The 72,089-nt window shown below is 44.2% G+C and overlaps 2 protein-coding genes across 2 annotated transcripts in view; one reads left to right on the top strand and one right to left on the bottom strand.

The window, feature by feature from the left end:
* Positions 1-33,124: 33,124 nt before the first annotated feature.
* On the top strand, positions 33,125-43,022 carry LOC144175454 (uncharacterized). Its single transcript, XM_077704547.1, has 2 exons — positions 33,125-34,649; positions 42,976-43,022. The coding sequence occupies exons 1-2, from the start codon at positions 33,125-33,127 to the stop codon at positions 43,020-43,022; spliced, it is 1,572 nt and encodes a 523-aa protein (XP_077560673.1).
* Positions 43,023-70,541: 27,519 nt separating this feature from the next.
* The window catches only part of LOC144175453 (uncharacterized), a 4,099-nt gene continuing 2,551 nt past the window's right edge, over positions 70,542-72,089 (bottom strand). Inside the window, exon 2 of the mRNA XM_077704546.1 lies at positions 70,542-70,613. Coding sequence (XP_077560672.1) covers positions 70,542-70,613 — 72 coding nt within the window. The remainder of the gene's footprint in view (positions 70,614-72,089) is intronic.

Raw genomic sequence — 72,089 nt, 5'->3', positions numbered from 1 at the left:
TTTAGGAGAAGAGCGTACGGCATTACAACTAAAATGTATTCGCATTTTAAAATAACTAAAAGAAAAATTAGCTATTGTATGCCGCTCAAAGTTGCACAGAGATCTCGTCATCGAATGCTGGGGCGGGTGCTACGAATTGTTTTGGTGAATTATTTCACACCAATACCACACTAAGATAAAGCGAAGAGAGACTCGCAGAAATGGTGCAGCTTCCAAAACGTTTTGTCGCGGAAAGGACCGAGCCGGGACCACGAACGGGAGCCGCCGCTTTAATAGGACAGGGTGGAACACTATGTACGATGATAATGATAGTAGTGCACGCACCGTTTGAGCGCACGGTCTCTTCTTCTTCCTCCTCGCTACTATTTCCAACACCCTCCCTGTCTCAAAGAAAGGAGTCAAACTATAATATCAAACACAGCGTTATAGTTCCAATGTTCGGGGTTAACACAAATCCGAGTCGGGCAGTCCTATGTCAGCCCGGGTGCAGCGCCGAGCGCACTTCCTCCGCCACCGATGCTTGTATCGTCTGCCCAAACTACAGAGTGTAGAAGCGAGCCACGTGAGGTAGGGCACATAGCCCATAAGAAGCTCTTCGCGCGAAGAGTACGCCTGAAGTCATTGAAACGCCTTGAGGCGGTGTAGGATCTGGCCTGCATATCATTGGGTGGAATGTTTCCCCGTTTTTCGTCTGGGCACCTTCTTCGCTGCCGTTGTGAGAGCGGTTCTTTTTTGCCAGAAAATCCAGAAGATGCCCCTCTTCTGCCTTTCTTTTTGGTGTTTGGTGCTTCTCCCTTTTTTACCCGGTTTGCGCTTTCGTTGCGTCCTGTATTTATCTTGGGTAGTAGTTTTCGCACGCCCCCTACAATCAGTACCATTAGCATTCGTTGAAGCCTTTCTGTTCGCGACGACAGGAGATACGGTGCGGGGTAGCCTATTTTGGGTGGCGCGGTCGTTTCCTGGGTCGGATTCGGGTAATTCACTTTTGGGGTTGTGGCAGTTCAAAGTTTCCGGCAGTGCTGCAGACAATAAAGCGCTATTCGTAAAATTACTAGTGCCCAATTCTGGCTTAAGGTCCTGTTCCGGTTCGCCAATCAAGCTTATGCTGGGAATATGGTTGCATGCTTCGTCAGTTACACACCTCAGTAATGCCGCTGACCCGCCGACAGACGGGCTCTCACTGTTTGAGCCGTAATCTTGAAAGGAAGGTACGCCTCCATAATTCAGATTGCGTCTCATTCGTTCGCGAATCGTGCTTTTTAGAAACGCTCGCAAATCCTTAATAACTCCTCTTAACTTCCATTTTGTCGTTACGATGGCGTTTGTCCATGTTTCTGCCCTTTCGATTTCCTCGGCAATCTTGTCAATGGCAACGAGGTCTTCGATTTTTCCGTTCATTTCCTTGAGAGCTTGCTCTTTCTTTATCAAAGACTGGTTCCAGCTAGAGAGCTGCACTAGCGAGGGCGTTCCATATGAAAGATGCAGCTCAACTCGTTTGATAATCGCCGATACTTCTTCACGTACTTGGAGTCGTTGATAAAGAAGATTCTCCATCTTTTTCCGCGACGTTATTAAGTCCTAAGGATCGCTGGGAAGAAGTCCCGGAAAAGCCGTTAGGCGTTCCTTGTGGTGGCAACGATCAAGCCGGCGTCATTACATGGCAGGAATGTGGTACCTTGATCGTGATTGCCTTTTGTTCCTGTGCTTGAAGCTCGTTCCCATCGGGTCGTTTCCTTATGTTCCAAGCTCGTTCTGCGTCAGGTTCCACGGTCCTCGCCCCACGGCTCACGTTATCGTTGGTTGGTAGCCCGCTCGGACCTTCCACCGTTGAGTTCCCCTGGCGCGGCTGCAGACGCGGACACAAATGCAACGGCGGAAACTTCATCTCGAAGGTCGATGGGGCCGGCGCTCGTTAGGGTGTCTTACGTCTGTGAAAGCCGCTTTTCCAGTCGTTTCGGCACCATGTCACGGAAAGGACCGAGCCGGGACCACGAACGGGAGCCGCCGCTTTAATGGGACAGGATGGAACCCTAGGTACAATGATAATGATAGTAGTGCACGCTCCGTTTGAGAGCACGGTCTCTTCTTCTTCCTCCTCGCTACTATTTCCAACACGTTTATTTATTAGACGTTTGGCCACCTTTGGAGTGGTTTAATATCGTTGTCGGCGTTGTATAGAATTTCATCAAGGTTGGCCAGGGTACGAGCTAAGTGATTTCCAATTGTCCTTTTTTTGACAAATTAGCGCTGCTACATAAAAAGTACTGATTGCGTGCAGTGTTCCTCGCGAAACGGACAGCACCGGATCAGAAGAGGGGCTCTCAAGTCTCTAGAAATCTGATCTAGGCAAGGTAAGCAGGTTCTTACCAGTCGGGTTGTTCAAGAAGTTCATACAAAAATAGGAAGAAGTCAAAGGAAAAAGATGAGAAACACGAATAAGCTCTAATGGACTTCTTGGCAAGACTTCTTAGCTCTAATGGACTTCTTGGCACATTATTCACTTTATGAGGGGTGGTAATAATTAGGGTACAAGAGTTGTCTTCGTTTGTAAATGAAGCACATTTATACGAGAGCTTTTATTTTAGCCAACATCGCGTGATGTGATGCACACGTTTCTACTATTATGCTCCGTCCGTGAACGTGGGGGCAGGAGCGAACAACCTGACATATTTATGGTGGTGGGATGTAATTTGAGTGAGGGTAGGAACAAGAATGTGGTCGAAGTGCTCCGAAAAGAATACGCTACTAGAGAAAAAAGTCAGCATTTGGGAGAATGAACATCATGGGAATCAAGGTTTAGTGAAATGCCCACCAAATCGTAAGTGAAAGATATGTGAGAGCATTATTCACTAATAATGCACCGAACGACTGGTATATGTTTTTTTTTCGTGGCATATTATGTGGAATTCGGGCACTACATGGCGATTAGGATTTATTGAATAGTAAGCATTCTTCATGCATCCTGAAACAATACTATTGTGTGCAAACAAATCTGTGTCATCACAATGGACGCTAGGGGAAGTGTCCCGAGTGGTTCCAACGTGAGGCTGTTTTTTGGAAGTATTCAGTGTTTTTTCCGAACATTCTTCTCTCTAGTTGGTCAGCAAACACTGTGGGAACAGGAACTTGCGTGCTTAAGGTAGAGTCCGTTTCGTCGTTCCAAAAAAGCGTAAGTTGAAAGGCGATGCCATTCAAGATGGGGGAGCTTAGACATTCGATTTAGTGATTGTAGGTTACCGCGCCAAATCAACGGAGGCGATGTTGCGCGCCGTAGTGGAGGGATCCGGATTAATTTTGATCACGTAGGGAACTTTAACGTGCGCCAAGTTCTTGTACAGACAGGGGATTTTGCTTTTTGTCTCCATTAGAAAAGTTGCCGCCGCGTCCCGGAATCGCCCCCGCGAACTTGTGCTCAACAGCGCAACACCTTAGCAGTGCTCCACCGCGGCTGGTTGAGCTTAGACGTAATTGTAGATAAAAGGAAATGTAGGTATGGGTAAGTAATATAATCTTCGATAAGCCATAAAGAAAGCCACTGGCAAAAATTGTTTCTTATTACGCGAACGGTTTCGTAAGGTAAAATTACGATAGTGTTATTTGTTCTACAGAGTCAACGAATTCGGCAAAAATTACGTAAACATCTCCAAATAGAACCTTGGTGTGGCCCACATTGTCGGTTCCGCAATGGGTGAAGTAGTAAGCAGGAAGGCTTATAATGATGAAGTATCGAGGTTTTCCTGGAGGAATAATTTACCTGTGGTTAGGCAGCAAGCATGACCAAGTCCCAAGCTGCGGGCTTAATGTGCAGTACATTTTTAGTCCCAACGCATCATAACCTAAAAGCCAAAGTCATTTGAGGCGGGGTAGTTTATGAGGAATGGCAGACTGCAGTGAGTAAGGGAGTGGTTAGAATGTCTGCGTATTTGTATTACCAGCTAAGAGATCCGTCTTGAATCCCAGTTATAAAACATTTGGAAAGCACGCCTTGGATGTCACTTTAACCTACTTTATTGAATATTCTTTGGTTGTTGTCATAGGTAACCTAAAATGTTTTAAGTACTTTTTTACAATTACTGATCAACGTTATTAATAAGGTATTGCTCTGTGTATATTGCTGAAAATACACCTTTGTGTGTTGCCAACAGATGTCGGCAGACTAACTAATGAGTCCACTTACTTAGACTCTGTTTGATTCAAACTCACGTGTTAGTTTGAGTTTGACTGAGCGCAAGGCTAGTGCGTTATTCTAACTTTGAGTCTCCTGAGACCGAGTGAGTTTGATCTCGACTCTGTTTGAGTACAACTGAGACCAAGTGAGTTCTGGGTCCATTCCGAGTTCTGAGTACATCTTAAGTTATGAGTAAATTTTATATTTTAGGCCATTTTGAGTTTGAGTATATTTTGAGTTCTGAGCACGTTTTGAGTTTCGAGTACATTTTGAATTTTGCATTCTTTTTGGTAATGAGTACAATTTGAGTACGGAGTACATTTTGATTGTTAAGTGCGTTTTCAGTTTGAGTAAATATTGAGATTTCAGTACATTATAATTTCTGAGTACATTTTCAGTTCTGAGAACATTTGGAGAGAGAGAGAGAGAGAAAAAGTAAAGGAAACACAGGAATTTTAACCGGGCTACGGCCTAGTATGCTATCCTGCGGGGGGGGGGGAAAGGACAACCATGAGAAAAAAGAAAAAAGTAGAAAAAGAAGCAGAAAGGTACGGACAGAGCATGGAGTGCTGTGCCCAGTGGTAGGACACTATAGACAAAAATGTTTGGACAGTGCGTAGAGGGTAGTCTTGCGCTACAGTGTTTTGTGCAATTCCTTCGTTTTGAGGAAACACAGGAGCGGTTTTGTCGCCTTGTCCGCAGACGACGGAGAAGGCCAGTGGCCCAGGATTGTCTCCTCAGAGAGCGTGCGCCGAGAGTCTAACTTTCGTTGAGTCGCACAGATTTGGCTGCAGTGATGCCAATTTAGCAGATTTTCCGTTAAATCTGGCGGATTTCATTTTGTACGGACGGGGAAAAAATTAGTCTAGCGGCTAGTGGATTTATTGACGGGCCATTTTTATACATAGCGGAATAATGACGGATACCTCACGTAATGCACCGATTCAAAATCTCCCTGCAAGAAAGACCTTATGACTTTGCTTTCAAGCTTGGTTAAAAAGAAAACGGGTCCATCTCCCCGCGAGGGGGACTCGAGTAAATGCGTCGCATAGGGGGTGGGTGTATTGCGTTAACGTTTAGTGTTTGGGGAGTTGGTGGTAGTGAATGCGTTGTATCAGCAGCTTCTTGACGTAGTTTGAATGAGTCAAGGATATAAGGCGCGTTCGTAGCCTTTCATTTTGTGTCGGTTGTGTGGTGCAGTGGGAAGAGCACCATGAACCTCGCGTTCCGCCCACAGGTAGTGAATCCGTTATATCAGCAGTTTCTTGACGTAGTTTGAATGAGACAAGGATATAAGGCGCGTTCGTAGCCTTCCATTCAGTGTCAGCTTTGTGGCGCAGTGGGTAGAGCACCATGTACCTTGCGTTCCGCCCGCAGGGTTGTGGGATCGAAACCAGGCGCCGGTAAGTATTATTTTTTATATAGTGTAGGGAGAGTGGTGCGGACCTGTTGTTGAGAGCGAGGAGAGTACCGTGATGCGGGAGAGGGCGCACCTGGAACGGCTGTTGCGTACGCCGAGGCACGCCGACAACGCCGGGTGACATCGTGAGTTAAAGAAATGCTCTGCATTTAAAAAATCCTAATTCCGACAGAGCAGATTGACGTTCTGACCTGCAGACTTGAGGACCACTTGAACCCCAAGACATAGCTGGGCTACCTGTTTGAGACGCACGCTGAAAACGTGAAAGCACAGAAGACCGACGAATTCTCCCTCGCAGATGAAGCTGTGATGCGAGAAAGCTGCATAAGGTTTATTACCACGCTAGTAGATCAAATAAGACAGCTACTTCTCTACAGCATTACAGTTCGCCAGGAAATATCACTCTTATCGATCGAAAACGCTTTGTGCGTCGTGAAGGAGTAATTGAGTCCTCTGCTGGAAGCAATGGCAGTGCCCCCTGAGACAATAGAGAAAAATCAAAACCAGTGGAGCAAATTCACCCTCCTGAACAGGAAGGAAATATCATCCACGCTATGTTCTGGCGTGAAGTTCACTCCTATAAGGACGCCTGCGGCGAAAACCTGTTCGCCGAGCTGGCCAGATTTGCCATGTGGATGCTCGTGCTGCCGTATTGAAATGCCGAAGTAGAGATGACGTTTAGTCTGCTTAACGTAGTAAAATCTAAGCTGCGGAACAAGCTGGAGCCTGAACAACAAACGCCATCCTCGTAGTAAGAGCAGGGCTGAAGCCACATCAGAAACGTTGTTTTGATTACGAACTTCCCGCGGCAGTTCTTAGTGACATCGGGACATCTGCAACGTATGTGCAACCAAGTCACCTTTCTAGTCCCTGAACAAGTATCAGCGTTCCTGTAGAGATTGTATCAGACGACGACGGCGGCAACGAAGACGTCGATGTGTTTTTTGTTGACTTGTGATTTTTTTTTCATTGTGTGAACGTTTATAACTTTTAGCCTCATCTGTGATGACGTTGACAAATGACGGCCCCGCGCAGTGAAGCCTAAAGTGTTCTAGTTAGACTCCTTGGATGACTCTCTTATGTGTTATTTGAGGTGTGTTTTTTTTGGAGATTCTAAGAATGATAACGGTATTTACCATACGAAATTGCACTGTTTTTCTAATAAAATAGGCCCTAGCGGGAAATTTAGCGCGTATGTTTTAGAATCTAGCGGAATCTAGCGGATTTCTTATTGCTTTTTAGTGGATGTCTGACGCCCAGCGATGGCAACACTGGTTGGCTGCTTTCGAATGAAAACCGCGGACAATCGCAGAGGACATGTCGGTTGGTCTCTGGTGTGTCAGAGACTTCGTACGCCTCACTGGCTGCCATTCCAATCAAATAGGAGTAAGCATTTGTGAATGCGACTCCAAGCCAGAGGCGACAAAGAATGGTTGCATCAGATTGTGGGAGGCCTAAAGGGAGGGGGTGCTGAAGATGGGGGTCCAGGGCAAGAATACGAGCGTTCGTGAACTCTTGGGTGCTCCATTTCGATAGCGTGGTCTCCCGAGCAAGTTTTCGGACAGTCCTAGCGGCGTGCGTCCTGAATAACGGAATAGATATGGTCTCCGTTTTTTGGTGTGCCAAGCGTACGGCAGCGTCCGCACTTTCATTTCCGACAATGCCGAAACGATTGGGAAGCCACTGAAAGGCAAAGTCATGACCCGCTTCGGTGGCACGGTCGTACAGTAGTCTTATCTCGGCCAGCAGCTGTTCATGAGGTGTATGGCACAGGGCTGACTGGAGCGATTGAAGCGCAGGTTTTGAGTCGCAGAAGATCGCCCATCTTCAGCATGAAGTTTGTTCAATGGTGTGAAGGGCACGACGGATGGCGGTAAGTTCTGCAGCCGTGGAAGTGGTAAGATGGGCTATTTTGAATTCTGTGGGCATGGACATTCGTTGTATAACAACGGCGCCGGCAGAACTAGATGTTGTCACGGAGCCATCAGTGTAAATATGGGTGCAGTCAGTGTATCTCTCACGTAAATAAATGAGACTTAGCTGCTGTACCGACAACATTGGAAAATATTGCTTCTTGGTTAAGCCTGGGATACTGAGACATGCACGAGGCTGCGTCGTACACCAAAGTGGGAGTGGCGGCCTCATCGCAGGATGAGACCATTCGGAGTCTTCAATACACATGAGTAGCCCACGAGGTAGCCTACGGTTCGCTGTTCATTTTTATGCTTTGCTTTGTGCTTGAAATTCAGGTTACCAGCTGCTACGGCAGCATTCGCGATCCGCATGGCCGGTTTGGGAGGAGGGCTGTCTTATTTTCAAACGTTTCTTGATGGGCTTTCATTATTCTGAGTCTCAGCACCTGCTCAGCCACGTTTAGTGGCTGGGCGTGTGACTGATAATAAACTAGTGAGGCCATAAAAAAGGGTTACTCCACGTTTTTCTCTTGACAGATCCTCTAAGAATGTGGTGGAGGGTGGTTGGAATGCATATGCCTGATCTTGCTTGCTGGTTGTTCACTTGCTTCTGTTAACGGTTGATATGATATGGGTCTAAAAGGAAGAGGTGGGTGTAAGAGGGAGGAGGGGCGGCGGCAGTTCGTTCAGCTGTTTCAAAGGAGTTTGCAACTGAAATTACTGGGCAACGCCCTTTTAGATACAATAATGAATGAAGTATGAGGTGGATTGGATCGATACTCCAACTGATGCCGCTAAGGCGTGTAACGTGTCAAATTAAAGGTCCCGATTAACGGAATGGCGGGGTGCAATTATAAAAGCTTCCTGTGTATAGTTATCAGGCAGTCATAATATTTCATATAATTAGTTAAAAATCAATATGATGCCGAAAGGACGTGTGGGGAATACATTCAAGGTCCAAATTGAGGAAATAATGTGGGACAAATATGCGTTATGGTTATCTCGTGACTAAGTCATGGTAAGCCCTAAATTGGTTTTAAATAGAAATTTTAGAGTCTAGTGCTTGTGGTGTATCAAAATAAAGGTCTCGATGTGGGTAATCACATGGGACAAATGCAGACATGCTTCCTGATTATTACCATGCCATAATCATGCTGGGTGAGAAATTCGGTTAACATTCAAAGTGCGCCACTAGGGTGCAGGGGGAATAAAATAACGTTGGACGGAATGCGGTATGGCAACATTATGAAACATTTATGGCTAGACATTTTTGGGTTAACATTCTTACTGCTGCCACTTCGATGTTTTGAGTATAACAATTTTTGGTCTTGATGAGCCGAACCACCTGGGATAAATACAAAAGTAATTCCTGTCAACGGTGATGAGATAGTAATCAATCAATCAATCAATCAATCAATCAATCAATCAATCAATCAATCAATCAATCAATCAATCAATCAATCAACCTTTACTTTTGGTGCCCAGGAACAGCCCTAGGGTCTTGGTGCTGGTACACCATATACAAGCATTCATAAAAACAAACTAAAATCAAGACAACACAACACAGAAAACCATATAAAAGAAAGAAACAATAAGCTAAAAATAGTTACAGAGATCCCAGAAAGCAAAACAGCAAAAAAAAGGAAGCCTAGTGTCAGAAGCCATGACACCCGGCCAGCAAAACGTTGAAGGCACGTGAAAAATTGAAAATACACAAGCAAATACTCAATGAACATGACGGAGATGGAGTATACACAAAACAAAGGTTTTGTAACAAAAGTTAGGAAGTTTCAAAATAGAAAAACGAAGTTCAGCGTTACAAGCACTGACACTTAAACCGACAAAAATTCAAGCAACAGAAAATCAGGAAAAGTGAAAAACAAACAAGCAAGATGATGATTTGCATAAAATAAATACGAAACAGAAATACGGCACATAAATGACAGAAAGGCACTTAAGCTACAACAGTTTTCAATTCATTAGAGAACAAAGACAAAGAGCTCTGGAATATTTTAGGACAATCGGAATATTCATTATATGCACAATGTATTCTGCAGATGGACGAGTGTCGTCTGCTTAAAGCATCTGTTCTGAAAGTTCGAAATCTTCGGAAAAGTTTGTTCGGCAAGTTGACATTGATAAGTGCAACCAAGTCATCACACAAAATATCACCATGAAGAAGTTTATAAAGATAATGTCAGCTCTCATTCGTCGACACCAAAGGGAAGGAATACTTTTGAGACAATACATGCTGCCGTTTGCGTCTTCTTGTACATGACGAAAACGGTGCCTAAAGATAGAAAGGAACTTATTTTGAACCCTTTCGATGCGGTCACTATCGGACTTGCAAGTTTCATTCCAAACAACAGAACCGTATTCGAGAAGAGGCAAGCAGAGAGCCGAATACAACTTTAAGAAAGGAAGAGGACTTTTAAACTCTCTAGAATACCTGCGAACAGCACCCAGACATCGAAGAGAGCGTCCGGTAATTTGTGTAACGTGAAAGAGAAAGTCAGAGAAGAATCAAATAGTACTCCCAAGTCTCGAATTTCGGTCACCCTCGGCAGTGCAGTGCTTGCTATTTTATAGGAGTATTGCAGCTGTTGAGGTTTCCTACTACAGGTAACAACTTTCGTTTTTGAGGGGTCCAAAATTAAATCGTTTTTGGTGCACCAACGATGGAATGACACGATATCAGCCTGAAGAGAATTACAGTCCTGAACATTACGCACTTCTCTGAAGATTTTCATATCATCAGCATACAACAAAAAAGAAGAATTTTGAATGGCAGAAGCAACATCGTTAATAAAAATGGAAAAAAGAAGGGGGCCCAGAACGGAGCCCTGGGGTACACCGCTGGTTGCTTTGTACCTAATTGATGTTTGACCATTAACACTTACATAGCTATATCGCTCCTGGAGATAGCCACGTATAAGACCCACTAAAGAAGCGTGAACATCTAACAGAATGAGCTTGGCAAGCAATAACGAGTGGTTGACTACATCAAAGGCCTTGCTCATGTCACAGTAGACCGCATCAGCTGGCTTCTACCAACGACTGCTGGGACAGCCTGCTCCATGAAGCATGCGAAGTTTGTGGAAGTTGAGCGACCACCCATGAAGCCATGTTGATTAGGAATGAGGACGTGTTTAAGTGAGAAAGACAAGACCGTATGAAGAGATAACTCGAATATTTTAGAGGCAGAACAAAGAAGCTACACTAGCCCACAGTTCATGGGGTCGGTTTTTGGGCCTGACTTGAAAACAGGGAATACACGACAGATTTTCAATGAGCGAGGGTACGTGCCAGACCGGAGACAGTTATTAAATATTCAGGTGAACACAGGAACAAATACATTTGCATACGTTTTTAGAATTGCAGCAGGAACACCATCTGGCCCAGAAGAAAACGATGGCTTTAGCCGCTTGATGCTGGTCCGCACGGTGTTCTCATCCAATTGGAAACAAGCGGAGTTACCGTCCTGGTGACAAGAGATGCTGCCGTCATCACTACCACCGCTAAACCCAAACAAAGAAGAAAAATGACGAGCAAAGCAGTCGGCCGCATCTGCAACCTCATCGCCGTTGTAATCCAGTAGACGAATAGATTCTTTCGTTGTACTAGATCTGGAATGAATGTAGTTCCAGAAGGCTCCCCGCTGATGAGTTGCTTTAGCTTCAACTGACGCCAGGTACAAAGCATGATCACGCTTGTGCAATATTTTGCATAGGGCACGTAGGCGCCGGAACTCCTGAGCAAACTGATTCGCACGAGAGCGCTTCATCTTTCTGTGCGCACGTTCTTTGAGTTTCAAGGCATCCCGCAATTCAGAAGAAAACCAGTGTGGGAACTTGAACTTCTTTGGTAAATATTGCGGGATGTATTTCTGACCAAGGGGCAGCAGAAATGTAGCCATACAGCCCAACGTAATCTCCCCGGGCAAAAGCGTAGCGAGGTTACGCATTGCTTGAAATTACACAACGGTGGAGCATTGTCATGGAGCAATGGCGAGACTTATAATAAGATAAGGTCCCTAGTAACCCCGCTAGGGCGTGAAGGTTATCAAATTATCGGCCGTAATGAGACGAAATAAAGAGACAAATAAAAAAAGGCCTAGTGGTTCTAATCATTAGATAGTCATTTTGAGTTATAGATTGGGGTAACGTTCAAGGTGAGGCGAATAAAAGATGTGGGGAATCAAGCTCAAGGTTTGAAAAGGGGAATCACCTTGGAACATAATTATTGCTTACTGGTTGCAGTCAGGAGAGTCATGGTTGATCAGATTCGAATAAAATTGCAATAGATGCTGGTTGGGTGTGTGGGGTATCAAATTAAACAGTCTCGTTGAGGTACACATATGAAAATGATTCCTGGTTATAGTTACTGGACAGTCGTAGTGAGTCATGGGTCAAAGGAGTATTCAAATTGATGCTGCTAGGGCTTGTTGGATCCCAAGTTAAGGTATCCATGAGGTAAACCGCATTGTATAAAGAAATGCTTCATCCTTATCGCCCCTATATATAGTCACAGCTAGGCATATATTATGTAAAATTGTCGCGCTTAAAGGACGTGCTTATAGACGTGCATAGTCGTGCTTATAGGACGTGTAGAGTATCAAAATAATTGTCTCTGGGAAGGAAGGTGGAAGGGATGCAACCATCGGAAATTTTTGCAAGTGAATAATGACCAGTTCAGAAAAAACGTCTTATTCAGCACCGCAGTCATAATTGTGCTCGTAAATTGTTGGCACGCCATCTTGAAATTGTGGCTGTGTAGACAGAAACATTCAGAACTCAACATCCGTCAACAAGCCTAGGTTCCGAAGACACTTCTGAGGACCTATTGGGGTGGTATATCCGCAGTTCATAAGGCGTCAGGTATGCCTTTGAATTTCTGGTTTGAAGATCTATTGCGTTCACATTCGTCTTCATCTGCATCGTGCAGGCCTAGGGTGCGCCGCTTATGCTGCACACTATATTCTGTACTGATCTGCAACCCTCTAATGATTTTCTTCTACGTAACATAAACATAATTTAAATATGCATCAGCTGTGGAATAACAAAAACACGTGTATCAGAAAAAAAGAAGCATGTATGTACCACACGACAGATGTTTGAATGTTTGTTTATGTTTAACAGCGCCGCTGTTTTTTAAACTGTAAGTTGGAAAGTCAGGAAGAAACTCCAAGAAAATTACTAGCGCTCGTGAGCGGGTTCTTCGTGGCATCCGCCGACCGACTCCGACCCAAGCCGTAGGTCTAGCAATAATAAAAAAAACGAAAACTGCATCGCTGATATGACGCGGTACGCGCGTGTTAAAAAAAACCTCCAGCGCTGCGCTAAACATGAAAGACATTAGGCTTGGGAGAGGTCCGCGCGGCCGCATTCTATAGAGGCCATTATAGATTTATTTTATAAATCTAGAGGCCATTATATATATAAATATAGAGGCCCTTATAGATATTAAGTGCGAATGCACTTAATTCACGCGTCTACCGCCGTCCGTCCATCCGCACCACATACCCACTTAGGGCGATTCGCCAAGAAGAGTTTTTAAGTGCGAAAGCGACCCCACCACATACCCACTTAGGGCAAATGGCCAAGAAGACTTCCTTCGCTACCCATTTGGCATATCTTCGTGATACTAACCCCTTCCTACGGGAAATTAACAACATAAAAATCCCTGATGGCACCTTCCTTGTAACTATAGATGTAACTTCTCTGTACACAAATATACCTCATCGAGATGGGGTTGAAGCCCTGGTTCAATCCTATAGCATTCATCGGGATCACGAGGCGCCAAGCCCACAAGTCATTGAAACTTTGACCAGGCTAGTGTGGAATTAAATAGCTTTTAATTCCACAATCAGTATCATCTTAAGCGACCCTGAATCACGCGTCCACCGCCGTCCGTCCGTCCGCACCACATACCCACTTAGGGGGATTGGCCAAGAAGAGTTTTTAAGTGCGAAAGCGACCCCACCACATACCCACTTAGGGCGATTGGCCAAGAAGAGTTCCTTCGCATCACCCGTGCATTCGCACTTCCCCATGCTCCCCTTCGGGGAAATGCGGGTGAATTTTTTTTGGTGACTTGGCTGCGAGTGGGCCAATCCTTCCCTAGAGGACTTGCATATCCATCAACCGCTGCCTAGAGTCGATGAAGAAGAGCTGGTGCAGTCAACAGTGATAAGCAGGAAGTTGCATCCACCACTCACCGCGAATTATACGACAACCTATTGGACGCATATTACGAAGATTGGTATCACCACAACTTAGCAAATAAACAATGATTGTGAAACGTAACTATGAATCGTACAATGGTTGTCGCCTGCACCAGCTTCGCCATTCAAGATATGCGCGTGAGTGCAAGCTTCCCAGAACTTCTTTACTTCAGTTTTTTTGCACCCCGACAGTGTGCTCATGCATTCACTACAAATGAGAACCTCCCAAATGTGAAGCCCTTTATCCGAATTGAGATAGCTGTTGAGAAGCACACACCACACAATGAGTTACGAAGCGCAGCATATAGCAAGCTCGAAACCTATGAATGCGATAGATGCTCATTCCCGGAATTTCCAAAATTTACATATACGGCGCTTGTATATATCAAATTTCAGACTGCTACGCGTATCAAATAGTTATGTAAAATTGAACTTCTATGTTTTAACATGCCGAAGCTGCCACTGGCAAATGAGGGGCACCGTAGAGGAATGATATAGATAAATTTGGGTACATCTATGTCCCTAACGGTCGGTGATATCTCAACGCACAGGTGTTTCCACTTGTTGCCTCCATCAGAAAAGCAGCCATGCCCCGCGCCTGGGATGAAATCCGCCTGATTGAGCTCAGCACCGCACCGCTATAACTTGTGTACTAACACGCCTGAATACACACTTTTAGTATGGCTGGTGGTCACAGGGTATCAAAATCCTATATATTTAAAACCTATATATCTCCTACACGGATGCCTTTTCAAAGTTATTGTATGCCATTACGATCATTTAAAAGAGGAACTTTACTTGTAGAGGAGCACAAGCTTTGCTCCAGAATGCTTTGGAGCAAGAACTTTGCTTCAGAAGCAAAGCGATAAATTTCTTTCAGGGAGGGAGTAAGACAGGCAAGTAACATCTCGTCAAAACTGTTTGCAGCATGTCTGGAAGGGTGTTTCGAAAGCTTGACTGGGAAAAAAAAGGACAAATGATAAATTAGAGTACTTGAGCCATTTAATGTTTGCAGACGAAATACTATTGCTGTGTGAGATTACCGAACACCTGCATACAATGCTTGAGGAACTACAATTAGAAAGCATGGCGCTGTGATTTAAAATAATAATGAATAAAACTATAGTAATAAAAATAATCATTAGAAAAACGTCCTCTTTTGCTTAGAAAACGAAACGTTTGAAGAAGTAAGAGAATACGAGTACCTCGGGCAGATAATCATTGCTGACTTAAACACAACAAAGACATCCGGCGCAGAATAAGTATGGGCTGGGTATGACTCGGCAAGCACTCCCAAATAATGGAAAGCAGCTACCTCTGTCACGCAAAAGAAAACAATGTAAAACAACTTCAAACTGCTGGTTATGATGTATGGAGTGGAAACTTGGATCCCTTACTAGGCACCTAGAAAGCAACCTGAGGTCGGCTGAAATGGCCATGGAATGAATAATGTTAGGAGTAACACTCGGGGACCGGAGACGCTGTACGTGGATCACAAAACAAAATAGAGTAAAAGATATTGTAGTTGAAAAAAAGAAAAAAGGAATCAATTTGGTCTTGCCATGTAGTGAAGCGAACCGACAACAGGTGGACTGCTCAAGATATGAGTCTAGAAGGACGGCAAGGCCAGTACTTTTTTGGAGGGATAAAATAAGGAAATTCGGTGTTAAGATGTGGATCTGAGCAGCACAGGACACGAAAAGTTGGAGGTCAATGCGAGAGGCCTTGGTTCTGTATTGGACCTTAGTAGACGGAGGATGATGGTGACTGTGATAAGGATGATGAAATGAAGACTTTTACCATTGCATTTCAGGAATGAAAACGTTATACTCGTGCACAAAAAGGATGGTCGCATTTGTAAGCTGTTTCCGAAGCCACAATTTGCTGTTTTCATGCACCCAACTTTAAAGCAGCGGAGGGCCTTATCTTTTTGAAACGCTACAGGCTTCCCAGGAAGTATTGGTCAGAGTTTGATGAAAGAATCACGTCCGAATAAAATTGCAGCAGCCACATCTTTATCACCGCAACCTCCCTTCATAATAGGCACATTTCTTTTGGCGCAAGATAAATTAACGCTTCAGAGAACACCGCCTTGCCTGGTTGCAACCTGGAGACACTAGCTGACCCACGGGCACATGTTGCCATTATTTAAATGTGCAATCATAAGTACACAATGCCTAACTGCCCACTCGGGCGTCTATAAAACAAATTGACACCGCGTATTGTCGTGTTTACACAAACCAAAAATTATGTTTCTGCAGTGCTCAGAGGTGGTATAGAAGCATTTAGATGGCACACAATATTATCTAATGGCCGATGGAACGAAGGGTATTGCACGGCTCTGGGCAGCACCAATAACTCCTCAAGATTATTCTTCTACTACACACTAAAAAAGCATTACGACCATATATATGGTGTAAAGAACTTCAAGCCAAGCTTACGTTCACGTAATTGTTTTCCAGCCTGCCTAAATGTCCTGCTTCCCACTTTATTATTTATGAACACTTTTTGCTGATGGAGTAGAAAGTGCATAAAGATTTAAACAATTGCCAACTAATACCGGTGAACTCATACGCCGACCCTCTTCTTCCGTATATTTTTCGTACGAGATGGGCGTTGAGCAGCAAATTTGGGCACTTTTGGGCTATTTTAGTATACTTCAAGGGGCTTGTTATCTGTCGGAATATTTTTTACTTCCTTTTTTATCACAAATATTTTTTATTTACACTTATATAACGAATAAATTTACTACCTTTGACAATAAGGCTTTCTCGTGCAGATACAGGACATTGCACGGTTAGTGCTGTGTGGTATTTTCCAAAGGACCTTTTCGCATGAACATTAATATTCAATTGTATATACCTATATTACCAAGGTAGAATGCGGTAGTTTATCTGCGATTCGCGGGATATCGCCTTATGAATGGAAAGTACAATAGCAGTACAAATGTATAAAACAAGAGCGAGCGTCTTTAAACATCTTTTCCTTCCAAACATTCCACTTTTACCAAATACCCGGATCAAAAATAGCGAAAAAACACAACACCGCCTATACGTGTGTAAACTTTCGCGCTTCCTATCCTTTAAACGTGGGTATTTCGCGCCAAAGCTTGTAAATTTTGGATGCATTGCATTTAGATATTTATATAATGATGGCGGAAAGTATTAACAGACGTCAGAGCAACCTTAAGTACCTAACGCAAAATCTACGACACAATATTCGCCTGCATGGGGATGCTCCGTGAGTGATGCAGGTGTCGTGCGTATTTCAGCCAGTTATTGTTTTGCGCAACCCACACTTGGGGAACGGCTACACACATCACCACGTACATTGCGGAACTCTTTCATTCGCTCCTCGTTTGAAATTAAGGGGGAAAGGAACTGACACCGAATAAAAAGACGGCGAACTTGCCGAAGTTGTCAAATTAGACTTTCATTCAGAAAACGGTAATATATAGTATAGGTTTCCCCAATAGCAGACAGAAGAAAGAGCAAAGAATGCAAGTTATAGAAGCGCGGTAGAATGAGCAGTGGGTGTCCGCGGAGGTTGCCCCTTCCGGTCATTTAGGAAAGTGTCCCCGATCTCTATATCCATCTTTGCCCCGTGACTGTTCAAAAGCGTGGTTTGTGTGGCTACGGGGGCTTCTCTCCCGACATTGCGGGTGGAGGGTCCCGACAAATGTCACGTTATAAAGATGGCCATGTGAAATGCCGCAAGCGCGATTGATCCCTCTCAAACACCTGATCAGGGTTTTTGAATATTGCCGTCCTTCAAAGGTGAACTTGTTATTATTAGTACATTGTATTTCTTGAGCTACACGCGAATCTCCACATATAAAACAATAATTGTACAGCCCCATAGGCTTACCACACTACTCGGAATGTTAACTTATAAAGTGGCGGCACATATTGATCTAACGAGGCGGTCAATGCCTCGTTTATATTTGATATCCCAAATCCTCCCCTCTGATATCACAATTTTGTTTTTGCTTCCATTCTAGAATCTGCGATGAATTCGCGCAGTTTATCTCCTCCTAACTAGAAGTGATGAGCGGGATACCCGTTTCATCTGCCCCACGTAATTTTATTCATCGAAACCTTTACATTTACACAACACACATTCTGGCGGCAGTGGCTTGAATCTTAACCTAAATATTGACTTAGCATGACTATGTCTTAAGGTCAACGGGGAAGCATCTTTTATATGTCCAAGTGATTCCCTTCTTCAAGAATTTCAATTTGATCCTCCTTGTCCCGCAGCGGCAGCATTTTGCTCCTTAACCCAATCGATGACTCACCATGACTACTTCATTATTATTACCAGGAAGAAGTTTTATTTGTCTCACGTGATTTCCTTGATTTACACCTTAAATTTGACACCCAACACGCCCTAAAGCCGCAACACTTTTCTTGTTACCCAATCTATAATCACCATGAATGTGTCACGGTTACAACCAGGCAACCATTTTTTTATTTGTTCAACATGAATTCCCTTCCGGATATCTTGAATTTTAATACTCTGCACTCCCTCGTGGCATACGAATAAATTTTACACCATTCTATGACTCACCGTGACTGTGTCACGAGTACGAATATGATGTATTTCTTATTTGTCGGAGGTTATTGCCCTTATCGAAAACTTTAATTTGAAACCGCCAACGCCTAGATGTCATCATTAAAAAATTCAAACCATTATCATGGCTCACCATAAGTAAGTAATGATAATGACAACAAAGCGTTTTTTCTTTGTCCCACCTAATTTTTCTCCTAGAGAGCTTCAATGTGATAACCCACATCCCCGATGGGCACTTTGAATTTTTACTCAAACTGTGGCTACCCATGACTGAGGTGTTGCGCTGTTGGCTATTTTTTTGTAATTTTTTTATCGTTGTTATTTTTCAGTTTTTCACTATGTCGTTCGATCAATTATCTCCAATTACGCTTTTGTAACCAGAGCAGGTTGAACTTCCGCGATATCTACGATTTTGCGGAAATGCGGAGCGTTACATGGTCCTGGCTGGTGGGGGGGGTCGGGTGCTCGGCAAAGAATGCTAGGCATTAAAAAACCGAGTGATATTGATGAAAGCCTCGCGCTTGAGAGACTCACGGGGACAGTTTGCGTTGAGACAAGGCGGTTTTTCAGTATGCAGAGCAAGAATGCAGGGGACCGTAACCGTAATTAGCTTCGATGTAAGTAAACTGACCCCTAAGCGCACATCTCGCGCATTGTTGTTTGTTTCTCTACAGGGCCCCAAAACACCGTGTTGTATGGCCTTTGTATTACGTGTAATTATTATTATTTTGAGGAAGCTGAAGGGGTTATTTACTCTCGCATTCACAGACTCGTACGCTTTTATACAAATGTATATAGGTGAGGTTGAGTTTTTATATTCAACCCTTGTTTGTAGGTTATTGGCTTATACGCTCTTTTATACGAAATAAAACCGAAGCGTTGCCTTCAGATTAGCACTGATGTATAGGATTGTGTGATCAAATTATCAGAGGTGATACATGAGAGTGCGATGTTAGTAAATTTGCGGAAACAATCTAAGCGGCCAGAAGTCCGTTTTCAGCTCTCCTTCCATTCAATCTCTGCCTAAAGGATAGGTATATAGAATATTTGTGGTCTGTGGTGCTGCTAACCATTCAGCAGGAGCAATAGATATTTAGAATCATGCCCCATGAATCGTTAGGCTGACATATCTAAAATATAAATACTGCATAATAGTGTTATTCACTAGACATTTGCTTATACATTCGCTGCCTCTTCAAGGGTTGCACCAGAAATCTTCACCAACCTGCCAGTTGTGGACACAAGCAGTGAACTACAGGTAAGTCCCTGCCAACCTGTCTTTTCTACTCGTTTCCTGTTGTTCACTCAGGGAAGTTTGAACAGAGAAGCCGAAAGACGCAGTGTGCAGCATTTATTTTGTAGATAAATAAGAAGGAAGGTAGTAACTTTCCAGGGAAAAGCAAGACCCTGGTGCGCACTGTTGCCAGAAACCGCGGTAGCCTATTTTGAGGCTACCATATACAAGGATGCAGTTACATAAAGAGAATACCCACCAAACAGAGACAGTTTAATTTCTCATTAACGAACATATCAAGATACCACAGAAAAATGTAAACTGTGTTTAATTGGAAGCCACATGCAGAAGAAACAATGCTCGAATAAAGCCGTTTATAGTTGGGTATTGGCACGATTCCAACAATAATACCATTCTCTTCAAACTCAGCAGGCTTTTTCTGTAGTTGACCGATGGTTAGCGTACCAGATATGGCCAAACCAGTATTTTCATTTTATGTCTCCTGAGGTGACTAATTTTCAATTGTTTTCTCACAATAAATACTGTTTGCATGGTTTTCTGAACTTGTCGCATTTCTCTCGACGCTGGGAAAAGTTGCTCTTGGATTAACGGAGGTAACTTTGATCGTTATTTCAAGTGACGATATTTTCTGCGAGAGAAAAAGGCCGCTCCAGGGAAAATAAATTATTGTCCTCAATCCTTCGTATGCAATACAAACCCGGGTCTCTGGGAGGAGAGCTGACGGCATTACAACTAAAATATTTTCGCATTCCTAAAAGAAACATTACATATTGCGTTCCGCCAAAAGTTGCGCAGGGATCTCATCATTGAAAGCTGTGGCGGGTGTTACGAGTCGCTTTGTTAAATTATTTCGCACAAATAGCACACTGAGATAAGCGAAGGGAGACAAAATAGTGCAACTGCCAAACCTTTTAGTGTGTAGACGTTTGGATACCGTTGCAGTGGTTTTATATCGTTCTCGGCGTTGTATAGGATGTCATCAAGGTTGGCCGGGGTAGAAGCTAAGTTATTTAACACGCTACTTTTTTAGCAAATTAGCGCTTCAACATGAAAATGGCTTGATTGCGTGCAGTGTTCTTCGCAAAACTGACAGCACGGGATCAGAACAGTGTATACCAAGTCTGTGGAAATCTGATCTAGGCAAGGTAACCAAGCTCATATCTGTCGGATTGTTCAATAGGGCCACACAAAAATAGGAAGAAATCAAAACAATGAGATTGGAAACACGAAGCAGCATTTATTGAGTTAGATACAATCATTAGCACATTATTCACTTTCTTTAAGGGCGATATGGATTAAGGTACCAGACTTGTCTTCGTTTGTAAAGGGAGCACATTTATTCGGTTGCTTTTATTTTACCCAACATTGCGTGATGTGGCGTACACGTTTGTACTATTATTCCCCGTCCGCGAACGTGGGGGCAGGAACGACCAACCGGACTTATTTAATGTGGTGGGATTTAATTATAGTGAGGTTAGGAACAAGAATGTTGTCGGAGTGCTCCAAAAAGAATACGCCACTAGCGATACAAGTCCGCCTTGCCGACTGCAAGGTTCACTGATGAGTTGAGGGGCCAAGCCCCCGGGCAGCGGTGAACTCGCCACTCTGTCTGGTGGCTCAGCACGGTGGACTGTACGCTGCAGCCGTCGCCAATTCGTCACGGCGGGCACGGGAGACGGATTGTCTGGCCGGCCGAATACCACGGGGATAATCTCCCATTGAAAAAAGGCGTCCACCTCCCCTCGCGGGAACCATGGTGTGATGAGATGCTGAGGGGGGTTCAAGCGCAAACGGAGGGAAACCGTCGACCGAAAGGCTGCCGGAGAGCGGCCCATGCGCAGCGCGCCCGAAGGAGAGGAGACCGCGGAAGAGAGAGCACTGCACATGCACCGGCGGCAGTGCGTCTGCCGCGGCTATGATGCAACACAATCCCACACAATCTACTTTAATCCAATCCCATCCAAATCCAAATCAAATCCAATGCAATCCAAGTCAAGCCAATTCATTCGAATCCAATCCAATGCCCCTCGCTGGAGATGGGCATCGGAGAGGAGGGGGGTGAGCGGCGGAGAGCGCAGCTCACGCGGCGGGGAGAATGTGGGAGGGGCGGACGCCGACGACAACGCCGCCGACACCGGATGCTGGGACAAAGCGAGTGAATGAGATGCAGTCGCATCTAAAACGCAGACGGCACCGCCGGATTCCGAGAATCGCCGGGGAGGTGTGATTACAGGTGTCGAAGCGCGTGCCGCGCGAGACCCCATTGTAAACGCGCCCCGGCCGGCACTGTGCACCGTCACCGCCTTTCGTTCTCACCCCGCGGAGTCACGCGCCCTGCTTGTCCGCGAGCATGCCGTTGACACAAAGACGGTGGTGCCTCATTGAATATTCCGTAGCGTGCTGAGTAACAGCTGTCTACGTGAATTTGCGGAGTTCGAGTGATTTGTGCGCACTCGGAGCTAGCGTGTAGCTGAAGTTTGAAGTTTTTCCTTTTATTAATCATGTACCCAGTTTTACTACTGTAAATAGCTGTATATAAACTCTTCGTTTCACCTAATCAACCCCAACGCCACGAGTTCATCAATCCGACCGCCTTCTCCAAGAACTACAACACCATCGCCCTGCCGGCCTCCGGCCAAATCAACCGGAGCCCGGGCGATGGGGTTCCTGATCGACACCGGACTTCGGGGAAATGAACCAAAACCATATTAATTCCCACCAAATCGCAAGGGGGAGATATGTGACATGAGTATTCACTAAAATGCACCGAACGACTCGTATATGTTCTGTTTTGAGGCATAAAACGGGGAATTTGGGCACTACATCATGATAGAGATTCGTTGAATAGTAAGCATCCATCATGAAGACTGAAACAATACTATTGTGTGCAAACAATTCTACGCTATCACCATAGACGGTACGGGAAGTGTCCCGATTGGTTCCAACGTGAGGCTGTTTTTGGAAGTATTGAGTGTTTTTTAGGAAAATTCTTCTTTGTAGTTGCTCGGCAAACACTGTGGGGAACAAGAGCATGCGTGCTTAAGGTAGAGTTAGTTTTTTCTTCCAAAAATAGCGTAACACGAATGGCGAAGCCTTTCAAGTTTGGGGAGGTGAGACGTTGAATGATTGATTATATGGTTTAATGCGCCGAAGCAACGGAGGCGATGAGGTGCGCCGTAGTGGAGGGATCCGGAATAATTTTGACCAGCCGGGGAACTTTAACGTGCGCCGAGTTATTGGAGACAGGGGTCTTTGCTTTTCTCTCCCATCAGAAAAGCGGCCGCCGAAGGCGGGAATCGCACACGTGACGTTGTGGTCAGCAGCGCAACGCCTGAGCCACTGAGCCACCGCGGCGGGTGGAGGTTAGACGTAATTGTAGATAAAAGGAAAGGTAGGTATGGGTAGGTGATATAATCTTTGATAAGCCATGAAGAAAACCCACTGGCACAAAATGTTTCCTATGACGTGAACAGTTCCGTAATTTAAAATTACGATACTGGTATTTGGTCTACAGAGAGAACGAATTCGGCAAAAAACTTTGTAAAACTCTCGAAATAGAAACTTGGTGTGGCCCACATTGTCGGTACCGCAATGGGTGAAGTACGTGAACAGGAAGGTTTTTAGTGATGAAGTATTGATGTTTTCCAGCAGGGAATATTTTCCTGTGGTTAGGCAGCAAGCATGATCAAGATCCAAGCTGCGGGCTTAAAGTGGAGTCCATTTTTAGTCCGAACGCATCATAACTTAAAAGCCAAAGTCATTTGAGGCGGCGTAGTTGATGAATAATGGCAGACTGCAGTGAGTAAAGGTGTGGCTAGAATGTCTGCGTATTTGTGTATTCCAAGCAAGAAATCATTCTTCCATCCCAGTTAGGAAATACTGGAAAAATACGCCTTGGATGTCACTTTAACCAAAATATTTTGAAAATTCTTTGGTTGTTTTCAGAGGTAACATAAAATGTTTTAGGTATTTTTTTAAATCATTGATCAACGTTATCAATACGGTATTGCTCTCTGTATATTTGCTAAAAATACACCTTTGTGTGTTGCCAACACATGTCGGCAGACTAACTCATGAGTTCACTCACTCAGACTCTGTTGGATTCAACTCACGCGTTACTTTGAGTTAAACTGAGAGCAAGGTTAGTGCGTTATCCTGAGTTTGAGCCTTGTGAGCCCGAGTGAGTTTGATCCTGACTGAGTTTGAGTACAACTCAGACCAAGTGAGTTTTAAATCCATTCTGAGTTCTTAGTAAAATTCAAGTTATGAGTACATAATATATATTAGGTCATGTTGAGTTTGAGTATATTTTGAGTTCGGAGCACGTTTTGAGTTTTGAGTACATTTTGAGTTGTGCGTTCACTTTGAGTTTGAGTAAATTTTGAGTTCTGAGTACATTTTTATTGTTAAGTGCATTTTCAGTTTGAGTGCATTTTGAGTTTTCAGTATATTTTCATTTCCGAGTACACTTTCTGTTCTGAGAACATTTGGAGTTCTCAATGCATATGAGCAGCCTACGAGGCAGGTTAGGGTTCCTTTTCGTTTTGATGCGTTGCTTTGCGCTCGCAATTCAGGTTACCAGCTCCTATGGCAGCATACGCGATCCGCATGACCGGTTCGGGAGGGGGGATGTCTCATTTTTAAACGTTTCTTGTTTAACTTTCATCACTCTCAGTTTCAGCACCTGCTCAGCCACGTTTAGTGCCTAGGCGTGTGACTGATAATAAACTAGTGAGGTCATAAAAAAGGGTTATCTCACCTTTTCCTCTTGACGGATCCTCTAAGAAATGTGGGGGAGGGTGGTGAGAATGCATATGCCTGATCTTTCTTAGTGGTTGTTCGCTTGCTTCTGTTAACGTTTATTATGATATGGTCATAAAAGTTAGAGGTGGGCTCCAGGGGAGGCAGGGGCCGGCGGCCATTCGCTCTGTTGTTTCAAATGAGCTGGCAACTGAAATGACTCGTCGACGCCCCTTTAGAAAGTATAATGAACGCAATTTGAGATGGATTGGATCGAAACTCAAACTCCTGTGTATAGTTACAACGCAGTCTTAATAATTTATAGATAGGGTTAAAAATCAATATGATGCCGAAAGGACGTGTGGGGAATAAATTCAAGGTCCGAATGAAGGAATTCACGTGGGACAAATATGATTTATGGTTATCTCATGACTAAGTCATGGTAAGTCCTAGAAAGGGTTTTTATTCAAATTCAAGACGCTAGTGCTTGTGGTGTATCCAAAAAAATGGGTCGATGTGGGGAATCACATGAGACAAATGCAAAAATGCCTCCTGAATATTATCATACCTTAGTTATGGTGGGTGACAAATTGGGTTAACAATGAAAATGACGCTACTAGGCTGCAGGGGGAATCGAATTGAAGGTTGCGACGGGGAAATCACGTTGGACAGAATGCGGTATGGCTATATCGTCAGGTATTTATAGCTAGCCATTTTATGTGTTACTTATTTATTTATTTATTTATTTACAATACTGCCAGTCTCTTACGACACCAAAGCAGGAAGGCATGAGTTTCAGAATACAATGGATACTAAGTACATTCTGATAGGCGGCATAGAAGACTGCAGCTAATTTAAAATTGATAATAACAATGCTAGTTACATAGAACCAATACACATAGGTATTTATGCACCCCAAATACACACACTTCGGAAGCAGCGAACTAAATCTTTGCTTCATAAAAAGAATCACTACCTTTTAATACAGAGAAGACGTCGTGTACACTAATACATCCAAATAAATACAACTGGAAAACAATAATAAAGTTCATGGCTGAAGTAAGCCGTTGTTATATACTAAGTATAGTCTCAATTTTCGAAGTGAATTTTGCCAGTGATTGTGCGTTAGTAATGGAGGGATCTAACCTATTTCATTCGCTGATTGACAGGGGGAAAAAGGAATGCTTGAAACAGTCGTTGTTAAAAGCGTATTCTTTGATAGTGTATGCATGTTTATTTCGTAGTGATCGTGATTCTGCCAAAGATATGTACCTGGACGCATCGATCCGGCTGTGGTTATGCGGAATGTGGTGCAGAAATTTGAGACGCGCGATTTTTGCTCTTGTTGCAAGCGTAGGTAGACCGGAAGTTTCTAAAAGGTTTGTGGGCGAGTCGGTGCGTTTATACTTGTTATGTATAAAATGGCCTTCCTTTGAACCCGTTAACTTTTGCTATATTAGTAACAGATTGCGGGAACCACAAAGTGTTAGCGTATTTCAAGATTGGTCGCACGAATGTGGTGTAAGTTAGGAGCCTAGTATCTATCGGCGCGAAGGGTAAACGCCTTCGTAGAAAGAACAGTTTACGCAAAGCAGATGCTTTAACATTGGTTATGTGCGCATCCCATCTCAATTCGGAAGTCAAGGTAACACCGAGGTATTTCTGCTGCGTAACTCCTTGTAAAGGTACGCCGTTAATTGTATAGGTAAATTCGGAGGGTTCTTTTTTTCTTGTTACCGTCATGCAAACTGTTTTTTTTAGGTTACTTGACATTTCCCACTGCTCACACGAGAGAGCAATCTATCTCAATGAAAGATTTAAAGCTAAATGGACATCCGAACTGTTAATCACTCTGTAAATAATGCAGTCATCTGCGAAAAGTTTAATTTGGCAGTCTACGTTATCAGTGATGTCATTTATGTAAATTAGAAATAGTAATGCCCCTAGGACGGAGCCTTGGGGAACACCTGACCTAATTGGAGCCGTCCACGACGATGCCCCTTCGAAAACCACAAACTGTGACCGTTTTATGAGAAAGTCCTTTACCAAATTCGTAATTTCCCCGTCCCCAATAATGTTCTGCAATTTCGAAATCAGTTTGGTATGACACACTCGATCGAACGCTTTTGATAGACCAAGCAGAATTATGTCAGTTTGGCCACGGTTGTTTATACTAAGTGCAAGGTCGTGGACAACCTCGGTAAACTGAGTTATTGTTGATAATCCTTTCCGGAAGCCATGTTGATGGGGGGACAGAAGATTGTTGTTTTCTGGAAGAATAGTTAAATGCTTTAATATTATATGCTCGAGTATCTTGCATGACGTACTGGTGAGAGATATAGGTCTAAAAGTAGAAGAAACTGCGGTATCTCCCGTTTTGTGTATGGGTAACACCTTTGCTACTTTCCATTCCGATGGCTGTTTAGCTGTTTCTATAGATTTGGGATAAATTATGCCGAGGTATTTACTGCACAGTTCTGCGCATCGGAAGAGAAATTCATTTGCAATATCATCGTGGCCACTGGCTTTCTTCGGGTCTAGGTTCAAAAGAAGGTTAAGAATCCCGGTGTCGCTAATAACTAATGGCTCAATGGGCATTCGCACTGTAGGCATGGCCGTAGGAGCGGTGCCATTGTCATCAGTAAAGACAGATTGAAAATAATCGTTGAAGATATTGGCCTGGGTTGTTCTTATTGCTGCCACTTCGATGTTTTAATTATCAGAATTAATGGTATTGATGAGCCGAATCACTTAGGATAAACACAAAAGTCATTCCTGTAAATGGTGATGAGATAGTAATGGCGAGTCTTATATTAAGATAAAGTTCTAAGTAACCCCTCTAGGGCGTGTAGGCTATCAAATTATCAGCCGTAATGAGACGAATTGAAGGGACAAATAAAAGAAGGCTTCGTGGTTCTAATCATTAAATAGTCATGTTGAGTGATAGATTGGGTTCACGTTCAAGGTGAGGCGAATAAAACATGTTGGGAATCAAATTGAAGGTTTCAAAAGGGGAACCACCTTGGAACATAATAATGCTTACTCTTTGCAGTCGTGAGAGTCATCGTTTACCAGATTGAAGAAAAATTCCAAAATATGCTTTAGGGTGTGTAGGGCATCAAATTAAACAGTCTCGTTGACGGACACATATGAAAATGATTCCTGGTTATACATGTCAGACGCTCGTAGTGAGTCATGGGTTGAGTGAGTATTCCAAGTGATGCCGCTAGGACTTGTTGTGTCCCAAGTTAAGGTATCCATGAGGTAAATCGCATGGAATAAACAAATGCTTCATCATTATCATCCCTATATATTGTCAGAGATAGTCATCGATGGTGTTAAAATTGAAAGTCGTGCTTATAGGACGTTTAGGGTTTGAAAATATTTGTCTCTGGGAAGGAAGGTGGATGGGCTGCAACCATCGGAAATTATTGCACTGAATAATGACTAGTGCAGCAAAAACCCTTCTTCAGCGTCGTAGTAATATAATTGTGCGCGTGAATTGTTGCCACACCATCTTGAAAGTGTAGCTTTGTAGACACATTTAGATATGCCTTTGAATTTCTCGTTTAAACATCCATTGCGTTCACGTTCGACTCCATCTGCCCCGTGCAGAAGGAGGGTGCGCCGGGAATGCGCACATTATATACTATACTGACCTGCAACCCTCTAATGTTTTTCTGCTACGTTACGTAAACGTGATTTAAATGGCTCCGATGGATCAAATATGCATCAGATGCGGAATAATAAAAACACCTGTATCAGAAACAGAACCATGTATGTACCACACGACAGATGTTGTGATGTTTGGTTATGTTTTACAGCGCCGCGGGTTTATAAACTGTAATTTAGAAACTTAGAAAGAAACACCAAGAAAATTCCAAGTGCTCGTGAGCGGATTCCTTGTGGCATCCGCCGAGCTACTCTGACCCAAGCCGTAGCTCTAGCAATACTAAAAAACGAAAACTGCAGCGCTCTCAGAAAGTGGTACGCGCGTGTAAAGAAAAACCTCCAGCGGATATGCTAAACATGAAAGACACTAGGCTCGGGAGAGGTCAGCGCGGCCGCATTCCCTAAAAGTCATTATAGATTTTTGGTGACTTGGCTGTGAGTGGGCCAATCCTTCTCTAGATGACTTGCACATCCTTTAACCGCTGCCTGGAGTCGATGAAGAAGATCTGGTAAAGTCAACAGTGATGAGCTGGAAGTTGCATCTACCACTCGCCGCGAAGTAGGCGACAACCTGTTCGATGCATATTACGAAGATTGGTATCACCACAACTTAACAAATACACAATGATTGTGGAACGTAACTATGAGTCCCGCAATGGTTTTCACCTGCACCAGCTTCGCCATTCAAGATATGCGCGTGAGTGCAAACGACCGAGAATTTCTTTACTTCATTTTTTTCGCACCCAGGCAGTGGGCTCATGCATTTACTATAAATGAGATTATCTCAAATGTGAAGCCCTGTCCCCGGATTGAGATAGCTGTTAGAGAAGCACACACCACACAATAAGTTACGAAGCGGAGCATATAGCAAGCTGGGAACCTACGAAAGCTATAGATGCACCTTCCCGGAATTGCCTACAATTGCATAGCGGCGCTTGTATATATCAAATTTCAGACTGCTACGCATATCAAATAGGTATGTAAAATTGAAATTTCCTGTTTTAACGCGCCGAAGCCGCCACTAGCCAAGGAGGTGCACCGTAGAGGAACGATATGGATAAAGTTGGCTACATCATTGTCGCTAACGGTGGGTGATATCTCGACGCACGGGGGTTTTCACTTGTGGCCGCCATCAGAAAAGCAGCCATGCACCGCGCCTGTAATAAAATCCGCCTGCTCGAGATCCGCACCACACCGCAATAACCTGTGCGTCAACATGTCTGAATGGCAACTTTTAGAATAGCTGGTGGTCACAGGTTATCTCAAGTATTTAAACCATATTTATCTCCTTCACGGACGCCTTTTTTAAATCTATTGTTTCCCATTACGAGCGTTTAAAACAAGAGCTTCGCCTGTGGAGGAGCACCAGCTTTACACCACAATGCTGCACACGCAAGAGCTTTGGAGCACGAGCTTTGCTTCGGAAGCAAAGCGATAAATTTCCACCAGGAAGGGAGTAAGACAAGCAAATAACATCTCGTCAAAACTGTTCACAGCATGTCTGGAAGGGTGTTTCAAAAGCTTGACAGGGAAAACATACGACAAATGATAAATGAGAATACTTGATCCATTTGATGTTTGGAGACGAAATACGATTGCTAAGTGAGATTAGAGAACACCTGCATACAATGCTTGAGAAACTACAATTACAAAGGATGGTGACGGGATTGAAAATAATAACGAATACATCTATATTAATAAAAATAAGCATTAAAACATCCTCTTCTCCTTAGGAACCGAAACGCTTGAAGAAGTTAAAGAATACATGCTACGAGAGCAGATAATCAGTGCTGACTTCAACACAAGAGAGACATTAGGCGGAGAATGAGTATGGGCTGGTCATGACTCGGCAAGCGCTACCAAATAAGGGAAAGTAGCTACCTCTGTCACTCAGAACAAAAATCTACAACCACTTCAAACTGTTGGTTTTGATGTATGGATCTGAACCCTGGCGCCCTACAAAGCAACTAGAAAGCAACCGTAGGTGGGCTGAAATGGGCATGGAACGAATAATGTTAGGAGTAACACTGAGCGACCGGAAACGAGGCACCTGGATCAGAGAACAAAATAGAGTAGAATATATCAAAGTTGAAAAAAACAAAAAGGAATGAACTTGCTCTGGCAATGTAGTGAAAAGAAGTGACAACAAGTGGACTATTCAAGATGCGAGTCTACAAAGAGGGCAAGGCCAGTAATTCTTTGGAGGGATAAAAAAAGGAAATTGGGTGTTAAGCTGTGGATCTTAGCAGCGCAGGACAGGAGAAGTTGCAGGTCGATGGAAGATGTCTTTATCCTGTATTGGACCTTAGTAGACGGAGGATGATGGTGACGGTGATAAGGATGATGAAATGAAGAGCTTTTACCATTGCATCTCAGGGACGAAAACACTATAACCGGACACAAACCCACGAAGATCGCATTTGTACGCTGTTTCCAAGCCCACATTTTGCTGTTTTATCAGCCCAACTTTAAAGCAACGGCGGGGCTGATCCATTTGAAACGCAATAGGCTATGCAAAACGTATTGGTGAGAGTTAGTGGAAACAGCCATGCGCAATTAGAATTGCAGCAGCCACATATTTATCACCGCAACCTCCCTTCATAATTATCACTAGATGCAGTTTCCGCATAATAGGCCCATTACCTTTGGAGCGAGACAAATCCACGCGCAAGAGAACACCGCCTTGACTGATCGCAACCTGGAGACACTACCTGATCCACGGGCCCATGTTGCCATTAGTTGTATGAGCAATCATAAGTACACAATGCCTAACTGCCCACTCGGGTGCCGATAAAAGAACAAAATGACAACGCTTATTGTCGTGTTTATACAAGCCAAAAATTATGTTTCTGCAGTGCTCAGAGGTGGCCTGAAAACATTCAGATGACCCACAATATTATCTGATGGCCGATGGAACGAAGCGTATTGCACGGCTCGGGGTAGCACCAATAACTCTTAAACATTATTCTTCCACTAGACACTTTAAAAGCATTACGACCATAAATATGGGGTAAAGATCTTTAAGCGAACCTTACGCTCATTTAATGTTTGTCCAGCCCATCTAAATGTCCTGCTGCGCACTTATTTATTCATGAACACATCGGCCTGATGAAGTAGAAAGTGCGTAAAATTTTGAACAATTGCCAACTAATACAGGTGGCCTCCTACGCCGATCGTCTTCTTCCGAAGTTTTTCCGTACGAGATTGGCGATTAGCAGCAAATTTGGATCCTTTTGGGCTATTTTAGTATACTTCAAGGGGCTGGTTTTCTTTGGGATTATTTTAAATCGTCTTTTATCACAAGTATTTCTCAGTTACAATAACATAACAAATAAATTTTCTAGCTTAGTAAATAGGTCTTTTTTCGTGGAGATCCAGGACATTGCATGGTTTGTGCTGTGTGGTATTTTCTAAAGGATGTTTTCGCATGAACATTATTAATTGTATATCCCTATCCTTACAAAGGTAGAATGCGGTAGTTGATCTGTAATTCGCGGGACATCGTCTTATGAATAAAAAGTACAATAGCAGTACAAAAGTATAAAAACAAGAGTGAGCGTCTTTACACATCTATTCCTTCCAAACATTCCACTTTTGACAAAACCCGTATCAAAAATGGAGAAAAAGCCCAATATCGCCTATACGTGTGCGAACTTGCGCGCTTCCTTGCCTTTTCACTGGATATTTTGTGCCAAAGCAAAGAATGCAAGTTGTACAAGCTCGGTTAATTTCCCCTTCCCGTCATTTAGGAAAGTGTCCCCGATCTCCATACCCATCTTAGCCTCGTGGCTGTTCAAAAGCGTTGTTTCCATGGCTACGCGGGCTTTTCTCCAGATATTGCGACTGGAGGGTAGCGACAAATGCCACGTTTTGTACACTTGTCAACTGCCTAGTCAACTGCCTTGTCAACTGCCGCAAGCGCGATTGATTCCTCTCAAATACCTGATAACGGTTTTTAAATATTGCCGTACTTCAAAAGTGAACTCGCCATAATAATTACAACGTGTTTCTTTACTGAGAACGAAATGCGGTCACTGACCAAGTCAAGGTGAAAAACACAGAGACGTTTCGGAACCCGTACGGGTTCCTTGATCACACTAAGCAGGCAAGAGCCGTAAGTCGCTTCTTATTCCCCTTCTTCATAGTCGCTTCTTATTCCTTTCCTCGATGTCCAGCTGAGGCGTACCGGAACTAGTCTTTCGTTTGCTGTGCACAGGAAGGCGACGCATACCGGACGTCACCTGAATTTTAATTCGTGCCACCCTGCCTGTCACAAGCAATCCTTCGTTTCTTCTCTTGTGACGCGGGCAACACGTATTTGCTCAAGTGACGACGAAAGGAACAAAGAACTCGAAACCATACATCAAGAATTACTGACGAACGGGTACCCGGAGAAATTTATTAAGAATGCCGAAGACCGTGTTCTCAATCCCAGGCCATCCCAGGGCAAGTCATATCGAAGACGCGCCGGCATCCCATACGTTCCTGGGGTGAGCGAAGCTTTAAGCCGTATCTTTTCAACGTATGACCTTCGCGTTGCGCACATGCCGTCCAACAAGCTGAGGAATCAGCTCGTGAACGTGAAAGATCGCTTGGACAGCAAGAGATACCCCGGTGTTGTCTACAAGATACCATGCGCAGACTGTAGCTGCAGTTACATCGGCGAAACTGGCAACTTCAGAAGGAGATTAAAGGAACACCAAAGGGACGTGGGCAGCAAAAAGAAAGCGTCGAATGCTCTGGCCGAGCATGCCGATGATCACGGTCATTCTATCGACTGGGATAGCGCCGCTATAATAGCAAAGGAAAAGAACCCAGCCATGAGATTACTTTTGGAATCCGTGTTCATTCAATAGACCAAGGACACTATCAATAGGACAGATGGCAATCTGCCGGCACGCTACACCCGTTCATTACGTCACATTTTAGAATAAGAAGCGACTAACGGCTCTTGCCTGCTTAGTGTGATCAAGGAACCCGTACGGGTTCCGAAACGTCTCTGTGTTTTTCACCTTGACTTGGTCAGTGACCGCATTTCGTTCTCATCATGATACCTGACCAGACGCACTTTCGTCAAACTCTTGACTACATATCATACAGAACTAACTACGGGCAAGACGCCGTAACAAAGATTCGCCAGTTCGTGTCTCTTACGTCAAGAATGGCTGCCTTCAAGTGCCATCTGTCCTTCAACAAAACGTGCAAAGTGGAAGGCCTTGTGCCGAAAAGTCTACGCTTGAAGGCACCGGTAGCGTCAGCGTGGGGCCACAAGATAATTCGACAAGCCGAGAAAAAGTTAGTATCGGCACGCGTCCAAGAATGCCGGCAGACAATCAAGAATTTGGAAACAAGAACGTTCTTCGCAAGGCGCCAGCTGGAACACATTATTGTTGAGGACTTCCCGGACGTGCAGCTTCACGCCAACTTCATGGCAACGCTAAAGGAACGGAACTGCAGAAAGTCGCAGGAAAGGAAACTGGACTCACTCAGGCCGCAGGACCCCACCCAAACTAAAGCCGCCGTTCTCAACTTGTCTTCGTACAAACCTACTGCATCTGAAGTTGCCATTCTACGCAAAGGATTAAACTTCAATTCAGGCGACTCCCCGAACCCGACGAGAGTGGTTTGTGCCGTGGAGCGAGCCATCACACAGCTTCCTCACGAAGTAAGAGACGAGGCTCGCACCCGTGCAATCGGTGTTTTATCGAAGTGGAGGACGCGCGGCCCTCAATCCAGGTCCTCACCGTCTGAGAAAGAAGCCATCAAGGGCCTCCGGAATAGTGCCTCCATTGCCATACTTCCTGCGGACAAGGGAAACGCCGTTGTGATACTCAACAGAAGTGAGTACGACCAGAAGATGATGGATTTGCTCTCGGACGGGGATACGTACGCAGCAACGAAGAAAGATCCCACGACAAGCCTTCAAGCGAAACTGCAGAAGCTGCTCTCAAAGATTTTTCAGTTCGTACCGCCGCAGCAGAAGCACCTTTACTATCGTCTCCTGTGTACCAATGGGTCTGCACCTGCAATTTACGGTTTACCGAAGGTACATAAGCCAGGCGTTCCGCTACGGCCCATCGTCGACTTCACAAGGTCGCCGCTGCACCGACTTTCGGGATACCTACACCAAGTGTTGGCCCCGCTCGCCGGAAAGACAGCAACTCACATTGCCAATTCTTCAGCTTTCGTGGAGAAAGTCCGCGACATTTCCCTGGATGAAGACGACGTATTGGTGTCCTTCGACGTCAAGTCGCTCTTCACTTCGGTTCCTGTCGAATTGGCAGTAGCGACATGCAAGGAGGTCCTGCTAGCGGACGAAACGCTCGCGGAACGCACACCTTTGGAGGTTGAACACGTGTGTGAGTTGCTGGAATTTTGTTTAAGCAACACATACTTCACCCACCACGAGCAGGTTTACCAGCAGATCCACGGAACTGCCATGGGAGGTTCCATATTCATTACTACGGCAAATTTGGTCATGGAAGTCATTGAACAGAAGGCCCTCGCTGGTTTTGATCCCAAGCCCAAGATATTCGTCCGCTACGTGGACGACTGCTTCTGCATCATCAAACGGAACGATGCCCCACGGCTCCTGCTTCTTCTTAACTCGATAGAAGCCTCCATACAGTTCACTGCAGAATATGAGTGTGACAGCAGCCTTCCTTTCCTCGATGTCCAGCTGAGGCGTACGGGAACTAGTCTTTCGTTTGCTGTGCACAGGAAGGCGACGCATACCGGACATTACCTGAATTTTAATTCGTGCCACCCTGCCTGTCACAAGCAATCCGTCGTTTCTTCTCTTGTGACGCGGGCAACACGTATTTGCTCAAGTGACGACGAAAGGAAGAAAGAACTCGAAACCATACATCAAGAATTACTGACGAACGGGTACCCGGAGAAATTTATTAAGAATGCCGAAGACCGTGTTCTCAATCCCAGGCCATCCCAGGGCAAGTCATATCGAAGACGCGCCGGCATCCCATACGTTCCTGGGGTGAGCGAAGCTTTAAGCCGTATCTTTTCAACGTATGACCTTCGCGTTGCGCACATGCCGTCCAACAAGCTGAGGAATCAGCTCGTGAACGTGAAAGATCGCTTGGACAGCAAGAGATACCCCAGTGTTGTCTACAAGATACCATGCGCAGACTGTAGCTGCAGTTACATCGGCGAAACTGGCAACTTCAGAAGGAGATTAAAGGAACACCAAAGGGACGTGGGCAGCAAAAAAAAAGCGCCGAATGCTCTGGCCGAGCATGCCGATGATCACGGTCATTCTATCGACTGGGATAGCGCCGCTATAATAGCAAAGGAAAAGAACCCAGCCATGAGATTAGTTTTGGAATCCGTGTTCATTCAAAAGACCAAGGACACTATCAATAGGACAGATGGCAATCTGCCGGCAAGCTACAGCCGTTCATTACGTCACATTTTAGAATAAGAAGCGACTTACGGCTCTTGCCTGCTTAGTGTGATCAAGGAACCCGTACGGGTTCCGAAACGTCTCTGAGTTTTTCACCTTGACTTGGTCAGTGACCGCATTTCGTTCTCATCATGATACCTGACCAGACGAACTTTCGTCGAACTCTTGACTACGTGTTTCTTTACTACACGCGAATCCCCACATTGAAACACTAATTGTACAGCCCCATAAGCTTGCCACACAACTCCAGATTTTAACTTCTGAAGTGGCGGCAAATAATGATCTAACGATGCGGTCATTGCCTAGTTTAAATTTAGTATCTCAAACCCTTCCCTATGATATCGCAATTTCTTTTTTGCTACCATTTTAGCATCTGCAATGAAATCGCGCAGTTTATCTACTCCTAACTATAAATGATCGGAGGGATGCCCTTTTTATCTGCCCCACGTGATTTTATTCGTCGAAACATTTATTTTATACAAAACACACTCTGGCGTCAGGTGTATGAATTTTACCCAAATTTATGAATTAGCATGACTATCTCCTCAGGACAACGGGGAAGCATCTTTTATGTGTCTAAGGGATTCCCCTCATCAATAAATTCAATTTGATCGTCCTTGTCCTGCGGCGGCATCATTTCGCTCTTTAACCCAATCGATGACTCACCATGAGTACGTCATTATTATGATCGGGAGGAATTTTTATTTGTCTCACGTGATTTCTCTCAATTACACCTTGAATTTGACACGCTATACGCCCTAGCGCCACTTCACGTTGCACGTTAACCCTCTCTATTTTCACCATGACTGTTTCACGATTACAACCAGGCAACAATTTTTTATTTGTCCAACATAAATTCCCTGACAGAGATCTTGAATTTGATACTCTGCACAACCCTCCTGGTATCCAAAAATATTTTAAACACTTCTATGACTCACCGTTACTGTCACGAGAACGAATAGGATGTAATACTTATTTGTACGAGGTTATTTCCCTAATCGAAAAATTTAATTATAGACCCCCTTTCCTAGAAGCTTAGAAGCAGTGTTCAAAACACCCCTCAACTGCGGGTCCGTTTACATCGGCCGAACTGGCCGCTACTTGAACGAAAGGGCTCGAGAGCATGCTGCATCCCTTCAAACAACTTCATCCGGCCACCTCGCCCTTCACGTTCGAGACTGCACGTGTAAAGCAAACCTCCAGGAGATTGCTGTTATCGGGAAAAAGAAAAACAAGCCCGGACGTAAAATGATCGAAGCCTTGGCGATAGATGAAGCTAGAGAACACTGCGTTTGCGTTCACATGTGGCCTTATTGAACAATGAAAAAGAGTTTCTCCGCAGGCATCTGTTATTCCCTTTTTAATGTCCTTCCGGCTTAACTTTGTGTATACCCGTTTCCTTCAGTAAACATTTAGTTGATAGTCAGCAGTGTGCCGTGTGTTTCCTCAGGGTCTTGTGTGTTTCCGACAAAGTTCCGCTGATTCCCATCCGATTATGTAACAGCAAGTTGGCCTGTATCAGTATTTTAGAGTACTGTGAACACAAATATGCCAGACACATGAAAAAAGGTACTGCTGCCCTATACATTTTCCAGCTTTACACTTTGTGACGTCACAAATTGCAAATGGTGAAACAAGTTTGGTGAGGCTTGTCAAACAGTTCTTTTGCAACAAACGCTGAGGTAGGGACAACTTAGAGTAAAATAAATGTATGTGGGAACCTTTTAAAAGGAACAAACCCCATCTAGTAAGCACAATAACGCATGTTGTCTCAGCCCAAGCAGTAGGCTTTGTTTTGGTTTCTACCTTGTTGAATGTTTCACTTGCATGCAAGTGCAGGCGAAAGATGCATGCATACAGGTGAACATGAGAGCGTACCATACATACAGACCACCACGGCATATATCTATATTTATATATATATATATATATATATATATATATATATATATATATATATATATATATATATATATATATATATATATATAAATCTAGAGAAAGATAAACTCACAAAGCGCGCAGAAATAGTATAAGTAAAGAGTCGGATACACAGCAAGAACAATAACAAACAATGTTTACTTACGTAGCGGCAATGGGACTTGCCTTCATCAGAGTAAAGTTACATGATTATGGTGTCGCAAACATTGAACACATTTCTTATATAGGTTTGCATAAAACTGTAAGAAGGAATGGAAAATGTTTCGCAAATGGAGAGTGTGCATACAGTCAGGCTACGCCTACGTTACAACATCAACCAACAAAAAAAAAAAAAAAAAGGGGGGGGGGGAGCAAGAGAGAGAAAAAGGGGTCGTGTTAACAATGCAGCGTTCAAGGTTGCACCATGACGGGTCAACGTATGCCGCGCGGGTTGCAAGTTCAGACAATGGGGGAAAATGGTCAACCGCGGTTTGTAAAGAAAGGGAAGAGTATACAGCAAGGTATTCAGTGGCTGGGGAGACTGGTTCTAGGGAAAGCGAAGATGGGTGTGCCCCCCGCGGATGAAGAGAATAGATAGGGTGCACAAAAGAGCATTTCACAGAAGCTAGCAATCGAACAGGAAATAGGTAGGGTCACAAAAGGTTAAACATGAATAGATCACAAATAGTTAAACATTCTTAAGTGGTGGTGGGAACGAGGCCTCCTTCTCCCGGACAAATGGCATTGTTGAGCCGCATTAAGCTAACAAAGCTGCTGTATTAGGAGAGTTTCTGCGAATTCTGGTGGCAAACTCGAGGGTAGGAATAATGAACATAGTTATAAAAATTATGAAGCCGCTAAGTTTATTCGAGGGATAAGCACGTTAATATTCTGTAACTTTCATTAATTCCAAGTGTGGCTGACCCAAACTTATAAATGAGATAAGATTCCCGAACCTCGCGGTCGTGGTGCGTTTTGAAGGCGGATTCTAAAATCGTTGCTTTAAGATGATCAAATGCATGCCCGGGACTGTTCACATGTCTTGACAGGGGCAAATAAGGGCAGCTTTTTGCATGAGAGCGGTGATTATTGAACCGTATTCGGAAGGGCGTTTCAGTTTGGCCGATATATTGTTGCCTACAAACAGTGCACTCTAGAAGATATACGACATTAGCGGAGTCACAGTTAAAGTTACCTTTTATATTTACGTAGTAGTCTGAAGCCGTGCTGGTGGCGCGCTGTGTAGTGGTCATGTGTGGGCATACTTTACATCGGGGTTTATTGCAGGGCATGCAGCCAGTAGTTGCCGGTCGGTTGATACGAGAGTTAGTAAGAAAGTCCCCTAAATTCTTATTACGCCGGTAGACAACGCGTGGTGGTTCGGGGAATATGCTTTTTAAGCGGTCACTTTGCATTAGGATATTGTGATGTTTTTTTAGCACGGTTGACACTCTTGGAGCGGAGGATGAGTGGGTTAAAACTAAGTTAGTTTGCGGGTTCCCGTTCGGGGCTTTTTTCTTACAGATTTCGTTACGGTCTAATTGGTTGGCTCGCACAATAGCGTCGTCGATAACTTTTTCCGGGTATTTTTTATTCAGGAGGGAGGTCTTGAGTTCTCGACAGTTTGAGTCAAAGTCGGCTTGGTTTGAGCAAATTCTCCTAAATCGGTGGGCTTGGCTGTAAGGTATTGCTGTCTTGCAGTGTCTGACATGGCTACTTCGGAAGTGCAAATACTGCCGCGTGTCTGTCGGTTTTCTATACAGTTTAGTTTGAAGCCGACCTTGGAAGGTAGTAACGGTGACGTCCAGAAAGTTTACACTGTGTTCCGAATAGGAATGAGCAAGGGAAATACTAGGATGGGCTAGATTAAATGCCTCAATGAAGGTGAGGAGTTCCGCCTCACCGTGTTGCCAGATCATGAATATGTCATCAATATACCTTTTATAGTACATTGGCTTTAAATTTTGGGTGTCAAGAAAGTTTGATTCGAGGTGAGCCATAAAGATATTAGCGTAGTTAGGTCCGATTCGAGTTCCCATTGACGTTCCGCTGACTTGCACGTAATGAACTCCGTCGAACTCAAAATTGTTAAGTTCAAGAATAAGCCTAAGGAATGTTTGGAGAGCAGAAGAATCGATAGGTTTGTCGCACGATGACTGCTCATACGCAAGGGATACAGCGGCGATGCCATCTTCATGGGGGATGTTAGTATACAGTGACGCAACATCAAGGGTGACTAGAAGGCAGTTATCAGGAACTTCAATTTTTGAGATGTCTGAGAGAAAGTCATTGGTATCCTTAATGAAGGAGGGAAAGCTGGGCGGAATGTCGCAAATGAGATTATCCACATAGCGCGAGAGGTTTTCGGTAACAGTGCCAATGCCAGAAACAATGGGGCGCTCTGGGTTGTTCACCTTGTGAATCTTTGGGAGAAGATAGAATTTACCGGCTACTGGGCTTAAGGGGATCAGAGAACGAGCCGTGGTTTCATTTATTGTTTTATTTTTAACAAGCTCAGCAAGTTTATCATTGACAATTTGCTTATAATCTTGAGTGGGATCATTGGGTAGTGCTTTATAGAACGTCGATACTGATAGTTGCTTGTTGGCCTCGTTAACATAGTCGGTTTTGTCAAGGATTACGATTGCGCCTCCCTTGTCGGCAGGTTTAATAATTATGTCGGGACAGCTTGCGAGTTCCTCTAGGGCTTTCTTTTCGTTGGTAGTCATGTTGTGGCGGAAAGAATTTTGTGTTTGGTATGCTTTTCGCACATCGTGTTGGACAGCTTTGATGTACATGTCGAGGCAACTATCACGCTGTGTGGGAGGGGTCCAGTGCTTATAGCTAGGTAGGGTTCTGCGGGCTTCTTCCGTCGCGGGGTGATCGTAGAAGTATTCTCGTAGCCTCATGTTTCTGGCGAAGTTATCTAAGTCCTTAAAAAGTTGAAATTAATCAAAACCACCAGTAGCCGGGCAAAAGTTTAGGCCCTTTGACAAGACGTTCATCTGAGCTGGGGAGAGGGTTATGCTTGAAAGGTTCATTACATTCCCGGTAAGGTTTTCTTTTGTGACGGCAGGCGAGGGAAAAATATTAGTACAGTGGTTTAACTGAACTGTTTGGGGTGCAGTAGTCGAAGCATTTATTACAGTCGTAGTGACATTATCGGCCGTATTGTCAGAGTTGGGGCAGTTACTAGTGCCGGAGCTTGTTAGGTTCTTACGCATGTGGCCAGTGTTAGAAATCTTATCTCGGTTAAACTTTCGGGCTTTTGTTCGGGATATGGCGGAGGCCGTCTTAGACTCGTAGTTGCTTAAAAGGTTCAACTCTCTTTTGATTAGTCCCTGAATAAGTAGTTCCTCTTTCTTTCGGAGAGAATGGGCCGTAGTTTCGTAGTGATTGAGGATTATTTCAGTTAATTGTAAAGATGCTTTATCGAGTACCTGTTTCCACTTATTCATGTTGGACGGGGAGAGTTCGGTAGTAGCAGGTTTTATTCTAATCCTAAGACCCCTGGGAGCGACCGCGGCAGTCAAGTACTGTGCAAGAGCGGAAACGTGCAATTCGGAACGTACGCGCTTTTCGGTGATTTTTCTTAGCTTTAAAAACTGTCTTGAAACGGGGAAGGAGGCCGCGTTACCTGTTTTTTCGTGTTGTAGTCAGTTGCTGCTATGCCGATTCTTTCGAAGGTTGTAAGGGCATGTGGCACGGAGGGCTGGATTTTGGACCCCGGAAGGTCCGGCGGACGCGCTGCTGTTGGTTTTCGTGGGCTCGGCGGTCGCTGAAGATGCGGAGGTTGGGCGTGGCATGCTGTTGGTGCGGCGCCGGTCAGGGAGCTTCTTAGTGTCGCCGCGAGCGTTTCCTCGGGGCGTTGTGGCCAAGGAAACGGCCACAACGTTTTTTTTTTTTTTTTTTTTTTTGTTGGTTGATGTTGTAACGTAGGCGTAGCCTGACTGTATGCACACTCTCCATTTGCGAAACATTTTCCATTCCTTCTTACAGTTTTATGCAAACCTATATAAGAAATGTGTTCAATGTTTGCGACACCATAATCATGTAACTTTACTCTGATGAAGGCAAGTCCCATTGCCGCTACGTAAGTAAACATTGTTTGTTATTGTTCTTGCTGTGTATCCGACTCTTTACTTATACTATATATATATATATATATATATATATATATATATATATATATATATATATATATATGTATGTATGAAACAAGTAACACAAGCAAGAAATATTAGCGCTCTCAACTTCAAGCGAGACAACCGTCAACTTCTTTGATCCATGGCGTGTGTATTTTAAGCATCTTCTCTTGCGTGGCCTGGGCATTCCTCATTAAACTTCGCCGGCATTGTCATGCCCAACCAATAAGGTGGGAGGTTTGGTAGCCGACTTCGATCATACGCCACCACACCGAAATTGTGTTAAAAAGCAATTTGTGAATGGGAGTTACGAAATTAATAGCCGACGAGAACAAGCTTTCATGAAGATGGGGATGATCGAGTAAAGTCGGGCTCGGCTCGATCTGGGCGCTTTGTTACGTTGTCTGAAACTTCACGAAATAATGTGAGGGGAATGGTTGAGAGAAATTCCAGCTTTAATTATTTATTTCTCAGCAATCAAGGGTTGTTGGATTTTAATAAATGCTGAGAAAGCTACGAGCGGCGTTATTTTCCAGCTAAACACAAAGTTATTCAGACCCGCCGTGGTTGCTCAGTGCCTAAGGCATTGTGCTGCTGGGGGCAAGAACGCAGGTTCGATTCTCGGCCGCGGCAGCTGCATTTCTGATGGAGGCGAAAAGCAATAACACACGTGTTTTCAAGATTCCGGCGCACGATAAAATCCCCGGGTGGTCAAAATAATACTGAGCCCTCCACTACGGCGCGCCTCATCGCCTGCGTTGAATCGGCGGATTAAACCACACAATCAACAAAGTTACTGAGCCTGTAGCGTACCGCTTTTCTAAAGAGACGCCTTTTTGCATACTACAACGCCTACAAGATGGGTAGAGCTTTGTGGCACTAGTAGTAGTTCAAGAAACATTACACTTTCTGAAACATTTTGGTGTCAGCATGCTCTTTGTTTTCCCAAATAGCACTCATCAGTTTTACAGAACCATGACTGCCGAGTTAAGTTTGCATACCTGACAATGTGCTCATTTCCAAAGTATGGGTTCAGGGAGCTTGTTTGTGTAATACAGATGCCATGGCACAGCATTACACAGAGCTGCAAAAACAAAAACAGAGCCTGAAAATTAGTTTATTCTGAACACAGCCATCTAACTCTTTGCTAAGAAAATACACTTTCTTAGATTATATATTTTTATAATGGCGTTACCATGTCTCTATTGGTGGAACATAAAAACATCTGCATGCTGCGTACTCCTATAAAAGAACCCCGGGCAGTGCCAGTCAATCGGTGGCCCGTTGTCCACGCAGAAGCCAGGTCAATGAACCAGCTGCACGCATTAATAACATACTATGCCTCCGCTGCATGATGCTCGTACCCGATGAGGAGTAGTAACGACGTGTGGACTAGTTGGTGTGGTAGCATCAGGCAAACAAGCACACAAAACACTGAAAGGCAGCAGTAGTTCTCATGAGAAGAAAATAGAAGAAATCGCTCGCCCTGTGAACTTCCTGACACCGTGTTTTTCGTGCTGTTTTCAGGACCTTATCACTACCAAATCTTTAGTCACATGGTAGTAATCCCATGACAGGGAATGTACTTTACTAGTGCTGAGATAATCCTCACTGTTGCACATACTGCACGCAGTAAATACTCTAAAGAGAAAAAAGCTTAGCGAAGTAGCAATTACAAAGACCGTAAACAACAGATGAGGTTAAAGAAATGGCAAATAAGGCTATAACAACGGAAAAAATTAACTTCAATGAATTAACGCAGGAGCACGACAAAAGCCATAATAAAAACGCAATCCATGAAAAGAATATTGATTATTTAAAAATGCAGCCAATGCATCACTGTACCACAAGAATGCAGTTTTATAGACGATGCCGTTCTCCAACCACCAACCACACGAACCTGCAGCTCTCTGGCAGCTGCATATACAGAGGTCAAAACTGTTAACAACGCGCGAACGCGTGGCTTTTGATACGTGCAGCACGGCCTGCTGATAGCCACTGGCGTAACCAGCGAGATTAGGTGACGGCGCTGCGGCGGCTTGGCATGCGAAAGCTATTGCTCATGCTTCCTTTTTTTTTGGGGGGGGGGGGGGTGTGGAGGAAGGAGAGATTCGACATCAAAAGTCCCTCACCACGACCGTCGCCAACGCATAAAATAAACGATATCTGACTCTGACAACCAGCGAAGTTTCGATCATTTTCGCCTTTGGTATGGTTACTACGTTCCCCTTTCTTGATATCGGAACTATGCAAAAGGCGATAAAAAGATTGCACTGGTTATCAGCGTAAGATAACGTCCCTTGTTGGCTCCGTATCTTCACATGCGGCTCAACCGACCAGTGCGAATGACTGATGAATAGGTATCACAGCTGCTAATGGAGAGCGGCGCGTATGCATCTTCACGTGCGCGAAACATGGGACACTTGTTTAACGCTACAAAGTCAAGAGTTTTCAAAATATAGCGACCGCGCCGTTCAATGGACTAAAATCAAAACGCCACCCAGATTAAGAAATTAAATTATTATTGCTACCAAAGGCTGTATGTTGAATGCGAAACTCGTGCACGTAAGTGCCATAGCACACGAAAGGTTCGGCGCCGCTAATAAAGCCTGTCCCCAACAGCACGTCCCTGAGCAAACAAACGTTGCAATCAACAAGATGCACATGCGAAAAAAACAGTAGCGCAGAATAATCGCTTACATACGTCACTCGAATGAAAACGGTACTCAACAGGTAATGAACGGGTGACAGTCCTGAAGTCTCGTCGACACGAAGGAGTAGCAGGCACTTATGAGCGAAATTCGCGTCGCCTGCTGCCATTAACAGACAATGTAGGTATTGAAAATACTCACATGACGACTTTTTCTTGCTGGTGAAATCGGAGAGACGTCCGCGAAGCTCCTGCGCAGTACTCAAAAAGCGGCGGCCACTGCGTAGTCCCTGTAGTCTGGTTGACCGATTGTCTACAACTAAGATGGCGGCGGTGCAACTTCCAGAAAACTGGCGCATGCGCTGATCGGCCTGCGGGATAGGTCTATTGCACTCAGAAAGACAGAACTAATTGAAGAAAGGGACACCAAAGAGCGCCAACAGAAGGAGTTCATTTCCACTTGCATACATATTATTATCACGTACACACAAAGAAACTAAATAAAAATAAAATAACAATTACAGAAAAGGTAAGACAAATATAATAACAAAGTTCGCCATGATAAGCGTGCTGACTCTAAAAGGCAACTCCCAGTAAGGAATAGGGTTTTCTCTACCAAGAATGATATTGAAGTGGCACTTATGCATACATCACCAGGAGGCAAAATTTGAGGGCTTCAATGTTTTTCACGCGTGGGCAGGATACGGGTCTACACAAGCACCTGAATTTTTTTTCACAAATAAAAAACACTTAGAAACGAGGAAATGAATTCAATCAATGCGCCGTGTGGTGTGTCTTCTTTATGTTCATGCTGTAACGTTATCGCAATATTTCCCCATGATGTCAGCCCTACTACCCCGTCAGCTTGCTTTTACGAATTAGAAAAAATATTTTCACAGGCAGAAATCAGCTATATGATGTGGCTCCATTTATTCTGAGCGACGTGTTTGGAGACAATAAGATATACAGCCTCCTCTACAATTTTCTCCGTGTGAACGCAAAGGGCTTTGAGCTTGAAAACCAGTTTCCGTTCTCTTAGGACAACTCCTTCATTACCACAGCGGCTCTACAGCATCTGAGCACGAATATATGGAGATGCTGGTGTGAGTAGGCGCTTGTCGCGGCCTTTGAAAGTGATTAAGAAGTGCTCGGGCGTGGCAGACTAGGATCACGTGGGGAAGAAGGAAGAGGAAGAGCACGCGGAACGAAGGTGATATGCTGAAGGCAATAGGAACGCGGCTCTCGGCGAGTTGCCTGCTGGACGCGAACGCCAAGGAGAGTCAGAGCCGAGCCACATTTCCCTCCTGGCCTTGAGGACTGGCAACGTCGTCTCTGCAGTGTCCTCACAGCATCCCCATTAGGTGACCACCGAGCGTGGATGCAGCAGCGTCGTGTCATCGCACGGCGCCTCTCAGAACACTCCAGCTATCGGCTACGACAGCGCCAACGACCATCGCACCTAGCCCTGCGCACCGACCCACTAACCGACAGGGACCCACACGCGAGCGAGAAATATTGGGAGTGGGACTTTGCTCATGGGACTCATTCTTCTGTTAGTCGATTCTTATTATATTAGCCTAACTCATGTCGGCAGTTTATCTTTATTGTCCCGTTAATACACCACGTGTTTTGTCCGTTGCTAAACCTGCCTCGCTTCCCTTCCGCCTGGTAAACTTTATCCTCCTCATTTAGAAAAACGATCTGCATCACAAAAATGGCGTCCACGCCAGGATTCTCTGAATATTTTACAGAGAGTTGAGGATGTTGCAGTTTTGGTGGAGAGGATAATATTGGGCAGCCTAGATGGAATTAAAATATTTGCTGAAGATCCGGAAAGGGCTGGGATTATCGGTGTCTGAGCTGAGGAAATAGTTGGAGGGTGACGCAAACGCTGCTCGTGAAAGAAGGTCACTCGCGAGAGATGCAGAAGTGCGAAGGCTTCAACTCGAACTTGACGATCTAGACCGGTAGATTAAGCTTGGGAGCAATGAATCACAGCTCTCGATGGCTGAGTTTGACCATGAAGTAGTAGGCAGAAATAGTCGTCTATGCGAAAAAATTTGGCCCATCTCCCCGCGAGGGAGACTCGAGTAAATGCGTCGAATTGGGGGTGGGTGTATTGCGTTAATGTTTAGTGTTTGGGGAGTTGTTAGTAGTGAATTCGTTGTATCAGCAGCTTCTTATCGTAGTTTGAATGAGTCAAGGATATAAGGCGCGTTTGTACCCTCCCATTCTGTGTCGGCTTTGTGGCCCAGTGGGTAGAGCACCATGTACATTGCGTTCCGACCGCAGGGTCGAGGGATCGAAACCAGGCGCCAGTTCGTAGGCTTCCATTATGTGTCGGCTTTGTGGCGCAGTGGGTAGAGCACCATGTACATTGCGTTCCGCCCGCAGGGTCGAGGGATCGAAACCAGGCGCCGGATAGTATTTTTTTTATATATAGTGTAGGGGGAGGGGTGCGGACTACGACTACGGACGTCAACGCGGGTGACATAGGGAGTTACTGAAATGCTCCGCATTTAAAACGAAAGCAGACGAGAGGACATCGACCTCCAGGCTCGCAAGGAAAAAGTAACGCGGGTCCAAGCCTGCGACGAGGCCACGCGCAAAGAAGAAGACAAGGAAAAACAGTTTGAACGGCCGGACGCGGAGGTGAAACGCGTGTTCGAGACACAAAGACTTGCACGTGCAGAATTTAGCACACAGGCAGACGATCCGCGTGCTGGCACGACTACTGCGATTGGACCGAGTGAGGTCAGCGTTGTGAAGCCGTCGGCCGAGCTGTCTGAGCTGATTGGAACGCGCTCTCTTACGGAGCACTCCTACGTCGACCACGAAGAGCGAGTCATAGAATCGGGCATGATGTCCTTCAGGAGTTCATGTTCCTGGGCAAAAAGCCTTTGCCTAGCCAGGGTGGCCAATCTTGAACTGGTGATTTTGAGCGAAAGCGTGCAACCTCTAGAAGACCTGCGAATAAGAGGGAGGCCAAATAGTCAAAGAGTAATGTTTTTGACACAGGTGAGAGTTGACCTGAATTTGGATACAGGCCAAATCAACAACTCGAGAAAGTAGCGCACAAAAAAAAAACAGACGTGCAGAAGACGGTTTCAGACGGATGGAACAAATACTTATCCGCCGCAAAAATCGCAGGCAGGAGCACTACTACCTGATGTGTTCCGCCACTTGTGAGCTCACAAATTGGCCCGAAGAATCGCTCGCAAGGGCAAGATATCCTGCAATGTCGTGAAACATTGGTTTTGAGCAAACAAAATTGACCCGCGTTCGTGCATCAGTCACATGAGCGATGTGAACACCGCTGTTGTTCAGAGCCAAGCAGAGAACGCAGTGACTGGGGCTGAATGGAAGCGCCGCAAACAAGTCAAAATGAAGCCGACGATCAACGAAATGGTATGAACGCACGGCATTAACTTGGCTAGAAATCAGACGCCTAAGGCAAAAGGACAGATTTCAAAATAATTTTTTTAGGAAAGAAAACTGGTAGAACGTTGTGTAATATTTTCAAGTGTTATACCCTGTCGAATGCGTTCGGGCTGCCGGAACTGCCTTGAACCAAGGCCAATCGTTAAGAGTAGTAAATGTTTCCGCAGAGTGTTAATTTTTTTGCTTGGTACAGTTAAAAGGTGTGTTCGTTGGCTTGTTTAGCAGAATCTTGGTTCTGGTAATGCTTAGGTGAGTTTTTGGTTAAGACGTGGTTTGAACGTGTCAGCAAGACTTGGCCCCCAAATATGCTGCAAGGAGGTGCTCATTTCGTTCTACCTTAATGAGCCTTAGCATCGACATCACCGAACATATTAGGCAGCGGCAGTGTATTTTTCTTGTTTGAACAGAACTCTGCTAGGTCTGCCCCTGCTGTGTGTGCAAAGAAAGAGTTTTGGCAAGGCGAACCTTCTTTAAGAAAGAAGTTCAATCAGGGCGCGAGCTTTTCTTGGCTGACTGAAGTGCCAAATTTTGTTCGATTTTCGTTTGGTGGGTATCTAGGTTTATAATTTTTTAAAGTTTCAAGCTGCAGTAAATTGTTTTCACATTTGTGCGTTGCTGGAGTTCTGGCAACAATTTTTTGAATTCAATATCAAGGATTATAGTTTTTTGTGGCAATGATGGTGATATATCTATGAGTTTATTATTCTGGCCTCATGTGTGGTCTAGTAACGTTTGTATTACTATAATTAACAATATTTTGAGCAAGCTGAAGGCGTTATTTGCTCTCAAGATTTTCACAGACTCTAAAAGTTTTTACCAATGTATAACGGTGAGGTTGAGTATTTACATTCATGGCTTGTTTCAAGGTTATTGGCTTATACACTCTGTGATACAAAAAACGGAGCGTTGCGTTCAGCTTAGCACTGATGTATAGGGTTGTGTGCTCATCAAACTATCACTGGTGCTACAATAAAGCATGGTGGTAGTAAATTTGGGGAAACAATATAAGCAGCTAGAAGTCGGTTTTCAGCTCTCCTTCCATTCAATCTCAGCCTAAAGAATAGGTATGTAGGATATTTATGGTCTGCGCTGCTGCTAAGAATTCAGCATGAGCAATTGAGATTTAGGATAGTGACCCATGATCCGTTAGGGTGGCGTACGTCATCCACAAATAGTGCATAATAGTGTTCTCCACTACAGAGTTACTTACACTACCGCTGCCTCTTCAAGGCTTGCCACATAAATCTTCACCGAGCCGCCAGTTGTCGACAGGAGTGATCAATAAGAAGGAAGTCAGTGCCAATCTGTCTTTTCTACACCAGAGAAGCCGAAAAGAGCAGCGTGCTGCATTTCTCTCCTAGGTAAATAGGTAGGAAGATCGAATTCTAACCATTTCACAAGAAACCAAAAAACGGGTGCGCACTGTTGCCAAAAACGTTTTCAGAGGTAGACATTTTGAGGCAAATATTTGTAAGGATGTTACATAAAGGGACTACAAGCCAAAAAGAGACAGTGTTAATTCTCGTTAACAAACATAGCATGATATCCTAGAAAAATGTATACTGTGTTCAATTGAAAGCCACACGAAGCAAAAAAATGCTCAGAGAAAGCCGATTAGGGTATTGGCACTATTCCAACAATGATAACTTTCTCTTGAAACTCAGCACGCTTTTCCTGAAGTTGACCGAGGCTAGAGATGGCCAAACCAGTATTTCTTTCTGTCTCCAAGGTGTGTAATTTTCAATGTTTTTATCAGAATAAATGCTATATTTGCATGGTTTTCTGAAATTGTCACATTTCTCTCAACGCAGGGGAAAGTTGCAGTTGCACTAATGTGATCAACTTTGCTTGTTATTCCCAGCGAAGGTATTTTCTGCTAGAGAAAACGGCCGCTCCAGGTAAAAGTAAATAACTGTCCTTAGTTGTTCGTATGCTATACACACCTGGATCTTTAGCAGAATAGCTTACGGCATTACAAAGAAAAAATTTTCGGATTATTGAAAGAAACATTAGTTATTGCGTGCCGCCTAACGTTGCACAGGGATCTCATCATTGAAAGCTGCGGCGGGCATTACGAGTTGTTTGTTGTAATATTTCGAACCTATAGGACACTGAAATAAATCGAAGAGAGACTCGCAAAAATGGTGCAGCTGCCCAAAAGTTTAGCGTGTAGACGTTTGGCCACCGTTACAGTGGTTTTATACCGGCGTCGGCGTTGTATAGGATATTATGAAGTTTGGCAGGGGTACGCGATAAGCGATTTACGACGTTCTTTGTTTCTAACTTAGCGCTGCCACATAAAAAGTTATTGATTGCGTGAAGTGTTTCGTTTGAAACTGACAGCATCGGAGCAGGACAGGGGTTCTTAAGTCTGTGGAAATCTGATCCAGGCAAGGTAAGCAGGCTCTTACCTGTCGGATTGTTCAATAAGCTCGAACAGAAATAGGAAGAAAGAAAAGCAAAGGGATTGGAAGCACGAAGCAGCTCTAATGGACCTCTTGAGAAGAATTAGAACATATTCACTTTCATGAGGGGCGATATGAATATGGTACCACAGTTGTCTTCGTTTGTAAAGGGAGCGCATTTTACGATGGTTTTTATTTTAGCCAACATCGCGTGATTTGGTGTAGACGTTTGTATTATTATTCCTCATCCGCGAACTGGGGGGCAGGAGCGAACTACCTGACTTATTTACGGTAGTGCGATTTGAATAAGGAGAGGGTAGGAACAAGAATGTTGTCGGAGTACTCCGAAAAGAATTGGCCACTAGTGATACCAGTTCACATTTGGGAGAATGCATGTCATCAGAATCAAAGTTTAGTGAAATGCCCAGCAAACCGCAAGTTAAAGTTAGGTGAGATAATTCTTCACTAATAATGCACCAAACGACTCGTATATGTCTTTTATGGAGCATAGAAGGTAGAATTCGGGCACTACATCGCGATAGAGATATATTGCATAGTATGAATTCATCATGGACACTGTTACCATACTATTTTGTGCACAGAAATCTGTGTTATAACCAAGGATGGTACGGGAAGGTTCCCGATTGGTTCCAATGTGAGGCTGTTCTTTGAAAGTATTGAGGGTTTTTTACGAAAATTCTTCTTTGAAGTTGATCGGCAATCACACTGGGGAACAGAAGCATGCGTGCCTATTGTAGAGTCCGCTTCATCCAAGATAACGTAAGTTGAATGGCGAAGCCATTCAAGTTGGGGTACGTTATATGTAATTGTAGATAAAAGTAAAGGTCGGTATGGGAAGGAGCTATATTCTTCGATAAGAAATATAGAAAGCCACTGGCTCAAATTGTTTCTGATGACCTAATTGTAGCCGTAGTGTAAAAGTACGCTACTGTTATTACGTCTATAGAGTGAACGAATTCGGCAAAAACTGTCAAATTCTCCAAATTAAAACTTGGTGTGGCCCACATTGTCGGCACCGAAATGGGGGAAGTAGTTCGAGAGGAAGGCTATTATTAATAGGGTATTGAGGTTTTTCTGCAGGAAATATTTCCCTGTGGTCAGGCAGCAAGCATGATCCGGACCCGAAGCTGCGGGCCATTGTGGATTACTTTTTTTAGTCCCAAGACAACATAACTTAAAAGTCAAAGTCATTCGAGGCTGAGTAGTGTATGAGTACAGCAGACTGCACTGATTAAAGGAGGGGTTAGACTGTCTGCATAATTGTGTATACCAGGCAAGAGATCCATCTTGAATCGCGGTTATAAAATATTTGAAAAGTACGCCTTCGATGTCACTTTAACTGACATATTTTGGGAATTCTTTGGTTTTCTTCAAAGGCAAAATAAACGGAATATGTTTTATTTTACAATCGGTTATCAACGTTATCAATATGGTATTGCTCACTGTTAATTGCTGAAAATTAACTTTTGTGTGTTCCCTCGAGATCTCGGTGGACAAACTCATGAGTGGACTCACTCACACTCTGTTGGATTCTAACTCATGCGGGAGTTTGAGTTTGGTTGAGCGCGAGCCTAGTGTGTCATCCTGAATTTGAGCCTAGTGAGCCCCAGTGAGTTTGATCCCGACATAGTTTGAGTACACCTGGGAATAATAGATTTCTGAGTCCATTCTGAGTTTTTAGTACAATCTGAGTTATGAGTATATTTTGATTTTTAGTCGATTTTCAGCGTGAGTACATTTTGCGTTTGAGTACATTTAGAGTTTGAGTACCATTTCAGTTCTTACATCCTTTTTATTTTTGCCAGAGTTATTTCTAAGTTTTGTGCTGACTTTGAGTTTAAGTAAGCGAGATGTGTGGCTCAGCAATAAGTCTGAGTTTGAGTGAGTGGTGATTGTAAAATAAATGTGTAATTGAGTTTGAGTGCGTCATGCCAAATTTGCCTTGTCAGGGCTGCCAATAAATGCTCATTTAAAAAGATTTATTACTGCACTTGTTTCTCGTAACATTGCGAAACTTTGCGTCAGCATCACGACCAAGCCAAACCCATTTCTTGGTACAGCTATGAATCGAGAAGATGTATTTACTTGTTCATTAGAAAAGAATTTCTTCTCAGATAAAGATAGATGCGAATAATAGTCCAGGCCACCCGATATGCTGCAAGAAGGTGCTCATTTCATTCTGCTTCCCTGAGCCTCAGCTTCGATATCGCCATAATTATTAGGCAGCGTCAGTGTTTTGTTCCCGTTTGAACTGAAATCTGTCTAGTTGTGGGCGTGCTGTGTGCGCAAAGAAAGGGTTTTGGCAAGGAACACCTACTCTAAAATGTTCAATCAGGGCGCGAGCTTTTCTTGGCTGGTTGCGGTGCCCAATTTTGTTTGATTTTTTTTTGGCGCGTCTCTAGGTTGATGTTTTATTTAAAAAGTTACAAGCAATAATTTTTGACACTTTTATTTTGCTAGAGTTCTGGCAACATTCTTTTGAAGCCAATACCTAGATATATATTTTTAAGTGGCATTGCGGGTGCCATATCAAAGAGTTTCGTATTCTCTCCTCATGTATATACCAGTAACGTTTGTATTACGTAAAATTAACAATATTTCGATCAAGATGAAGGAGTTATTTCTCGCTATTTCCACAGACTCGTACACTTTTATACAAATGTATTATATTGAGGTTAAATTTTCATGTTCCTCGCTTGTTTCTAGGTTATTTTCTTATAAACTCCGGGATACAAAAAAAAAACTGGAGCATTGCGTTCAGCTTAGCACTGATGTGTAGGATTGTGTCCGCATCAAAGTATCAGAGGTTATACATGAGAGCGTGGTGGTAGTAAAGTTGGGGAAACAGTATAAGCAGCTACAAGTCTGTTTTCAGCTCTCCTTCCATTTATTCTCAGCCTAAAGGATAGCTATGTGGGATATTTATGGTATGTGGTGTCGCTAACCATTCAGCACGAGCCATTGATATTTAGGACCGTAACCCATGAATATTTAGGCTGGCGAGCCTTCTCCACAAATACTGTATGGTAATGTTATTCCCTACACATTTACTTATACTAACGCTGCCTCTTCAAGGGTACCACAGAACTCTCAGTTGTCCACAGCTGCAATCAACTAGAGGTAAGTCACTGCCAACCTGTCTTTTCTACTCGTTTCCTGTTGTTCACTTAGAGCAGTTTTGACCAGAGAGGCCGAAAGGCACAGTGTGCAGCGTTTCTTTGCTAGATGAATAAGAAGAACGGTCGTATACTAAACCTACCACGGAAATAAAAACACTGGTGCACACTGCTGCCAAAAACGTTTTCCGCTGTAGCAATTTTGAGGCCAATATTTGTAAGGATGCATTTACATAAAGGGAATACCAACCAAAAAGAGACGGTGTTAATTCTTGTTAACGAACAGAACATTACACCTTAGAAAAATATACATTTTACTCACTAGGAAGCCACATGCAGCAGAAAAAATGCTCAGGGAAAGCCGTTTATATTTGAGTATTGCCGCGATTACAAAAATGATAACTTTCTCGTCAAACTCAGCAGTCTTTTTCGGTATTTGACTGAGTTTTAGTACGCCAGAGGTGGCCAAACCGTAATTTTCGTTCTTTTTCTCCTGAGGTGACTAATTTTCAATTGTTTTCTCAGAATAAATACTATATTTTCATGGTTTTCTGAACTTGCCACATTTCGTTCGTTGCTGTTGCATTAAAGAAAGCAACTTTGCTCGTTATTCCCGGTGAAGGTATTTTGTGCTAGAGAAAATGGCCGCTCCAGGAAAAAGAAAATTATATTCCTTAGATTTCCGCAAGCAATAAAAACCCGGGTCTTTAAGAGAAGGGCTTACGGTATTACAAATAAAATTTTCGCATTCTTAAAAGAAGCATTACGTATTGCATGCCGACAAAAGTTGCACAGGGATCTCATCATTGAAAGCCTCGGTGGGTGTTACCATTCGGTTTGTTCAATTATTTCGCACAAATAGCACACTGAGATAAGCGAAGAGAGACTCGCAAAAATGGTGCAGCTGCCAATACGTTTAGTGCGTAGACGTTCGGCCACCGTTGCAGTGGTTTTATATTGGCGTCGGCGTTGTGTAGGATTTCATCAAGGTTGGCCGGGGTACGAGCTAAGTGATTTACAACGGTACTCTTTTTGCAAATTAGCGCTGCTACATGAAAAGTACTGTTTACGTGCAGTGTTCCGCGCAAAACTCACAGCTTCCTATAAGAACTGGGGTTCTCAAGTCTGCGGAAATCGGATACAGGCAAGGAAAGCAGCCTCTTACCTGTCGAATTGTTCAATAAGTTCATACAAATGTAGGCATAAATCAAAGCAAAGTGATCGGAATAACTAAGCAGCTCTAATGAAGTTCAGGACAAGCATTAGCACATTATGCCCTTTTATGAAGGAGGATATGGATAAGGGTACCAGAGTTGTATTCGTTTGTAAGGGGACCACATTTATTCCATGGCTTTTATTTTATCCAACATCACCGCGCGTGGTGTACACGTTTGTACTATTATTCCTCGTCTGTAAACGTGGAGGCAGGAGCGAACAATCTGACCCATTTATTGCGGCGCGAGTTAGAGTGACGGCAGGAACAAGATGTTGTTTTAGTGCTCCGAAATGAATAGACCACTAGCGATGCAAATCCGCATTGCGGAGAATGAATGTCATCAGAATCAAGCTTTAGTGAAATGCGCACCAAATCGCAAGTGAAAGATATGTGAGAGGATTATTCAAAAATATTACTCCTAACGACTGGTATATGTTCCTTTCCGGTGCATAAAAGGTGGATTTCGGGCACTAAATAGCGATAGGGAGTATTTGAATAGTAGGAATTCTTCATGCCCACTGCAACAATACTATTGTGTTTTTAAAAAACCCAAAAACTCTGTTTCTGCAGTGCTCAGGGGTGGTCTGGAAACATTAAGATGGCACACAATAGTATCTGATGGCCGATGGAACGAATGGTATTGCATGGCTCTGGGCAGCACCGAAACCTCCTCCAGATTATTCTTCCACTACACAATTTGAAAGCATTGCAGCCATATAGATGGTGTAAAGAACTTCAAGCGAAACTTGCGTTCAACTAATTTTTTTCCAGCCTTCCTTAATGTCCTGCTGCACACTTTATTATTCATTAACACATTTGCCTGATGGAGCAGAAAGTCCATAAAATTTTTAACAGTTGCTAACTAATACAGGTGCACTGATACGCCGATCCTCTTCTTTCGAAGTTTTTCCGAACGAGATTTGTGATAAGTAGCAAATTTGAAATCTTTTGGGCTATTTTAGTAAACTTTATGGGGCTTGTTTTCTGCCGGAATATTTTTTACTTCCTCTTTTATCACAAATAATCCTCATTTACACTAGTATAAATAATAAATTTATTAGCTTTGCCAATAAGGCTTTCACGTGCAGAACCAGCACATTGCATGGTTAGTGCAGTGTGGTATTTCCCAAAGGATTTTTTGGCATGAACAATTATAACCAATTATATATTCCTAGCCTTACAAAGGTAGAATGCGGTAGCTGATGTGTGATTTGCGGGACATCGCATTAAGTATAGAAAGAACAACAGCAGTACAAATGTTTGAAATCAAGAGTGCGCATCTTTAAACATCTATTTCTTCAAAACATTCCGCTTTTGACAAATACCAAAATCAAAAATGGACCTGCCCGGTTCCTTTCCCTATACGTGTCTGAACTTGCCCGGTTCCTTTCCTTTTAACATGGTTATTTCATGCCAAAGCTTGTAACTATTGGATGCATTGCATTTACATATTTTATATAATCATGAACGAAAGTATTAGGAGATATCAGAGAAACTTTATGTACCTTACATAAAATGAAGGACACAATCTTCGCCGGCTTGGGGATGATTAGTGAGTTATGCAGGTATCGGGCATATTTCAGTCAGTCATTGTTTGACGCAACCGACACCTGGGGCACGGCAACACACATCACCACGTACATTGCTGAACTCTTTCATTCGCTCCTCGTTTGAAATTAAGGAGGACAGGAACTGACACCGAATAAAAAGACACCGATCTCTGCAATGTTGTAAAATCGGACTTTCTATTACAAAACGGTTATATATAGTACAGGTTACCCCAATAACTGATAGAAGAAATAGCAAAGAATGCAAGTTATACAACGGTGGTAGATTAAGTAGTGGGTGGCCGCGGACGTTGCCCCTCCTCGTCATTTAGGAAAGTATCCTCTATCTCCATACCCATCTTGGCCCGCGACTGTTGAAAAGCGTTGTTTACATGGCTACGCGGGCTTTCTCCAGACGTTGCGACTGGAGGGTCGTGAAAATGTAACGTTTTAAAGATGACCTTGTCAAATGCTGCAAGCGCGATTGATTCCTCTCAAACACGTGATGATATTTTTTATTTATTGCCGTACTTCAAAGGTGAACATGCCATTAATGAGTACCATGTGTTTCTTTAGCTACACGCGTATCTCCGCATGGAAAAAACTAATTTTACAGCCCGAATAAGCTTACCACACAACTCCGAATTTTTACTTATGAAGTGGCGCCACATATTGATCTAACGGCGCGGTCTATGCCTAGTTTAATTTTTTGGATCTTAAACCCTTCTCTGTGATATCGCAAGTTTTTTTTGGCAGCATTCCAGCATCTGAGATGAATTCGCGCAGTTTGTCTACTCTCAACTATAAGTGATCAACGGGATGCCCTTTATATCTACCCCACACGATTTTATTATTCGAAACCTTTAATTTTATACAACACATATTCTGGTGGCAGTTGTATGAATTTTAACCTAATTTATATCTTAGCATGACTATCTCTATAGGACAACGGGGAAGCATCTTTTATGTGTCCAAGTTATTCCCTTCATCAAGAATTGAATTTGATCCTCCTTGTCCCTCGGCGGCATCGTTTTGCTCTTTAACCCAATCGATGAGTCACCTTGACTACGTCAATATTATGAAGAGGAGAAATTGTTATTGGTCGCACGTGATTTCCCTCATTTCGAAATTCAATTTGACATACCACACGCCCTAGCACCGCTTCACGTTTCATGTTAACCCTGTCAATAATCGCCATGACTGTGTCGCAATTATAACCAGGCAACAATTTTATCTTTGTCCAACTTGAATCGCCTCACAGAGATCTTGAATTTCATACTATGCACAGCCTCGTAGCGTCCCAATAAAGTTTAGACAATTCCGTGACTCTAACCGTTCTATGATTTTAATTTGAGCCCCCATGCCTAGAAGTCATCAATGTGAATTCCAACCAGTATGATAACTCACCACAAGATACTGATAATGACCATGAAGCGTTTCTTTCTTGTCCGACATAATTTTTCTCCTGGAGACCTTCCATTCGATTACCTACGTCTCCTAGGGGCACGTCACTTTGAATTTATACTCAGTCTGTGACTACCCATGAATATCGTGTTACGCTGTTGGCCATTTTTTGCAATTCTTTCTATCCTTGTAATTTTTTAGTTTTTCAAAATTCTGCTTGATCAAGTAACTTCAATTACGCTTTTATAACGAGACCAGGTTGAACTTCCACAATATCTACGATTTTGCGGAAATGCCTGGCGTTACATTTTCCTGACGAGGGGTGCGGAATGGGAAACTCGGCAAAGAATGCTACGCATTAAAAAACCGAGAGATATCCAGAAATTTCTCGCGCTTGAGAGACTTTTGGGGGTAGTTTGCTTCGAGACAAGGCAGTTTTTCAGTATTCAGAGCAAGAATTCAGGGGACCGTATCCGTAAGTAGCTTCGATGTGAGTCAACTGAGCAGTAACCGCACATCTTCTCGCCCAATGGTGTTTCTTTCTCCCAGGGCCCCAGCACACCATTTTGTCGGTACCCCTGCGTCACGAACACGAACACGCAGCCTTTGCCAAGAGTGTGATATCGAATATATACGTAGAACCGCTTACAAGCAGTGCTAGTCATCATGGCCACCAGGTATATCTGTATTATTCTCCAGCGAAAATGGGTTCCGTTCCTAGAAGAGGTATAGTACCAGGTAGAACCAAATGCAAGAGTTTGAGCTCACGAATTAGTACCCGTATAATTTTTAGCACGCGTGAATTTTTATACTCTAAATGCTTATAAATTTTAAACCCATCTGAGCCCGACTATATTCTGAGAATGAGTGAGTTCTGAGTCCATTTTATTTGTGAATTCATTTTGAGTTTTAAGTCTATTTTGAGTTCTGACGTGATGTTGAGATGTGAATCGACTTTGAGTTTTTAATACATTTTGCGTTATGAGTCCATCTTGAGTTTCAGTGTATTTTGAGTTCTGAGCACAGTTTGAGTTTTGAGTCCAAATTAGTTTTCGGTACATTTTGAGTTCTGAACACATTTGAGTTTTCAATCCAATTAGAGTTTGAGTACATTTCGAGGTTGAGAACATTTTTAGTTCTGGGTTCCTTTTGAGTTTTCGCCAGAGTGATTTCTGTGTTTTGCGCTGACTTTGAGTTTCAGTTAGCGTAGATGTCTGACTCAGCAATGAGTCTGAGTTCGAGTGAATGGTGATACTAAAATAAATGTGCAATTGAGTTGGTCGTGCAAAATTTGCCTATTTAAGGCTGCCAATAACTGCTCATTTAAAAAGATCTGTTCACTTCTTTCTTGTAACATTGCAAAACTTGGCGTCTGCGTCACGAGAAAGCCCAAGACAATTCCTTGTAGTGGTGCGCATCGAAAAGATGTATGTACTTGTTCGTTACAGAAGAAATTATTCGCAATTTCCATTTTCCAATTTCCATTTCCATAAGCTTTCTATATAAGCAATTTAAGATAGACGGAAATATAGACTTGCCCACCAGATATGCTGCAAGGAGGTGGTAAATTTATTGTACTTCCCTGAGCATTAGCTTCGACATTGCAGTAATTATTAGGCAGAATCAGTGTTTTTTTCCCGTTCGAACGTAACACAGTGAGGTCTGGGCGTGCTGTGTACGCAAAGAAAGAATTTTGGCAAGGAAACCCTACTTTAAAAGGTTGAATCAGAACGCGAGCTTTTCTGGGCTGACTGAAGTGCCCAATTGTATTTTAATTTCATTTGCCGCGTCTCTAGGTTTATGTTTTTTTTTAGTCACAAGCTGCACTAGTTTTTTGATACTTCGGTTTCGCTAGCGTTCTGGCAACATTAGTTTAAAGCCAATATAAAGGACTTTTTTAGGTGGCATTGTGGGTGCCATATCAATGAGTTTAATATTATGGCCTTAGATATACTCCAGTAACGTTTGTATTACGTATAATATTTTATTTTGAGCAAGCTGATGGGGTTATTTACTCTCGCAATTTTCAAATACTCGTACTTTTTATACAAATGCATAATGGTGAGGCTGAGGATTTATACCCCTGGCTTGTTTCTACGTTATTTGTTTCACACTCTGTGTTACAAAAAACCGGATCATTGCGTTCAGCTTACGACTGATGTATAGATTGTGTGTTCATCAAATTATCAGAGGTGATAATGAGAGCATGATGGTAGTAAATTTGGGGAAACAATATAAGCAGCTAGAAGCCCGTTTCCGGCTCTCGTTCATTCAATCCCAGCCTAATAAGTAGGAGATGTTGGATATTTATGGTCTGTGGTGCTGCTAACCACTCAGCGCGAGCCATTGATATTTACAATCGTAACCGATAAAGTGTTACGCTTGCGTGCCTCATCCACATATACTGAATAATAGTGATATCCACAACAGATTTCTTATACTACCGCTACCTCTTCAAGGGGCTCCTCAGAAATCTTCAACAACCCGGCAGTTGTCGACAGGAGCGATCAAGTAGAGGTAAGTCACTGCCCTCCTGACTTTTGTACTCATTCCTTCATGTGTACTTAAGGCAGTTTTTACCAGACAAGCCGAAAGGCGCAGTGTGCAGCGTTTTCTATAGTAGATAAAAAATACAGAACATGGTATTCTAAATTTTCCACAAAAAACCAAGACACTGGTGTTCATTGTTGCCGAAAACGTTTTTGAGGTAGCATTTTTCAGGCAAATATTTGTAAGGATGGAGTTACATAAAAGGGAAAACCCACCAAAACGAGACAGTGCAAATTTTCGAATATAGGGTGCAAATTCGAATATAGGGTGATACCGTAGAAAAAATGTAAACTGTGTTCAACTGGAAGCCACATGAAGCAGAAAAAATGCTCAGAGAAAGCCACTAATGTTCTGGTATTCGCACGGTTGCAACAGTGATAACTTTCTATCTAAGCTTCGCACGCTTTTTCTGTAGTTGAACGAGGTTTATTATGCGAGAGAGGTTCAAACCTGATATGTCATTCTATGTCTCCTGAGGTGAGTTCTCTTCAATAAAAAAAAATAACAGCAATATTTCTATGGTTTTCTGAACTTGTCACCTTTCTCCTAATGCCGGGGAGTGTTTCTGTTGCATTAACGAAGGCAACTTTGTTCATTATTCGCAGGGAAGGTATTTTCTGCTAGAAAAAACGGCCACTTCATGAAAAAGCAACTAAATGTCCTTATTTTTTTGTAAGCTACGAAAACCCGGGTCTTTAGGAGAAGAGGTGAGGGCATTACAACTAAGTTATTTTCGCATTCTTAAAGAAACATTAGGTATCATGCCGCCTAAAGTTGCACAGGTACCTCATCTATGACGGATGCGGTGGGTGTTACGAGCCGGTGTGTTGGATATTTTCGACCAATGGCAGACTAAGATAAAGCGAAGAGCGACTCCCAAAAATGGTAGAGCTGCCCAAACGTTTAGTGTGTAGACGTTTAGCCGCCATTACAGTGGTTTTGTATTGGTGTCGGCTTCATAACTGGGCATATAAAAATAAAAATAAAACAAACCCCGAGGATAGTTTGGCGAAAGTACGAACGAGAGAATACACGCACCTCGGCGGCGATGCATGACGAAAGTGTACGTGGAGGCATTGAGACATTCTGGGAGGTGACGACAAGCTTCGACGTGATGGTTTAAGATTGCGAGCCACCCACCATCTGGTGCTCAGGCGGTGACATCCTGAAAAGCAGCAGCTCGGGCCGGACCCAGAAAACTGCTGGAAGTGCTAAAGCCGAAATTTTACATCGAAAGGTGCAGTAAGTGTCACCTATTTTTCGTAAGCGCTGCACGTGCTTCGCTTCGTTGTCGGTGCAGATAACAGACAGAAAGCGAGCGCAGTGAAAAACAGAACGCGAGGTGTGGACAACATGCGCGCTAGTTTCAACAACTAGTTTATTGCAGAACCAGGACATATAAACACGTCTGGCTAGCATGAAGAGAGGAGGAAGGAAAGGAAAACATCAAAATGATGGGCGAAAAAAGAAAAACAGTGAAGTGCCGCCTACGACAAGAAATTCAGATCAATTTTCGATATTTCCACAGATGGCCTTCTGGCGAATTGATCACGAGACCTTGCAATCTCTGCCGCTTCAACAATTCCTCTTGTCAGGCCCGAGTGGTGAAAATGCAAAACTGTCGGGTGGTCGCCGGAGCATGACAGGGGTTTCCCAAGATAAAGTTTTTACAACGGACCGCGAGCTGACCGTAGTCGGCAACACTACTGGCCTTGCTCTTGCGCTCTTGTAAGCGAAATTTTAAGCATATGCCAGTCTCGCCAATGCAATGTCTACCACACGACAGAGAAATTTTGTACGCAACGCTATGTCGGAATTTAACAAAGGGGTCTTCGTGTTTGGTTGTGGAGATAATTTTCCGTGCGCGCGTGAGATAGCTGAACCTGCACAAGGCCAAAAGCTTGTTAGGCGCCATTTACGTGACCTTGACCCCTGGACGTTGCTAACTTTCTTGATGTTGTGAGTGATTTAATGTATGTATGGAATCAGAGCTTTCGTTTCTTTAGCCCTTCTTTCTTTTTTATTCCTCGGGTTTTTTGCACTCTCGTCATCGCTTCAGCAATGAAAACCGAAACCTGCCTTGGGAAACCCGCAGCTTTCTTGCGTGCAGCCTGAATGTGAAGGCTTCATCTACGCCGTGTTGGCATGACTTGCAGAGAGCACTGACAAGAAAGACAGCGCTATGTTCCTCTTGACCAAATTATAGAGGGCCTAGCTGTACGGCAGAAGCGGCTTCTTGGGTCTCGGCTAGTACAACGAACACACGTTGTCATTCTTGAAACACAGCCGAAATACGCAAACTTCATGCTGTCCTTCACGGGCAATTCGAACATGAATGTCAGTGTCATAAAACAGACAACAAATCGGCCAAGATATGCGACACAAGGTCAGTCAAAGATAAAGAACCCTTATAGCAATTCATGGCTGAAAGATCGAGAAAACAGGAAGTGTCTAAAAAAATAAAAAGTCGTCAACGTATCTGAACCATTTCAAAACTTTAAGATTGCCCAGCCGCTGAAAGAAAGCATTGTCACAACGCGTAAAATCAAATGACCTAACACACGTGCGACACACTACCCAATGCAAATACCCTGTTTTTGCAGAAACTACTACTGTCAAAGGAAACAATGGTTTATGTGAGACAGAAAGATAAAAGCTCCAAGAATCCACTCATGTTCACACCACACGCGTTCTGAAATTGAACCACACGGAAATCATCAATGGCGTTCTGGACACTGAAAAGGAAACGTTCGTGTGTCAAAGAATAAAACAAATCTTTCATGTCAGCAGAAAAGGCGGTTAGGCTTGCAAGACCACCTGTCTTCATAGAAATCACTTACAGCTGCAGAATCTCGTGAAGAAACTGGTCCGCCACCTCTAACAACCTAATCTTGTTCTGCGAAAAGTCTGCGGCGAACTATGGTTACGTCCAGCCTCGTAAATGATCACGCAAAACGGACATTCTACCCTAGGAGTCAGTGCCGCAAAAAACATTTCAAGTGATACAGTTTTGCTGCTCCATATTTGCTTGACTAATTTTATAAGGTTGAGCTGCTTACACATCGGCTTAACATGAAACTGGATCTTTTTGAGTGAGAGCTTTCAGTGGAACCTAGAGACTGCTTGCACAGATTGATAGGTCTTGGCTCGGAAAGTTATTGAAAATGGCCAAATATCGTGCTAATTAGATTCGGCGTGAACAGTTCTTTATCTGTGAATGACCCTACTGCGTCGCATGTGTTATCCACTTTTTTTTGCCTTTCTTTCTGCCACTTACTATCACATTTGAATCGCACGCGCAGGACAGCATAAGCGTTTTAGATTTGCGCCGACTTTTCGAAGATGATCACACGTGTGGTTGTACGAGCCGAGAGACAAAAAGCCACCCCTGCCGCACAGCTCGGAACGCTCTAAGTTGGTAGGGCGACGCATTTAGTAGTTGTAATTACTTGTTTGTTACAAAAGAAAATCTTTGGAGATAAAGATAGACGCGAAATACAGACGAGGCCACCAGATATGCTGCAAGGAGGTGCTCATTCCGTTGTACTATCCTGAGCTTTAGCGTCGACATCGCCGATATTATGAGGCAACGTTATTGTTTTTTTTTTGTTTGAACTGAACTCTGCGAATTCTGGGCGTGCTGTATGAGCAAAGAAAGAATTTTGGCAAGGCAAACCTACCTTAAAAGTTCGATCAGGGCGCGAGCTTTTCTTGGCCGGCTGAAATGCCCAATTTTGTTCGATTTGTATTTGGTGCGACTAGGTTTATGGTTTTTTTTTAAGTTACCAGCTGTAGTAAATTTTTTTGACACTTGCGTTTCGCTAGAAATCTGGCAACATTCTTTCGGAGTCATAATCAAGGATTATAGTTTTAACTGGCATAGCGGGTGCTCAATCCATGAGTTTATTATTCTGCCTGGCCTTATGTGTAGTCCAGTAACGTTTGTATTACGTACATTTACAAATATTTTGAGGAAGCTGAAGGGGTTTTTTACTGTCGCAATTTTCACACACTCGTATGCTTTTACACAGATATTGTATAATAAGGTTTAGTTTTTACATTCCTCGCTTGTTTCTACGTTATTGGCTTATACACTCTGTGATACAAAAAAAATGGAGCGTTTCGTTCAGCTTAGCACTGATATAAAGGATTGTGTCCTCATCAAATTATCAGAGGTTATACATGAGAGCGTGACGGTAGTAAATTTGGGAAAACAATATAAGCAGCTGGAAGTTCATTTTCAGTGCTTCCATTTAATCTCAGCCTAAAACGTAGCTATGTAGGCTATTTATGGTCTGTGGTGCTGCTAAACATTCAGCACGAGCCATTGATATTTAGGATCGTTACGCATGAATCGTTAGGCTGGCGTGCTTCCTCCACAAATACTGCATAGTAGTGTTATCAACTACAGATTGACTTATACTACCGCTGCCTCTTCAAGGGTTGCCATACAAATCTGCACCAACCCGCCAGTTGAAGAAAGCAGCAATCAACTAGAGCTAAGTGACTGCCAACCTGTCTTTCCTACTCGTTTCGTGTTGTGCGCTTAAGGAATTTTTGTCCCGAGAAGCAGAAAGGCGCAGTGTGCAGCATTTTATTCTAGATGAAAAGGAATAAAGGTCATATTCTAAAGTTCCCAAGGAAAACAAAAACAAAACTGGTGCACACTGTTGCCAAAAAGCGTTTGCCGAGGTAGCAATTTTGAGGCAAATATTTGTAAGGATTCAGTTACATAAAGGGAATACTAACCAAAACGAGACAGTGTTAATTCTCATTAACGCACATAGCATGACACCTTAGAGAAATGGAAATTGTATTCAATTGGAAGCCACAGGCAGCAGAAAAAATGCTCAAAGAAAGCCATTCATATTTGGGTATTGGCATGACTCCAACAATGACAAATTTCTCGTCAAACCCAGCCGGCTTTTTCTGTAGTTGACTGAGGTTTATTATCGCAGAGAAGGCCAAACGGGTATTGTGATTCTATTTCTCCTGAGGGGACTAATTTTCAATGGTTTTCTGAGAATGAATGCTTCATTTGTATGGTTCGTTTGAATGAACATAATTGTCTATGATAGGTGGCATTGCAACGCCTTAGCCACAGATATGCCGTGGCGGATTGACGCTAGACGTAATTGTAGATAAAAGGAAAGGTAGGTAGGGTACGTGAGATGATCTTCGATACGCCGTAAAGAAAGGCACTGTGACAAATTGTTTCTTATGACGTGAACGGTTCCGTAAAGTAAAATTTGGATCCTGTATTTGATCTACAGAGTGAACGTATTCGGCAAAAACTGCGTAGAAATCTCCAAATAGAATCTTGGTGTGGCCCACATGGTCGGTACTATAAACGCTGAAGTAGTTAAACAGGAAGGCAGATTGTGAGGAAGTATCGAGGTTTCCCTGGAGGAAATATTTCCCTGTGGTTAGGCAGCAAGCATGATCAGGACCCGAAGCTGCGGGCTTCATGTGGAGTACGTTTGTACCCCGAACGCACCTTAGCTTAAACCAAAGTCGTTTGAGGCGGGGTAGATTACGAGTAATGGCAGAATGCAGTGAGTAAACGAGTGGTTGGAGTGTCTGCGCATTTGTGTATACAAGGCAAGACATCCGTCTTGAATCCCAGTTATAAAATATTTAGGAAGCATGCCTTAGATGTAACTTAACCCAATTATTGTGAAACTTTTTGGTTGTCTTCATAGGTAACATAAAATGTTTTAATTTTTTTACAATCAGTGATCAACGTTATCCATACGCTATTGCTCACTGTATATTTGGTGAAAATTTATTTTGTGTGCTGCCAACAGATCTCGGCAGACTAACCCATAAGTCAAACTTCAAAGATTATTTATAATTCAAACTTATGCGTGAGCGTGAGTTTGACTGAACGCGAGACTTGTGTGTCATCCTGAGTTTGAGCCTAGTGAACCCAAGTGTGTTTGATCCCGACTCAGTTTGAGTACGCCTGAGTTCTTAGTTCTGAGTTCTTAGTACATTTTCTATTAGTAGTACATTTTCACTTTTTAGTAGATTTTGAGCGTGAGTACATTTTGAGTCCTGAGTACAATTTGGGTTTCAGTACATTTTGAATTTCAGTACGTTTTCAGTTCTGAGTTACTTTTGAGCTTTCGCCAGAGTGATTTCTGAGTTTTTGTGTACTTTGAGTTTCAGTTAGCGAGCCGCCGCGGTGGCTCAGTGGCTAAGGCGTTGCGCTGCTGAGCACGAGGTCGCGGGTTGGATTCCCGGCCGCGGCGGCCGCTTTTCTGATGGAGGCGAAAAGCAAAAACGCCGTGTGTACAAGATTTCGGCGCACGTTAAAGATCCCCAGGTGGTCAAAATTATTCCGGAGCCCTCCACTACAGCGCGCCTCATCGCCTGCGTTGCGTCGGCGCGTTAAACCGTATTGGCGGTGAGCGCGACCACGGGCGGCGCTGCGGAGCGCGCCTCCGTGACGTCGGCTTAGGGATTCTCGCATTTGTCGTCTGCTTCACTCGGGCTCGCTTTCTATGCTGTTTCTTTGCGCGCGGTTGAGATTTTGTGCTTGTCCGCAGCAGATCTCGCGAATGCGCAACTTTTTTTTCGTAACAAAAGACTTAAAATAGCGTAAAGTAGCTCAAGGCGTGATTTTAAGTATAGTTTTTGATACCGCTCCGGAAAAAAAACATTGCCGGCGTAGCCCATGCATTGCTGCGAAGCTGGTCCTGTGCGGAGCTCGAAGAGTCGGAGCTAGGCGTCAGCCTCTGTGTTCAGCGGTCTTTGGAACAAAGGTAACAGCCGCAGGCTGACAACCGACATCAGCGAAAATGGAAGACCAAAAAAAATTCCAGGCCTTCGGGGCTGTCGGCTTTGGCAGGAGGCATTACGATTCCAGCTAATTGTATGTAAGGTAAAACAGATTTGGCAACCTTGCCTAACACTCGAAACTATTGTGTCAAGTCACTTTACGTTGTTATCGCATGAAAGTGTGCCGACATGCACTATGGGGCACAAATAATGTAGGTTGATTTCCAAATAACCTGCTGTGTGTATAGGCGCGTGCTGGTTTTATACCAGGCTTCTAACCAGTATGCAGGCTTATTGAGCAAAACGAGTAACCTGTAAGGCAAACATACAGTAAGAATATGTTTGTTCAGATTTGGAGGGATATTTCGGTACATTTGCCACAGCCATATCATCCCAATATTCAGATAGGCGTTATAGTAAAACTGCACTCAAGAGGGGGAGGTCCAGGAGGAGGAGAAAACTTTAACAGTAAAATCGAGCTGGTTAGTGGGCAGGCTCCTCAGTCCAAGACGAGTAAGTAAGATTTATTCTTCAATTCACCGAACGTCATCCCGAGTAGGCCAGGATTTGTTCTTTGCGACTGAAGGGGTCTGAAAACAATAAAGAGCTGTCTGGACATATTCACTGGTTTCGAATTGTTTTATACTGAAAATTGGCATGTATACTATTTATTGCGTTAGTTAGCAAGTATATCAAGTTTTCAACACCGTAATCATGTCATAACTTTTCGGGTTGAGATTGAGTTCGTTACGATATCGATGGTTCGATAGAAATTAGGTGCACAAAAGCCGCCTTCGAGTACTGTGGACAACGTTATCTGCGCCGTAGCACAGATCTTATTGCATTGAATATTCACACGAACTTTGTGAGCGTTGCGCAAACATCCCCAAACCTCCTAGGACGTTTAGGACGGTGCAGAAAAATTAATGCGTTGGGCACAGAAAAAAAAAACGTTCATCTAACAACAGCGAAAGAGAAAACACCCGTTTTATTTCCTGCTGTGCGACCCGCTGCTTGATGCGTAGCATTAGACTGTTGAGTCTTCATAAGAGCATCTCAGAAATAGTGAAGGAAGCCTACGCATTTTGAATATTTATTGAGGAGCTCTGAGCGCTGAAACTCGCAAATACGCTAGATAGGACCAGGGCGAGTTACACACGATTGTCTGAGCGATGCTTTCTGAAAGTCGTTCTCTCTCTCCTCATGTGTTGTAAAATTGTGCGGGACAAAGCTTGAAATTATTCAGAGCCGTCAGAATCTGATTGAAAACACGCTTTTTAAAGCACCAAAGCATCAAAGCGGGCGATTTCTAGCACAGGCACTGCTGCCAGTCAGAACCGGACGACCGCGGCGCGGGTGTAGCAGCGGGGTGAATGTAGCAGACGACAGCGGAGCGGGTCCCTAAGCTGACGTCAGATCCAGGGGGCGCCACTCAAACATCTCACCGCCAATACAGTCAATCAAGTTTCAGTTAGCGTAGATGTGTGGCTCAGCAATGAATCTGAGTTTCAGTGAGTCGTGATTATAAACTAAATTTTAAATGCGGAGCATTTCTTAGGCTCGCCAACTCTTCCGTCCATAGGCGCCCGCAGCTCATGACGTCACGTCGAGGTGCAGGTGCGCGCCTCTCCCCCGTACCCTCCTCGCTCTCAACATCAGCTGCGGCGGTGCGGCAGGAGCGCGTCTGCGCACGCATGCGCCGTAGCTGCCCCGTGTGCCTCGTCGCTCTCAGCAAGAGCTGCGGCGGTGCGGGGGGAACGCCTCTGCGCGCGCATGCGCAGTAGTTATCGGTGCGCTCCGTCGCGCTCAGCAGTAACAGCGGCACGTGTACACGTGATAGCGGCGTGCTAGCGGCGTGACAGCTGCGCGACAACAGTGTGGTGGGGGGCGTGAAAAGGTCGCGCGCTTGTGTACGGAAGTGCATGCATGCGCGTCTTTCCCCCATACTCCTCTCCCTCGACAGCACGCGCAGTGTATATAGCGGTGGAGCGAGCGTTCGAACTTCAGTCAAGTGCGTCTTTGCTTGCCTTTCGTTTGGCTGTAGATGAAGTATAAGCGATGGAAGCAACAGTACCGTCAACAAGTAGTGCGACAAAATGCAACAGCAGCGTAGCTCTACTGTTTGAAATTAGGCTTTCTAAACCCTCCCCACATCCAAACGGTAACCACAAACTACCCAATTACGCAACTTTCACGCAATACAACCACCCCTATGCGACGCATTTACTCGAGCTCCCCGTTGGAAGCTGCAGGCGGGCGACTTTTCTTAATTGATATTGAGTGAATCGTGCCAAATTTGCCGAGTTACGGCTGCCAATAACTGCTCATCATCTGCTCAAAATCTGCTCATTATCTGCTCATTATCTGCTCAAAACTGCTCAAAAATATCTATTACTTCACTGGTTTTTTGTAACATTGCGGAACTTGGCGTCAGTGTCACGACCAAGCCCAATCCATTTCCTCGTAGGGCCACGCAATGAGAAGATGTAATTAGTTGTGCGTTACAAAATAAAATCTTCAAAGATGAAGATAGATACGAAATATATTTTGTAATGCGGGTTTATTGCCTTGAAAGCGGAGAGTAGGAGGGGCACTCAGAAGTGGCAAGCGGATAAGTGTTCCAGCCGGCAGTATATCTCGAGCACTTCACGAGCTTCACGCCGATGGCGATGCCGCTGCGGTGGCTCACCGTGCTGCCTCGTCGTCATCTGCACAATTCAAGTGGTCAATCTCCTTGAGTGGCGTACGCCAATCACAATGACATTGCTGACGGTTGTTGTGGCCGCGTAGCTTATCAGTTGCTCGGTAGTGCTCGCATGGTGGCTGCGCGCCACTTGCTCGTCTTTCGCACTACAATTACCCCCCACCGGGAAGGGAGCCACCCTGGCGACCTAAGGGCACGTCACGACGGAAGGGTCGTAGTACGGCTTGAGGCGATGCACGTGTACCGTTTCGCGGCCGCGGCAGCGTAGATCAGACGATGGTGTGAGCGGCTCCACAACGTAATTAACGGCGGAGGTTCGTTCGAGTACGCGGTACGGCCTATGGAACTTGGAAAGGAGCTTGCTAGAAAGTCCAGGGGTAGTGGCTGGTACCCAAAGCCATACGAGAGAGCCGGGAGAAAAAACCACTTGTGGGTTGTCACCATCACGCCGATGTTTTTGGTGGAATTGGTCCTCGGAAGTAAAATTGCGAGCAAGCTGACGGCACTCCTCAGCGTGGCTGCAGAGCTGAGAAACAGGCGTGTATTCGGATGCGTCGGGTCGGTAGGGTAGAATGGTGTCGAGAGGGCAGGATGCTTCACGGCCATAGAGGAGGAAGTACGGCGAGAACCCTGTAGTAGTCTGCGTCGCAGTGTTGTACGCGTAAGTCACAAAGGGGAGAATCGCGTCCCAATTGGAGTGGTCCGAAGACACGCACTTAGCGAGCATGTCGCCGAGGGTGCGGTTAAATCTCTCCGTCAATCCATTAGTCTGGGGATGGTAGGCTGTAGTGCTGCGGTGGGTGACGTTGCATTCTTTCAGGAGAGCCTCGACCACTTCTGACAAAAAGACACGGCCCCGGTCACTTAGAAGTTCTCGTGGTGCTCCATGACGCAGGATGAAATGGTGCAAAATGAAGGTAGCAACTTCGCGCGCTGTGGCAGCCGGTAGGGCAGCAGTCTCAGCGTATCGCGTAAGGTGATCCACGGCGACGATAACCCACCGGTTGCCGGCCGCAGTCAGGGGCAGAGGGCCGTATAAGTCTATGCCGACTCGGTCGAAAGGGCGCGCGGGGCAGGGCAAAGGCTGTAACGGGGCGGTTTGTGACTGCGGCGGAGACTTGCGACGTTGGCATTCTCGGCATGATTTGATAAACTTCGTTACAAAGGAATACATTCCTCGCCAAAAGTAGCGCAGCCGCAACCGCTGGTACGTCTTAAAGACTCCTGCATGGGCGAATTGCGCATTCGTGTGGAAGTTAGCACAGATTGTAGAGCGTAGGTGGCGAGGGATCACCAACAACCACTTGCGGCCTTCGGGGAGGTAATTCCTGCGATACAGAAGCCCGTCACGAATGGAAAAATGCACGGCCTGACGTCGCAGTGCCCGCGAGGCACTACGTTCCGTAGGGTTCGAAATCAGGTCAAAAATGGAAGATATCCAAGGGTCCTTGCGTTGCTGCCCTGCCATGTCCTCAAGTGGCTCAGATGCCTGTATGCAATCAATGGCCGTAATTTCGGATGAATCAGTGGATAAAGGTGAGCGAGATAAAGCATCTGCGTCGCTGTGCTTGCGTCCAGACCGATATATCACTCGGATGTCATATTCCTGAAGGCGAAGGGACCAGCGTGCAAGGCGACCGGAGGGATCCTTCAGCGACGATAGCCAACAAAGGGCATGGTGATCTGTGACTACATCAAAAGTTCGACCGTAGAGGTAAGGCCGGAACTTTGAAATAGCCCACACGATGGCCAAACACTCTTTCTCTGTAACAGAGTAATTACATTCCGCCTTTGTAAGAGTGCGGCTCGCGTATGCGACGACGTACTCGTCGAATCCCGCCTTCCTTTGGGCAAGCACTGCACCCAAACCTAAGCCGCTGGCGTCGGTATGGATCTCGGTGGGCGCGGAGGGATCAAAATGACGCAAAATGGGAGGTGACGTAAGTAAGCGGCGTAGGGTTACAAAGGCTTCATCGCAAGCAGGTGACCAGGTAGACAGGTCATGACTCCCGCTCAGTAACTTCGTTAGAGGCGCAATGACGGACGCAAAGTTGGGCACGAAGCGTCGGAAGTAGGAGCAGAGTCCGACAAAACTGCGCAGGGCTTTCACGGTAGTCGGTTTCGGGAAGGCGGCAACAGCTCGAAGTTTAGCAGGGTCGGGAAGAATGCCGTCCTTTGAAACAACATGACCTAAAATTGTCAGTTTGCGGGCAGCAAAATGACACTTTTTAACATTCAGCTGTAGCCCAGCGTCGGTAAGGCACTGCAGAACTTGTTCCAGGCGACTGAGGTGGGTGTCAAAATCGGGCGCAAATACCACGATGTCATCCAAGTAGCATAAGCAAGTTTTCCACTTGAGGCCACGCAGAATGTCGTCCATCATGCGCTCAAAAGTGGCAGGCGCATTACATAACCCGAACGGCATCACGTTGAATTCGTATAACCCGTCGGGGGTCACGAACGCGGTCTTGGGGCGGTCGTCGTCTGCCATCGGCACCTGCCAGTAACCCGACCGGAGGTCTAAGGAAGAGAAGAACTTGGCGCCTTGCAGATAATCTAATGCGTCGTCGATGCGTGGCAACGGGTAAACGTCTTTCCGGGTGATCTTGTTCAGTCGTCGATAATCGACACAAAAACGAACAGACCCATCTTTCTTGCCAACAAGAACGACCGGTGAAGCCCACGGGCTGTTAGAAGGCCTAATGACACCACGCTGAAGCATTTCATCAACGTGCGTTTCGATCACGGATCGCTCTTTGGCTGAAACGCGGTATGGTCGTTGCCTCAAAGGTGGATGAGAGCCG

Source organism: Haemaphysalis longicornis, unplaced genomic scaffold, assembly GCF_048455015.1.
Source record: "Haemaphysalis longicornis isolate Haplotype H1 unplaced genomic scaffold, Haemaphysalis longicornis Haplotype H1 scaffold_3, whole genome shotgun sequence".
NCBI lineage: Eukaryota > Metazoa > Arthropoda > Arachnida > Ixodida > Ixodidae > Haemaphysalis > Haemaphysalis longicornis.
This window is presented reverse-complemented; position numbering and strand designations above follow the sequence as displayed.

What these genes read in the sequence shown, in the direction of transcription:
- LOC144175454 (XM_077704547.1), top strand. Translation starts at nt 33,125, where the DNA reads ATGGCTGCCTTCAAGTGCCATCTGTCCTTCAACAAAACGTGCAAAGTG. An exon ending in CCTCGATGTCCAGCTGAGGC is followed by an intron (nt 34,650 to 42,975) that starts GTACGGGAACTA and finishes TGCTGTTTTCAG; the next exon opens with GACCTTATCACTACCAAATC.